General features: G+C 55.3%; 2 protein-coding genes across 11 annotated transcripts; one reads left to right on the top strand and one right to left on the bottom strand.

Moving 5' to 3' along the window:
* Positions 1-4,967: 4,967 nt before the first annotated feature.
* Positions 4,968-35,964, top strand: BCL9L (BCL9 like). 10 transcript variants are annotated; one of them, XM_078339659.1, is made up of 11 exons: positions 4,968-5,653; positions 6,808-6,891; positions 12,213-12,266; positions 21,373-21,474; positions 22,719-23,104; positions 23,770-23,889; positions 28,705-28,915; positions 29,057-29,141; positions 29,221-31,510; positions 31,937-32,218; positions 32,632-35,964. In XM_078339659.1, exons 2-11 carry the CDS (start codon positions 6,869-6,871, stop codon positions 33,723-33,725), a joined length of 4,647 nt encoding a protein of 1,548 aa, XP_078195785.1. In that variant the 5' UTR covers positions 4,968-5,653; positions 6,808-6,868; the 3' UTR covers positions 33,726-35,964. The 10 variants fall into 10 exon arrangements, with proteins under 10 accessions (XP_078195785.1, XP_035120684.1, XP_078195788.1 ...); XM_035264793.3 differs by lacking the exon at positions 6,808-6,891; XM_078339662.1 differs by lacking the exon at positions 21,373-21,474.
* Positions 35,965-36,053: 89 nt separating this feature from the next.
* Positions 36,054-47,678, bottom strand: CXCR5 (C-X-C motif chemokine receptor 5). The gene is made up of 2 exons (XM_054241333.2): positions 47,576-47,678; positions 36,054-38,471 (listed from the first exon to the last, which is right to left on the bottom strand). The coding sequence occupies exons 1-2, from the start codon at positions 47,624-47,626 to the stop codon at positions 37,404-37,406; spliced, it is 1,119 nt and encodes a 372-aa protein (XP_054097308.1). The 5' UTR covers positions 47,627-47,678; the 3' UTR covers positions 36,054-37,403.
* Positions 47,679-59,475: the final 11,797 nt, after the last annotated feature.

Genomic DNA, 59,475 nt, shown 5'->3' with positions numbered 1-59,475 from the left:
TGGCCGAAGAGTGGCGGGAGAGACCCAGAGGGCGGCAGTGGGGAGGAGAGACAGGGAAGATTAGGCAAGAGAGCGGGAGATTCGGCAACTCTCAGGTGCCTTGTTTTGAGTGTGGCGACTCCAGAACCAGGCAGCCTTTCAGGGCCCTGGAACCCGACCAGTTCCGGGATTTCGTTCCGGGGCATAAGGTGTTAAACTGTGGGTGGGAGTGGGGTCCGGAGTCCCTCCTCCTTCCCGCCCTCACGGCGTCACCACCACAGAGTCCACCAGGCTGGCACTCAAGGAGTTAAGTCTGCCCGCAATCTGCAAGACTGGAGCCGCGGAGGGGGAGGAGGGGGAAGCAGAGGGGGTAGAGGAGAAGGGGGAAGCAGACTGCAGGGAGACAGCGCCAGGAACCCCCTCCCCAGGGTCCTGGCCCCTGGGCCCCCAGCCCCAAAAGAGGCCCTGTCCTCCCCGGGGTCTTGCTCTCTCCCCCCGCCCTGCCCCCGCCCTCCAGCTTTGTGTCCCCAGGAGGGTGGGCTGCAGGATTTCCAGCCAAGCCTTGGCTGCCTGCTCAGTTTTTCCAAACCCTCCAGTCGGAGAAGGCGGGAGCCCTGTCAGGATAAGAGTCCCTCCCCCCTGCCCCTGCTGGCCCCCTCTCTCAGCCTCCCTTTCCTGCCCCCGCACCTTTTCCAAACTCCTTCCCGTTCCCACAATGGCCCCTGCGCCCCCTAGCACCTCCACTATGGGCTCCCAAGTTGCAAGCTCAGGTTGGAAGGGACCAGGCGGGTCCCACCATCCTGGAGAGGCGCTGGTGAAGCCACACTCAGGCCGACCCTGAGACCCGCTGGGCACCCGCCCGGCTCTTCTCCACTTGGCGCCCGCTCCATCCCAGGCCCTGGCCCTGGGGTCTCCCGCCCTGGAATGGAGGCAGAAACCGGCAGCAGGCTCTGTGTGGCAGGTGCCAGGCCCTGGGGCAGACTTCGAGGAGGGGGCAAAGTGTTCCAAGCGCTGGCATGGTTCTGTCCAGCAAGTCTATTATATAATAATCACCATCTATCAGGAAGCCAGGCAGCTGGAGTGAGTGGGGGAAGCCAGGATGCCCGGATCAGCTCTTCCTCCAGGGCCCAAGAAGGTGTCGCCACCAAGATGGGGGTGTGGGCGCAGCCCAGCAGTGAGATGATATGGGGGGTCGAAGGGCAAGTAAGGGGCGCTGGGCAGTCTGACGGAGGCCCCTCAAACCCCGCCCCCAGACCCCTGACTGACAATGCCCTGAGCCAATGATTGAAGTCACTGTGGGGCTCTGCGTTAACTCTTTCTTGGGTCCCTATTTGCTTTAGGCGATAGAGTCCTTTCCAGGAACCCGTCTGGCCTGGACTCCTCCCACCTTCTCGGGGTAGTGCTCCAGCCGGTGAGGAGTACCAGCTGGAGAATCCTTTTGTCCTAGTAACCCCGGCAACGCGACGCCTAATCGCAGATCATCTGCAGCCCTCGCGCCGACCCCCAGCAGACCCAGAGTAAATTGTATTACAAGATACAATTGTGTGTACACGCTGCGCTTCCAGAAACAGCCCATCGCGGCGTTGGCACACCCACACTGCGTCACGAACGGGCACCCTCACGCATCCATTCCCATGCGGGCACTTCCACCGACAAACGCCGACACCGACACTCGCTGACACACCTGTGACACCCCTCGTGACACAGTGACACACAGATACGCGGAAACACAGAGGTTCACCGAGTTGGCCAGTAGAGGGAGCTGCCCGATTCCTGCAATGGGCCGCCTGCCTCTCTCCTTTCCTCCCGGATTTCTCCAGGGTTCCACCCAGAACTTGTGGCTGCCCAGAACTCAGCTCCGCATCCCAACCTGGAACCTCCTCTGGGGGAATGAGTCACAGCCCCACCCAGGGGAGCGCTCCGCATGGCTGCTCCATAGGACATGTATGGTGCTCCATCTAAGAGACCCCTGGCCTGGCAACACAGACCTACTCGCCCCTGCAAGCAGTTTTAGACCTAGTATGAACCAGGAATTGTGCCAAAAGGGATCATACATAACACATCCCTGTGGTTTGTCATATACGTAAGGGGACACTGATGCACATAAAAGCAGTGGCTCCCTCTACTCTCTCTCTCTCTCTCTCTCTCTCTCTCTCTCTCTCTCTCTCTCTCTCTCTCTCGACGGAGTTTCGCTCTTGTTACCCAGGCTGGAGTGCAATGGTGCGATCTCGGCTCACCGCAACTTCCGCCTCCTGGGTTCAGGCAATTCTCCCGCCTCAGCCTCCTGAATAGCTGGGATTACAGGCATGAGCCACCATGCCAAGCTAATTTTTTGTATTTTTAGTAGAGACGGGGTTTCACCATGTTGACCAGGATGGTCTCGATCTCCTGACCTAATGATCCACCCGCCTCAGCCTCCCAAAGTGCTGGGATTACAGGCATGAGCCACCGCGCCTGGCCTAGGGCTTCGATTTTCTTTTCTTTTAAGCTGGGATAAAACCGACTTCTTAGGATGGTGGTGATTCAGCCCCCTAACTCAGCACAGTGCTTGGCACAGCAGTTAGTTGGCACTTGGGAAAGTTTTGGTGATTGGATCAAAGCATCATCATGAGACAACGTGCATGAAAATTTGTAATTTTTAATTTGTAAGTGGTGATGGCACACACGGGTAATTACCATATTATCTTCTACCGGGTTTGTGCCCCCTTCCACCTGTGCCTCCCTAGACCTTGTCCAGTGCCCAGCTGTTGCCACTATCAACTCATCAAGTCAGTATTTACTGAAGTTCTACTATGAAGTCAGCCACACTTGAGTATTATGGGGAATGTAGAGGGTAGGCGGCATGATCTGGGCTCTTAGGAATCTTTTGGGGGCAAACAGACGTGTGTGTGTATGTGTGTGTGTATGTGTGTGTGTGTGGTGAGATAAAACGTGAGGAATACTCTGTTAGATGCTATGATGGGATAGGTGGTCAGAAGAGATGGAGGTCAGTGAGGCTAGAGCTATCTGGGGACCATCTGTGAGGAGGGGCAGGGAAAAGGGGACGAGGAAACAGCAGGAGCAAGCAGGCTGGCTTAGTGTCCTTCCTACCAGACAAATTCAATGCTTGTCACTTGGTATTAATTCTGGGTGGGTGGTGACAGTAGGAAACAGGGAAAGCCCCCAGGGATAAGGAGACCCAAATTCTAGTCCTGGGTTTACTACTTTGTAGATAGGTAGTTCTGGGTAAGTCCTTAGGTAATACAAACCTCAATTTCCTGACCTCTGTAATGGGAACATAATATCTTTCTTGCAGGTTTGTGGTGAACATTAAAACGTGAAACGTTTTTAAAAAGTGCTTTGGGGCCAGACATGATGGCTGACGCCTGTAATCCCAGCACTTTGGGAGGCCGAGGCAGGTGGATCACCTGAGGTCAGGGGTTCGAGACCAGTCTGCCCACATGGTGAAACCCCTCTCTATCAAAAAGTTTATAAAAATTAGCTGGGCGTGGTGGCAGGCGCTTGTAATCCCAGCTACTCAGGAAGCTGAGGCAGGAGAATTGCTTGAACTTGGGAGGCAAAGGTTGCAGTGAGCCAAGATCGCACCAACTGCACTCTAGCCTTGGTGACAAGAGCAAAACTCTATCTCAAAATAAATAAATAAATAAATAAATAAATAAATAAAGCTGGGTGTGGTGGCTCACCCCTGTAATTCCAGCACTTTGGGAAGTCAAGGCTTAAGGCGGATGGATCACCTGAGGTCAGGAGTTCAAGACCAGCCTGACCAACACAGAGAAACTTCGTCTCTACTAAAAATACAATATTAGCCAGGCATGGTTGTACATGCCTGTAATCCCAGCTATCTGAGAGGCCGAGGCAGGAGAATCGCTTGAACCCAGGAGGTGGAGGCTGCAGTAAACTGAGATCTCGTTATTGCACTCCAGCCTGGGCAACAAGAGTTTAAATTTGAAACTCCGTCTCGAATTTAAAAAAAAAAAAAAAGCGCACTGGGTCTGCACTGGCTCACACCTATAATCCCAGAACTTTGGGAAGCCAAGACAGGCGGATCACCTGAGGTCAGCAATTAGAGACCAGCCTGGCCAACATGGCGAAACTCTGTTTCTGCTAAAACTACACAATTAGCCAGGTATGGTGGCAGGTGCCTGCAATCCCAGCTTCTTGAGAGGCTGAGGCAGAAGAATCGCTTGAATCTGGTAGGTGGAGGTTGCACTGAGCTGACACCAAGCCATTGCACTCTAGCCTGGGCAACAGAGCGAAATTCCATCTAAAAAAAAAAGTGCTTTACAATTTATGTTTCATGCATCGATCGCCCTATAGTGTGGTGAGAGAGAGAGAGAGAGAGAGAGAGAGAGAGTGTGTGTGTGTGTGTGTGTGTGTGTGACAGAGAAGCACTTTGAGGTTAGGTTAGGAGAGTTCTTTTGAGAAGACAAAGGTTTCACTTCCACAAACATTTTCTTAGCATCTACTTTGTGCTGCTGAGGATTGAGATGAAAAAATTCAGTCTGTGTCCTCAAGGACCTCATGGTCTACTAGGAGGACATGAATAAAGAGATGTTCAGTGCATTATGGATGTGGGTGGGTACAATGAAGAGGGGACTCATGCTCAGTGCTGTGTGTGTGTGTGTGTGTGTGTGTGTGTGTGTGTGTGTGTGTCCAGGCATGTCCAGGCAACTTTCACTCCTTCCAATCAGTGCAGATAGGAAGGTAGGTTTGTCAAACCTTTCCCTAGCCTGGGATGTTGTTGGTGCGTCCCCTCCCCAATCCTCAGGAGTGGGAAGGAGAGAAGGCTAGAAACCCCCCTCCCCGTCCCCGGGCCAACCTGCCTCCCGCTAGCCGGTCGGGCGCCTTACCGAGTCAGACCACTGGGAGGCTGGGGGAGCCGGGTTGGGCGAGGAGGCAAGCGAGATGGGGGAGCTCTTATTTTGACAGGGGCCTCTCCGGGCTCTGGTATGAAGGCAGAAGGAGGCAGCCAGAGAGCCCCAATGCTTATTCAGGCTGGGGAGTGGAGCCGAGTGGAGGGGCGATCGAGGCTCCGGCAGTGCAGGGGAGCCCGGGGAGGCGGCGGCGCGCGGCGGAGCCAGTGGCTGGACATGCCCCGGACCCGGGGCCGCTGCACCACCGCCGCCGCCCGGAGCCAGCCGGCCGGACGCCCCCACGCCTGGGTACCCCGGCGCCGCGCCGCCCGGGGGCTGCGACCGGGACCCTCGGCGTCCGAGCAACAATAAGCGCCCAGACAGCCCCCTCCCCGCCCAGCGCCCGCCATCCCCGCGGGCTTCGGGGAAAGTGAAAGGAGGAGGCGAAGGAAGGAAGGAAGGAAGGAAGCAAGCAAGCCAGGGAGGAGGAGCAGGAGCCGGAGCCCTGAGGTTCGGGGCCGAGACCCCAGCCCCGCGCCCCGGCCCCGGCGGGTGTGCGCGCTCTCCCGCCGCTGCCCGGCGCCCACGACCATGCTCCACGGTTGGGAGGCAGGAACCCAGGCGCCCAGCGATCCCCGGATAGCCTCTCCCTGGCCGGGCTGGTGTTGAGATCAAGGCGTCCAGGCTCAAAAGATCACTGACCGCCCGCCCACTCTGCATCTCCAACTGGCGAGCAAGAGGACCCCCATTCACACACCGACCCTGACCTGGTCATGGCGTCCAGCTCCGGCCTGGCGTGAGGACCCCCCAATCCGCGTGAGGTGAGGGGTGGGCTGGGGGCAAGGCGAAAGTCATGCCAGGCCAACGGAGGCGCGAGAAAGGAGATCCAGTCTGAATCGGGGAGGGGGAACACAGTCAGATTGTCTCTTGCTCTTTGGCACGTACCCCCCAGGCTGTTTAAGGTGTGGGGGATGCCCCCAGGGTCAGTGGAGGCTATTCTTAAGCCCCCAATCAGGTTGGCAGCTCCAGAACACAGTGGGGAGGGCTTAGGGGCAGCCAGGGGACCCTGCCACCCTAGCGCAGAGAACAAGGCCGGCCTTGGGCCAGCTGGAGCAGCGAACCTTGCCCTGGGGGCTTCTGGGAGATGTAGTCCCCCTCCCAGGCTCACCAACCCCTTGGGTCTCAGCACCCCCGCCCTCCTCCCCTGGCTGATGGAGCCTCCAGAAGGAGGTGGGTTGGGACTGGGAAGAACTGGGGGTCACCCTTTTCCCCCAGGCACTGCCTATGAGCGGTGGGGGCTGTGACTGAGGAGTCTCTTCTTCCAAGGCTTCTGAGTGATGTGGGCTTGGCTGGGGGGTGGGGCAGTCATACAGTTCCTTGGAGGTGTCCCTGCACTGCTAAGGGGAGGTGGCCCCTGCCTTGGACCAAAGGAACCCTCGGGGAAGAATGTAGGAAAAGAAGTGAGGCTGAGGCTTCTTGCTTGGCTGGGGTAGGTCCTATTCCAGGGCTGCTGGAATTTGCTTTCAGAAGCGACTGAGGGCTACTCTTTTCTGAGAAGGAGAATGTCCCTCGAAGTCTAGGAGTCTGGAGGGTGTCTCTCTGGAGCAATGAAGCTAGGATCAGCTTCTGTCTGTCTGTCCAGCTTCCTTCCTTCCGGGTTTTTCTGACACCCCCTCCCTCCCTCCTCCTTCTGTCTGCTGCTTGGGGTGTGTGTCTGTGTCTGTCTGTGTCTGGGGGAGACTCTACTGTGGGGAGGAAAAGTATTGCTGAGAGAGGTGACCTGGGCATGTGTTTGAGCCCTCAGAAAGGGGATCCAAGGCTCCCTGGATCTTTTGCCCTCACTCCCAGCCTTGGTTTAGGGTGAAAGCTGTCTGTGCAATGTATCTGCTCTAACCCTGCTGCTACCTCTGAGCAGCTTTCTGGATGAGACCTCCACGGTGAGTGGCCTTCCACTCTCTCCTCCCTCTCTTTTCAGCCTCTCCAGGGAGCAGCCACTTCCGGGCAGGGGCTGCCTTGCTCTTCTGCTGCCTCTCAGCATGGGCCTGGCTGCCTTCTCCAGGTCAGGACCCCAATTTCATGACCCCAGAGGAAGAGCATGGTCAGGCCCTGTCTTTCTGGTGTCAGCTCTGAGGCCCTGCTGATAGAGGCTTCAGGACAGGACTGGGGAGAATGGGTGAGAAGGTGAGCAGGGAGAGAGACTGGGAGGCTGGTGCCAGGAAGGAAGGCGCTGCCTCCCCCAGGTGATTTGGCTCCTTGGCCTCGGAGAGCCAGGTCTGGAAGGCTAGCCTTCTGGCCACCTCCGTCTAGGGGTTCCCTGCTTACCCGTGTTGCTCCTGAGTGGGGTGGAGTGATGGTTCACAGAGGGAGGGGTGCTGGGGGGAGGGTAGAATACCTAAAATCTTGAATCCATAGCCACACCCTGGGGGCTGCCCTCAGAGAACTGAAAGGAGGCTCTAACTGGCCAGAGGGGCCGGAATGGGGCCGGTGGGAGCTCCTGCCAGGGCTGAGGAGCCCATCTGAGTCCCATTCTCTAACTCCCAGAGCTGGGGCTGGAGCCAGTTGGAGGGCTGGATGGCCAGGGCTGGGTGGGGAAGGCCAGAGCACTGCAGCTCCTGAGCTGGTGCATGTCACTTTGATCAGCGGCCCTGAAGGCTGCCTGGACTTACAGCCTGGAATTTCCTGCCAGAGTGAGTCTTGTCCCCGGGAGTAGCAGGGGTCCCGTGACTGGTGATGGGTTCTGGAGGCCCATATGGAGGCTCAGAATGAGTCTCTACTAGGATGGGGAGTCACGGGACTGGAGAGATACTAGATACTACAGGGTCCTAGAGAGGGATTGGCAGTCCACAGAAATCTAGCGCCTCAGTGGCAGTTGTGGACCTACTGATCTTGATTGTTGAATCTGTGTCGGGTATCCATGACCCTACTTAGATAGTGTCTGCCTTTGGAGTCCTGGTACCTGGGTTAAGCAGGAGCCTAGGCTGGAGGCTCAACTTCCAGACCAGGCAGGACAGTAGCCTCTGGGCAGAGGCCTAGGGGGTGGCAGTGTCCGCTCAGCAAGGGCTGGAATGCCTGGCACCTGCTTTAGATTAAAGGAGATGCAGAGCAAAGGGGGGCTGCCTGCCTGTTGGGGGAGTGGCTAGGATGGAGCTCCGTGGAGTCCAGAAGTGGAGTGGGAGGAAAGGACCAGGGCAGCAGGCAGCAGCAGCCTGGGCAGGAGTGGAAGGAGCCACTGCCACCCAGCTCTGCGGCCTCTCCCCCAGGGAGTCCAAGAGGAGGATCTGGGGGCATCCCCACACTGCCTCTGGTGCCACACGCTGAAGTTCTGTCCCAGCACCCTGGGGCAGCTCTGGAGAGCTGGGGTGTCCAAGTGTCCAGTCTTCCCAGGATCAGAAGAGGCCCACACGGAGGTGGGGGTCCTTTGGGGTTCTTGTGGTCCTGGTACCATGCTGGCTCTTTCTGGGGCTCCTTGGGTGCTGAGAGTAAGGCATATCAAGACCCTGGGCACCCAGGGGTGACAGGGAAATGGCATCCCTTCCTTCCTTGTGCCAGAGCCTTGGGCACTGCCCGGGTGGTGACCTCTGGTGAGGGGAGGGGGCAGAAGAGGGATGGCACCGTGGGAAAGTGGGCAGCCATGGGAGCCAAGCGGGTACAGGCTGGGTGCCGCGGGCAGGGAGCCTCTGCCAGGCCCGCTCTCCCTGGGGTGGGGCGGCTGTTCCGTGGACTGGCTCAACCTGTTGAGCGCCTGGCTGCTCTAGCTTGGCATGTGTGCCTCTGCCTGCCAGCCCTGACAGCTGCCCACCCGTAGCCACATCGTAGGGGCTGCCCTCAGGGAACTAAAGAAAGGAGGCTCTAACTGGCCAGAAGGGTTGGGATGGGGCTGGTGGGAGCTCCTGCCAGGGCTGAGGACCCCATCTGAGTCCCATCCTCTAACTCCCAGAGCTGGGGCTGGAGCCAGTCGGAGGGCTAGGTGGGGAAGGCCAGAGCACTGCAGCTCCTGAGCTGGTGCATGTCACTTGGATCAGTGGCCCTGAAGGCTGCCTGGACTTACAGCCTGGAATTTCCTCTGCCTGGTGCCAGGGCCAGGCCTCCGAGCCCCACCCCCAGCCTGGCCTGACCTCCCCTCCCTTCCCTCCTGGGAGAGCGTGGCCCGACTTTCCCTGGAGGCTGGGGGAGGGGCAACAAGGGCATTCTGGCTGCCGTGGGAGGGGCAACTTCTCGGTGTGGGCATGCGTAGCACTGCCTCAGTCTCCCTGAGAGTCCTGCATCCCTGTGGAGAGGAAGAAAGCCTTGGTTCCCAGGGGGATGCCCACAGCCTGCTCTGAGTGCCGGGATGGCAGGGGGGGGGGGGGACGGGGAGGTCCTGGATCCTGTGGAAGACCCCTGACTCCTCCTGCAGGCCCTTGCCCTCTCCCCATACCCTGTGACCCCTTAGCTTTCCACCCACCTTGGGGCTATGCCAGCTGGTGGGAAGGGGGAGCCAGGGTGCCACTCAGGAGGGAAGAAGGTGGTCACCACTGCCCAGGAGTAGGGGAAAGGACACCGACAGGTTCCCTCTGATTCTCCATGCTGAGGGGGAGGGGCGGCCTCCCCTGCCTTCTTGCTTTTCCTGTCAGTGGCAAAGGCAGAGGCCTCTCCTTTGCAGCCCAGGCCCTCCCTGTTTGGCCCTGGACTGGCTCCCCACTTCCTAACATTGGTGTTTTATTCTAGGCCCCCTTCCACCAGGCTGGGACTCCTCTGCTCATTCCCGGTCCTCCTCCAATGGCCTGGTAGCCCTGGGTTGGTCGTCTTCCCCTCCCCCCTCACTTTCCACTCCCCACCCCCAGCCTCAACTGGGAATGGCCCTGAATCCAGCATTTCCAGCATTTCGAAACCAGGATTGTTTTGAAATCCCTGAGTTCTTCTCCACCCCCTGCAGGCTCCCCTCCTCCCCAGAACATTGCCTTCTAATCTGACTTCACACACTGCACGCTGCAAGTTTGTGTGTTTGAGTTTGTGTGCTAGCACATGGCTGCGTACTACTTTGTGTAAGTGTATGTGTGTGTATGTGTGTGTGTCCCAGTGTGGGTGTATCTTCTGTCAGCAGTTCTGTCTGGCAGTTCTGTGTGATTGGTCGATGTCATGTGTGTTTCTGAGTTCCCCTGGGCTGTCTATGAATAAGGGACCCTCTATGGGTCTTAAGGGGCCGATCTGGAAGAATTTGGAGTGCTTTTTTGGAAATGTCTTTGGATGTACATCTTTGGGAGTTGTGTCTCTGTTGTAAGTTTCCGGGGTACCTCTGGAGAGTGCGTGTGCTGGGGGCATGTCTTGTCGATGTGTGCGTGAGTGTGCGTGCACACATATGCACTTCCTTCTCTCCTCTCTCCTTTCTGGGAACATGTCTGGGGTGTGTAGTCACAGGTCTCCCCACAGCTCCCTGGGACATGGAGTCCTCTGCCCTTTGATAGGGAAGATTCCTGGAGTGAGGCCAAGGCTTCTGGCAGTTCCGTGGTCCTTGGAGAGAGGAGAGTGGTGCAGTGGAGAGACTGTGTGATAAACGTTCCCTGAGGACAGGGTCTCTCCCTCTACCCCTCGCTGACACCTGGCACCTTGAAGATCCCCATACCACCTGTCTACCCTCTTCTAGTCCTGATTATGCAGTAGTGGTTGTTACAGGAAGGCGCAGTGCTCTAAAGGAAAAGGGATGGAGAAAGGGAGTTAACCCCCCACTCTGGGGTCACTTGCTTCATTGAGGGCAAGGAACAGCCAATCACATCCGACCTGGGAGCTTGGTGGCAAATTTAAGGTTCAGAAAAGTTGACTTCTCCAACTAGGAACAAATAGCTGAACAAGAGAAGATACTCATACTTCCAGCATGAGCAGAAGATGGGGAGCTGGAATCCAGGCATCTGGGGTCGGGCCAGCTGCCCTTGTAGCCTGGATCGTGGGAAGTCCTTCTTGATGTTTAATCTCATCCCCTCCTACTGCACTTAGACAGTATTCTACATCAGGGGAGGTTCCTAGGTGTTTTGATTTGGGGCCAAAGCAAGGATGGTGACAGCACAGTCACATGGGCATGGGGTGCAGGCGCTAGGACCCCCATAACCTTGCTGTATCTCAGTTTCCCATCCTGGGATCTCAGGCTAGAATGGAATGCTTTCCTCCAGAAGCACAAATCTTGTGACAAATCAGTGAGGAAGCAGAGTGCTGGGGCAGGGGCTGTTTGTGTGAGTCAGAGACCTGTGGAGACAGTAGCAGGAGGTGGACATAAGGATAAGCTGTCCCTTTTACATCCCCACCCCCAGTGGCCTCTGGTCCCAGAGCACAGTGGGAGGAAGGGAGGGTACAGGTTGGTACAGTGCTCAGCGACCCAGCAGGGGGAGGGCCTTGGCAAGGAATTTCCAGTTTGTTTCTCAATCTCTGTCTCTGAGACATGCACACACGTCACTGCAGACACCTTTAGGAGATGAGCCCAGAAAAGTCATCTAGGTGGTGGAAGGGCAGGGCAGTGCCAGATGGGGCCATATGGAACCAGCCTTGTGCTGGTAGATGCCGGGTGCTGCATGAACCTCAGAGTGGAAAGCTGAGCCCAGCCAGGGGCCTCCTCCCCAGCAGCCCCCATCTCAGGTCTGGGAGGAACACAGGCTAGAGAGGGTTAAGTCTGGTTGGCAGGGACACCCCCCCACCCCCACCCCCGCCCAGTGCAGTGAGAGAGAGGGAGGGGTGGTTAGCAGCTTGCTCTAGTTGGCGTCTCTCCCAGAATTCTTTGGAAAAGAACTCCCCTTTGACCCCCCAGTACAAACTGAGCCCAGCCACCAGCCTCCCTCCCGCCTGCTGTGGGAGCTTCGCCCAGCCCCCTCCTACTGAACTGCTAAACCAAGTCGCTCACCCCAGGGCCTCCCAACCAGACCAGGTCCTCGGGACTTGGCATCTTCAGGGGACCAGGACTATAGCCAAGGAGACCACACAAGGACATAGAATACACAGCCATTCTGTTCCCTGACACAGGATAACCTGGAGGTGGCTGTCGTTAGAATCTGGGGTCCTCCAGCCTCCTCCTCCCTCCCCTCCCCCAGGTCCTCATGTCAGGTCATGGGAGTCCTCTGCCTCTCTTCTTCCTGGTGGGGCCAAGCTCTAAGGGTCTCCTAGTGCCTTCTCTCCTGCTTCCAGGCTAGGGAGGGGATGGCATTGGGGGTACAGCTGGGTCAGGCCTGGCTCCCAGCCAATCCACAGAAGTCCTGGTGGGGTGGCAAATGAGTAGCTCAGAGACTTCCTGGAGCTGCAGGCTGTGTGGACGGTGTGTACATGTTTATGTGGTGTGTTTGTTGGGGAGTGCTGGGGTGCTGGGAGGAGCAGGGTATAGATTGCTGGAGGGGGCTTCTAGCTTTGACCCTCTTTCCACAGGGAGCCCCCATCCCAGACCACACCCTTGAGCCTGAGCCCGACATTATCTCTGAGGTGAGAGGTCTGTGTGCCCCTGTGTGTCCCTCTCAGTCTCCCTGATCTCCGTCTGCTGCAGCGCGTCATCCTGGTGTGGCCTCCTGCTTGGCTTTTTGTCTTCTGGGCTCCCTCCTCTTGGCTTTCTGCCCCCACCTCTCCTTTCATTCCCCTCCCTCCAGAGGAGGGAGGTCTCCTCTGGCTCCTGGTGGGCAAACAGCCTGACCTAGAACCCTAAACCCACCCAGGTGGGGGGGAGTGGAGCTGGGCCGAGGGGTTAGAGCCCAGCTCCAGTGAGAGTCCAGCCCTTCTCTATCTCAGCGGATCTCACCCCCGACCTGCCCCACCCTGCAGGAGGCGAGGAGATTCCACCCAATCGCCCTGGAGGGCAAGGTACGATTTCCTGGTTATCCCAAGTCTTTGCTCCTCCTGGCTGGCTTGGCTTCCTCTGGCTCAGTCCAAGCCAGGGTGGCTACCAGCCATGGTAGTGTGGTTTCTGCCCTGGTCCCCTGGTCCCCTAGCATACACATTCATGTGTGTACACACACACACACACACACACACACACACACACACACACACAGAGGAACAGAGGCCAACCTCTTTCCCTCCACCAGCCCCCCTTCCTTACTTAGCAACAACTCCCTGAATTCACAACAAACACTCCTGAGGGCTCCCAGTTCTACTAGGGAAAGCTGGAGGAAGCTGAGGCCTGAGAGCAGGCGCTTCTCCTAGACGTCCCCAGCAGGGAGGGGCTTCTCATCCCCTCACCTCGGCCACCACCCTCCCCACTGAAGCCACCCCCCCAGGGACACTGAGGAAGTGGTCCTGCTTTCTACTGAGGAATGAAAGAGATGGGGAGCATTGGACAGGTGTGGTTGAGCAGGTGGGTGGGGGCAGGGCTGGGACTCCACCCTCACTGGTGAGCCCCACTTGACCTTTGACCCCCACCTGGGGCCTGTCACGAGCCTGTGGTAGCTCTTGGCAGGGGCTCTGTACTGTTGTCCCGGTGACTGGCCTTATGCTCTCCTCTGACCGGCAGGGACAAGGATGGGTGAGGACGTAACGGACTGGAGTTGGGCAGGGCTGGGGGAGGCTGCACAGGCCAGGCCGGGCCAGGCGGGGACCTGGGCTGAGGGAGTGAGGAGCAGTGCTCTCTCTGATCTTCCTGGGCAGGCCCTGGGCACATCAGGCATGGAGGGAGAGTGTGAGGAGCCAGAGGGTGGGGCCTGGGCACCCATGCTTGCTTTCGTCATCGTTCAGAGGACTGATACCATGTGCATCTGGAGTATTGTGAAATGGCCCAGAACCCAGATGCCAGGGTGTCTGAATTCAAATCCTGCTTCTTCTAAGATTATGGGCCTTAGGCGAGTGATTTCACTTCTCGGCACCTCCCTTTTTTCAGTGGAAAAGTGGGGATAAGAAGAATACTTTCTCACCAGATTGTTCCGAGGATTAAATTAGATGATGCACATGGAGCATTAGTGAAGTTACTAAGTAAATGCTTAATAAATGTTGGGGCTCTTCCTCATCTGATTAATCAGAGCTCTTCACAGGAACTTTTGACCCTCCCAGGGGTTTTGGCAGGAAAGAACTGATAAGTGAGAAGAGGGAGTGTGGGGGTGGGGAAGAGACAGGCTTTCCAGCACTCCAGATTCCTGGGTTCCAATAACCCTCCAGACCCACTGTTTGCTGCCTCGTTTCCCCACTGTTAGTGCCCACTGACATCTTGATTGCAAGTTTGCCAAATAGCCACGGGCCTGGAGAAGGCCCAGGTTGCTTAGGACACGTCTCCCTGCCTATCTCCAGGCTCCTCAGGGCCAGCCCTCCCTCCCTGAGGCTGTTTGCTCAGTTCAGCTCCAGCACTCCTCCCACTGCCCCATCCCCTGCTGCTCAGCTCTCACCAGGCAAACAAGGCATTCCGTCCTTAAATGGCTTAAATGGCCGCCTCCTCTCCTTCCTGGCCTAGGGGTCAGGGACCTGGCTTGGGGAGAAAAGTGTCAGTGTGAAGCTGTGACCTGGATGGCAGCTGTTAGGAGCCCCTCAGGGCCCTGGGCCTCCGGATTCCCTGTACCCTGCCTGGGCCTTCCCCTGAGGGGCAGTGCCCAGGCCTGGGATAATGTGGGGGAGCCCTGACGGGCCTGCTTGGCACCTGCCAGACACAGATGGTCGGGGGGGGGGCATCCTGGATCCCAGAAGGGGAGTGGGGTTATATCAGCATCCACAGTGTGCAAGGGACACCCTCCAGAGTCCTTCCCAGAGCTGCAAGGGAGAGTGTGGGCAGTGCTAGGAAAAGTTCTGCCTTTCTGCCTTATCCCTGTGTGCCGGCAAGGGAGAATGCTGAGTGAAGCCTGGGATGACACAGTGGAGGGGCTGAGGCTTGGGAACTTCTGGATGAGGAGTCCAGGAGTGGGTGGCAGGGATGAGGTACCCACAGTTAGGTGGGGAAGCTATGCAGACAGGTGGGTAAAATCTTCTGGGGATTAAATTGCGGTGGAAGTACCTAGGATCCCAGGGCCCCTGGGTCTGAGGCCTGGAACTTGGCTAGCAGGTGCCCTCTCTGGCTTGGTACCAAGAGGGGTGGGTGGATCCCCTGGCCCTGCTTACCATGTCCCTCTGGATTCAGAGAGGACAACTCCCTTCCATGGGCCTGGGGGATGAGGGCTCAGGGTCTGCCTGGGCCATGCCTCACTGCTGGGTTGGCCATGCCTCCTGTGCCCAGCCCCTGGGGCCTGTTCCTTGGGCAGGCTGGGGCTATTTTTGGGATCGGGCTGGGGCTCTGGGGCTGGTTTCAGATGATCCAGTGTGAACGGGAGAAAATGGGAACAGATGGCTGGAGGGCTCCGATCAGTGGGTCCCACTGGGCGCAGGTTATTTTTAGGGCCTTGTTAACCCTTTCGGGACTTGTGGGGCCACCTGAGAGATAGAGTCCTCTTTAGTTGAGAAGATAACAGGTCTTCTCCCTGGGCCTTCTACTTTCCAGAACTGCTTGTCAGTTGTTCTTTCTCTCCCAGACTTTTCCTTTGAGATCCATGGCAAGAGAGTAGGCTTCAGCTTTCTTCCAGCCCAGGTACTACAGAGTGACTGCCAAGGGGGCAGGCAGGGAGAAGGGTACCTGGCAGAGCGCAGGCTGGCTCTCTTGAGGGAAATCCCCCTTCACTTGCCTCCTGTGCTTTTGAGACATAGTCCTGAGGCTAAGAGAATGGACAGCCGCCCAGCCCCTCTCTGGGTTCATGTCCTGGGTTTGAGTGTGTCAGTAAGCCCGAGATACCCAGGAGTGTGCCAGTGGAGGGACCTGGCCTCTGAGAGGAGAGCAGGGGAGGAGCCAAGTCTCCTTGTATTTGGTGCTGCTAATATGACACCCGCGGGCCCTATTCGGTTGGACACTCAAAGGGCAAATATCTGGACAGTGCCCGCTTTTACCAAAGGCCCACATATTTGGGTGCTATGGCAGGAGGTAAAGATGAGGACATCAAGGCCAGAGGTGGTTTGCTGAGGGTTGGTGTGTCCTAGGCATTCTACCAGTTTCACTACTGTTACCTCACTGTATAAAATTATTCTCATTTTGCAGATGAGGAAACTGAGGCTCAGAGGGAGAAAGGGAAGAACAATGCTCCATAGCTGAGAAGGGGCAGGGTGTGATGGGCACTGTCTGACTACAAACTTAGTTGTTTTGTTTTGAGACAGAGTCTCGCTCTCTTGCCCAGGCTGGAGTGCAATGGCATGATCTAGGCTCACTGCAACCTCTGCCTCCCAGGTTCAAGCAATTCTCTCTGCCTCAACCTCCTGAGTATCAGGGATTACAGGCACCTGCCACCATGCCTGGCTAATTTTTGTAGTTTTAGGAGAGATAGGGTTTCACCATATTGACCAGGCTGGTCTGGAACTCCTGACCTCAAGTGATCTACCGGCTTTGGCTTCCCAAAGTGCTATGAGGCCTGTAATTTGGCCTCCCAAACTGCTGGGAGGCTTGTAGTGGCTCTGGTAATAGGTGTGAGCCACTGTGCTCGGCTTTTTTTGTTTTTTTCTTTTTTCGAGACAGAGTATTGCACTGTCACTCAGGCTGGAGTGCAGTGGTACAATCTTGGCTCACTGCAACCTCCACTTCCCAGGTTCAAGCAGTTCTCTGCCTCAGCCTCCTGAGTAGCTGGGATTATAGGCGCCCACCACCACACCTAGCTAATTTTTGTATTTTTAGTAGAGATGGGGTTTTACCATCTTGGCCAGGCTGGTCTTGAACTCCTGACCTCGTGATCTACCCATCTCAGCTTCCCAAAGTGCTGGGATTACAGCCATGTGCCATTTCACCTGGCCCTCAAACTCAGTTTCTTATTCCACTGCATCATACTGCCTGCCAAGGCCCCAACCTGAGACCTCCTTTGGAAGAGCTTTACTGAATGGGTGTGGGAGAAGAGGCCTGGAGACCGGGGACCCTGCCTGTCACTGCTGTCACAATCCCCTAAGCCCTTCTTGCCTGAGGGTGCCAGAACTGACACCAGAAACCCCGTGTGGCCTTCCTGTCTCCCCTGCAGAGGATCACAGGCATACATCCTGTCTCATCACCCCCACCCCTCCCAGCCTGGCCCACGTGCCCCTGCATCCTGGAGGGTCATGGCAGTCTGGATGTTAATGTGGGCAGAGCTCATGGGGCTCCCAGGTGCTGCTAGTGCCAAGAGTGTGGGCCATCAGGTGAGGTGAGGGGCTAGGACGATGCCTCTGCCTCTGGTGGTACCTGGGGAGAGAGCAGAGCGGGCGGGCAGGCAGACGGGCGCTGGGTGAGGTCCCACCGTGGTGCTCTTGGCTGTGCCAGCAGTCTGCTGCACTCCACTCCTCCCACAATGGCCCCATTGTTCCCAGCAGCCCGGCAGTTTGGAGGAGGTTCCTCCGCCACCCCTACCCCCCTAAATAGGGGCCAGATTAACCCCTTGGAGGACTGAGGCCAGGTGAGGGCCCATAGGGAGCTGCCTTGCCCATATCTGCCTGTTCTGGGAACCCAGGCTTGGGAAGTTACCTTCTACCCACGTGAACCCAGCACCAGGCCACCTTCTGAGATGGGAGTCTTCACTGGGTAGAGAGTGGCACCTGGACCATCTCCCACCCCCACCCTGGTGCAGGTGCCAGAGGACAGGAAGTACCAGTGGGGTGGCGGGCAGAGACCAGATATATTTGGGCCGGTGGGGCTAATTCCAGCCACCACTGCCTGCCCTACTGGCTCCTGAGCTCCTTTCCTTCCTGTGAAACCAGAGCTAGGTTGGGCCTAGCTCAGGATTTCGGTGGATTTAAAGAGGCAGCACCATCCCTGCCAGCCTGGCTTCCTCTCCCCCTCCCCAGGTAGGGTCTGGGGCAGAGAAGGGACTGGAGAGCTTCTTGCTCCTCTCTCACCCTGGGCTAACCCCTCCCTGGTCCTTGCCTCTGTTGGGGTACCAGGCTTTTGGCACTCCTCTCTCCCAGAGCCTTGGGCGGGTGGGGTGGGCGGGGGTGGGCTGTGGTTTCCTGTGTTGGTTGTTTGTGCCTGGCCCAGAGTGCCCGCCGCCTGCCTGGGCTTCCTGCCCTGTCTTGTTTCCTTGTGCCCCCCACCCCCTCTCCACCCCTCCCCCTGTGGGAGGGAGCAGCTGGGGATTGGGTAGCTGTCTTTGGGGGCACCCCAGTACCAGGCCATGATTGCTTCCCGAGGCCCAGACACATTGACAATGACCATAGGAGCCAAGAGAAGCAGGCCTGTCCAAGCAATGCCACTTGTCCCTGCAGGCTGCAGAAGGGACAGCAGGCCAGAAGGGGCAAAACTGCCAATCGCCCCCCAGTACCCTGTTCAAAGATTCCAGACTAGAAAGATCTGGGAACAAGTAGTTTCCATGACCCTGTGGAGCTAGGGTTGTGTGACATTACCCTGGGGCTGCAGGTGGGGTGGGGCTGGAAACTCCCAGGGAAAACCTCCCAAGCAAAAATGGCTGATACGCATGGTCTCCTTTGGCACAGGGTGGGGGGAAGTGGGGAGAGCTACTAGGAACCAGGGCCATGGGAAGGCCCCCTGAGCCTGGAAGTCCCCACAGAGGGTCCCAGAGCAGGACCTTGGTCCTTGAGCAGATTTCCTGCTGGGCTGCGAATCCTTGACCTCCCCACCCACTGAGTCACCACCTCAGGAAGAGGACGTGACCTGAGTGCTGGAGAGACCTTCTGAGGATCAAGGGGTCCTGACACCCAGGAGGAAGGGGATTTGGGACCCTGTCGTCTCAGGCACTGTGTCTCCCTGAGCCAGAAGCCAAGGATCTCATTTGTCCCCTTTGTCCCCAGCAGGGCCCTGAGCCCTCGCCTCATCACAGGGGCCCCTGGCAGCGCAGGATCATAGACCCTCCAAAACATTTTCTTACTCTCTTTGGGGTGGTTTTGAGCAAGCCAGTGAGACTGGTGGACCAGCTGGTGAGCCAAGCAGAGGCTCCCAACATGGGGGCAGCTGGAAGCAGGCAGGTTGCCACTGGATGTGTGAACGCCTGCCATACCTGTGGTAGCTGTGTTGAGCCGAGTCTGTGTGTCACACCTGGGGGCTCAGGGCATCTGGGCCTTCCTCAGCTCCCTCCCCAGGCAGGATCAGGTCCACTTTAACCCTTAGCAACCCTTAGGCTGCTGGCCCCTACCCTTGTGTCACTAGGGATGGGGATGGGGGTGGCGGGTGGGGAAACGGATGGATATCAGGCCCTTTGTCAAGCCGCCTCCTCTCCTCGGGGCACATTCACTCTCCTGGTATGTGCCTGGCCTTCCACTCAGGTGACTCGCACCTGCTCCCTGTTTGCGAGCTCGCTACTCCTCCCCACCTTACCCCCTAAGAGGGAAGCCAGGCGTTGTGTTCCCAGAGCCCCATCCCTTTGCTTTCTCCCACCCCAGGGGCCCCTGGCCTGGTACTGGGAAGCCCCCTTCACTGGGTACTTTAAAACTGCACTGGCTGGGATCAGCCCTCTTGCTTCCTGTCACCAGGCCTTCCAGGTATCTTCCAAGACTGTGTGTGAAGGAGGAGGGGTCTTGAGAGCTGGGTGAGACTTCGGAGGGGCAAAGGGGGGAGGTGTGAGATGCGAAAGTCCTGACTCATCCACGCTTGACTCAGCTCGCCCTGCGGCGGGGTGGGAGAGAGGGGGTGGAGTCCCGGAGAGGAGGGCGACTGGGAGAGTCTTCTGGGGAGGAGCCTAGGCCTGAATGGCCACTAGAGAGGATTTTTAATAGCCCCTTCCCCAATTCTTACAGGTCCTCAATTTTTGAGGCTGTGAACATAAGAGGTAGTGAGTGGCCCTTGCCCTGCCCCTCCCTGCTCACGGGGGCCTGGGCGCTGTGGCTGGAATGTGGGAAGCCTATCTATCTGATGCTGCCTCAGAGAAACAGTCATGGCTGGGGTGGCCAGGTGGGTCCACTGCAGTGTCTGGAATGAGGGTCCCCACACTGCCACATACTGGTTATGTGACTCAAGCTTACATCACTTCCTTTTCCCAGACCTCAGTTTCCTTGTTGTGAATTGGGGTCGATCCTTTTGAGAATCAACGAGTAGGTGAAGGGAGAGCCAGAGAGACGCATGCCAGCCAGGAGCCGGCTCCGAGCCCTGGTGTGTCCAGTGACTCCAGCCTCTGCCTCTGCTCTTTCCTGGTTGTGATGGAGAAGCTGAGGGTGGCGGGCTGCTTCCCAGGCAGGTCCTGGACTTTGGAACCTTCCCCCAAGAGCCTTCCTCCCCAGAGACAGGACTGGAGTGGCGAAGGCCAATGTGCCCTAGGGTTAAGTTGGGGTTAGACTCCCCCAGAGTGGCAGGTGGGGGCCCTTCACCCTGAGGTCCCCGCCCAGCCTCCAGCAGCCCCGCAGGGAGCAGCAGGAGTGTGCACCGGTGTCTGGCCGGGCCTGTCGCCGGGACGAAGCTCCCGGGCCCAAGGCTCCTCCCCTTTGACCGGGATCGGCTGCTGGAGGGCGGGTAGGGGAGGCGAGGGGGGAGCCAGGGCTGGGGGCGGTTGGGTGAGGCCTCTGTTTGTGTAAGTCTGTTGCTGTATCTATGGCCCTGTGCGTGTTTCTTTGTGACTACCAGGCTCAACTTTCTTCGGCTCCCTTGTGGCCGGCCTCAGTCTTTTCATCTGTTCAATGAGTCCGGGCGTTCCCACTCAGCCCTCGGGCAACCCCGGTGTCTCCGCGTGCCCCAGGCTGTCTCCGCGGCTCCCGCTTCGGCCGGCGCTTCCCTGGCCTCTGGCGCGTCTCTAGCTTCCTGGGCTCCGTGCGTGTCTTTGTCTCCCTGTCCACGTGTGAGCTGTGAGTGTGTGTGTGAGTCAGAGTTCGGGTGTCTGTGGGTCTCTGAGCCCCTGTCTGCAGCACCCAGGGCTCGCCAAGCTCTTGCCCGGCCGGCGCGCGCCCAGCCCCTGGCGGGACTTGTCCGTGTATCTGTCCGCGCGCGGGGCCTGGGAAGCACGCTGCAGTCCTGTCTGCCTCCCGCTCGCTGCCTCGCTGGCTGTCGCTCGCTCGCTCTGCCTCCCCGCCCGGGCTCTGCTGAAGGGGGCGGGGTGGGGGTGCAGGGCGGGGGGAGGGGAGGCTCCTGCATTCTTGCGGTCGGGGAGGAATCCGAGCCAGCCTTACTGGTCTCCAGAAGAGCCCAGCTGCAGCCCCGGGGCCCCGCCAGGCCTCTCGCTGCCCGCCCGGGCCTGCTGGGATGGGCACGGGCTAGGCCTCGAGCTGGGGACAAGGCGGGGCGTGGCCCCCATCCCGGGCCTCCTCCACGGCTGGAGCGCCCCGGGGGCGGGGCACGAGGGGTTCCCCACCCTGGGTGAGGGGCGCGTCTGGGAGCGGGAATCCCTCAGGGGGCCAGGGCAGACCTCACGTCCGCCCCACGAGGCACCTTTGCTACCTATCCTTTTAGTGAATTCTGTCTGTGCCACCCGTCGGGGCGGGGGCTTGCTGGAGACTGCAAGCCCCCTGAGGGCAAGGCGCGGGAGGGATGGGGACAGGGCCGGCCTCCAGGATCGAGATCTCATCTCGTAGTCCTCTTTTTCCAGTGCCACCCCACCCTATCCAGCTCCCAAGTCCCAGGGCTGTTGGGTCCTCCCTTCTCCCCTCCCCCTCTTACACCCCCTCCCCAAGTCACGAGTTTTCTCTTTGGGGCTTGTTGCTGCAGTCCGTGCTCCAGTACCGAGTACCTGGCTGGGCCCTGGGCACGCACAGGGGCCGTAGCCCCACTGTGTGTGGGAGCCATGAGGATCCTGGCTAACAAGACAAGGTGTGTGGGTGTCGTGGAGGGCGGGATGTGTGTGTGTGTGTGGAGTGCGGGAAGGGAAGGGTCCAGTGGTGATGGGGCCCAAGCTGTGCTGGCTATGGGAGAGGAGCCGCCCCGGGCACCTGGCTCCCAGGCCACCAGTGGGCTAAAGGGGTGTTGCAAGGAAAAGGCCTGGCCCGAGCAGCCAGCCTTAGAGCCTGGGGCCCGGGGGGCAGAGGGGACTGGCAGCCAGCTATGTCCGAGGCTTCTGGTCCCTTCTAGTTCTTCCCTCCTTAAAATGGTTTGAGCAGACCCCCTCCCACCCTACTGTGGGGTCCGAAGGCGGCCTCTGGCCGCAGTCTAGCTGGAGGTGGGAGCTGGAGTGGGGGGCGGTGCCTGCCTCCCGCCTCCTCCCCGGAGAAGCCGGCAGACAGGGCCAGGCGGCAGCAGCAGGACAGCAGAGCTGAAATAAATCTGAGCTGGTGTGGAATGAGGGGGGATAAATATCCTCTCCCGTGATGTGATCTTTCCAGCGGCTATTAATAGGTCTCCGGGGAGGGGGAGGCGGCGGGGGGAGCGGGCTGGAGCTTAAAGGGCCCGCAGCCTAGGCTGCAGGAATCCTTGGCTTCAAGCTGCACTGCCCATCTGCTTGACACACCGCTCCCCTCCCCCTTTCCTCCTGCTTCTGCCTGCCTGCCTGGCCTACCGGGCCACCCTCCTCAGACCTTCCCCTCCGGCTGTCTGGGCCAGTGGGTACACCCTTGGATGTGCTTTTCCCCACCGCCCCTGGGGAATGAGAGTGGGGCATGTGCAGTGACCCCCAGATCCTGTGGCCCTTCTCTGCTGGTGTTGGGACATATGAGAGTTGAGGTCTGAGACCTTGGAAGGAGTCTGAAGACAGCAGATCTTAGAAGAGAGGATGCTTAAGTCCGATACAGAGGACAGGGTTGCCACAGAAGCTTGCAGGCTGATGGGTGTTGGGGCTGGGGTGGGTGAATTCTGCCAACTCTAGACCCTGGTTTCCATTCAAATTGTGGGGTCTGGGAGTTTTCCCCATCTCCACTCCCCAAGGTGGATAAGGGCAGTAGCCTCAGCCCTTGTCTGAGGAAGCCATGGAGGAGGTAGGGAATAGCTGCTGGTGGTCTTGAGATGCCACCCATTTCCCCCATCCTTCCCCATTATTAGGGAAGGTTGGAAGGGTCAATTAAGCTCCTGGCCTGCCTAGCCCCTAGCAAGGTTAACTTTTCATCTCTCCTACCTTCTCCCAGGTTACCCCACCCCAGGAGGAGAGAAGCTCCAGGGAGCCCGCCGCTGTCCCCCCGCGGCCATTGCCCCCCTGCCCCAGCCAAGCCAATGCACCCAGAAAATAAATTGACCAATCATGGCAAGACAGGGAATGGCGGGGCCCAATCTCAGCACCAGAATGTGAACCAAGGACCCACCTGCAACCTGGGCTCGAAGGGCGTGGGGGCGGGGAACCATGGGGCCAAGGCCAACCAGATCTCGCCTAGCAACTCAAGCCTGAAGAACCCCCAGGCAGGGGTGCCCCCTTTCAGCTCTCTCAAGGGCAAGGTGAAGAGGGAACGGAGTGTATCTGTGGACTCTGGAGAGCAGCGAGAGGCTGGGACCCCATCCCTGGATTCAGAGGCCAAAGGTACCTCGTTTCCTGATCCCTAATACCTTACCATCCCCCATAGTCCAAGGCTCAGACCTTCTGGGACATCACCTCACTGCTCCTTGCTTGTCCAGTCCTCATCCCACGTTCTTCAGAGTTTCTGCATGGGTACCTTTTAACACCCACCAATTGGGTCATTTGGGATTGGGGTTGGCCATGGTGCCACCCATGGAGGGGCCACACAGAGTGGTCGGACTTCTGGACTCCTTCCCCTCCTGCTTCCCCATCAGAGCTCCAGAGGGGGAGAGGGAGGTCCTGTGGAATGAGGAGCAGACCCCAGACCCACACACTTCCCAGGAGCCTTCTGGTATCCCGGCTAGTGAGAGCCTTTTGGGAGCAGGCACTGGGGCCTGGAAGAGTAGCAGCAGCTCCCCCTCCCCCCCCAGCCCTAATTAGAACCAGTTGTGGTTGGGGATTATGCTGTACTTGGTGTTGGGGGGGAGGGGAGACAGGCTTGGGGCTATAGAGAGAAATCAGAAACAAATGGTGGTGTGGTGGGGGCCATGGGCTGGCGAAGTGCCCACCATGGCCTGGACAGTGCTCTCTAGGGTGGGGCATCCTAGAGGATGGGTTTGGGAGGGACCCTGGGTTTGGGCAAATGGGGCCTCTGGGCACTCACTCTCTCCTCGGTTCTGCTTGGGCAGAGGTGGCGCCCCGGAGTAAGCGTCGCTGTGTGCTGGAACGGAAGCAGCCGTACAGTGGAGACGAATGGTGCTCTGGACCGGACAGTGAGGAGGACGACAAGCCCATTGGGGCCACCCACAGTGAGTGCCTGGCCATGCCAGGGTGCTGTGGCCCATGATGTTCCCAGGGGGCGGGGGTGGACTTGAAAGGACTGAGCCTGGGCAAGAAACGAGGGCCTGGGAGCCCAGGATTTTTCTCTCCCATCCCACCTTACAGACTCTGTCCCTCCCTGCACTGCAACAGCCTGGCCTCTGCCTTCCAGAGGCTCAGTGGCCCCCTCTCCCTAGGGACCTTAGATGGGGCAGAATGGAGTGGCCCCCTTCCTGGTCACATCACTCACACCTCTGCCCCTGAATTCCTGGCTTATGCTGCCACCTACTGGTTAGTGGAGGGAGGGCAGTAAAGGTCCAGCGTCCCTGGGAGCCGGACAGTTGTTGGTTCTGCTGTGCAAAGCCCTGCTAAGCCTGGGTGTGAACTGCCACTTTGCTGTGTCTCTGGTGCCCTTCCCTAACCTCTCATTGACTCCTGGCAAGTACCCAGGGCGTGTCACCAGGACAAGGAGTGGGTGTGGAGGGGTTCTTTTATGGAACTGCCTGTAGTTTGGCCTTCCATGAGTGATGGGGGAGAGCCAGACATCACCCCTGCCCCGGGGAAGCTTGTACACATTTATTTATTTATTTTTCCTTCAATGTTTATATCTTTTTTGGGGGAGAGATGTAAGAAATTAGCCAGAGAGGCTGGATATGGTGGCTCTCACCTGTAATTCCCACAATTTGCGGGGGCTGAAACTGGAGGATTGCTTGAGCCCAGGAGTTCAAGAACAGCCTGGCCAACATAGGGGGACTCCATCTCTAGAAAAGAAGAGAGATAAAGAAAGGAAAGAAGTAAAGAGAAGAGAAAGAAAGAAACTAGCCAGAGACTGTGAAATTGTGAACTTCTTGACCATAGAAATTGGAGTGAATTGTCTTCCCCCATAGCCACCACCTCCATTTCCCGCATGTCACATCAGACTGCACTTTTTTCTTTTTTGAAACAGTGTCTCATTCTGTCGCCCCATCTGGAGTGCAGTGGTGCAACCTTAGCTCACTGCATCCTCTGCCTCCTGGGTTCAAGTGATTCTCCTACCTCAGCACCCCCACCTCCCCCTAGAGGCTGAGATTACAGGTGCACGACACCATGCCCGGCTAATTTTCTTCTCTTCTTCTTCTTCTTCTTCTTTTTTTTTTTTGACGGAGTATTGCTCTGTCTCCAACCTGGAGTGCAGTAGTGCCATCTTGACTCACTTCAACTTCCACCTCCCAGGTTCAAGTGATTCTGTTGCCTCAGCCTCCCGAGTAGCTGGGACTACAAGTGTGTACCACCATGCCTGGCTAATTTTTGTATTTTAGTATAGATGGGGTTTCACCATGTTGGCCAGGATGGTCTCGATCTCCTGACTTTGGGAGGCTGAGCCTCAGCCTCCCAAAGTGCTGTGATTACAGGCATGAGCTACCACACTCAGCCTAATTTTCCTAGAGACAGGGTTTCACCATGCTGGCCAGGCTGGTCTCGAACTCCTGACCTTGTGATTCATGCCTTGGCCTCCCAAAGTGCTGGGATTACAGGCGTGAGCGCCACACCCTGCCCAGACTGCACCATTATAGAAACTTTGTGGGTTTTATTTGTTTTTTGTTTACAGAAAAGGTCTCTCTCTCTCTCTCTCTCTGACACCCAGGCTGGAGGGCAATGGTGTGATCACAGCTCACTCCAACCTCAAACTCCTAAGCTCATGTGATCCTTTTGCCTCAGGCTCCCAAGTAGTTGGGACCTAGGCATGCATCACATCTGGATAATTTTGGTATTTTTTGTAGAGACAGTCTTGCCATGTTGCCCAGACTGATCTTGAACTTCTGCCCTCAAGCGATCCTTCTGCCTTGGCTTCCCAAAATGCTGGAATTACAGGAGTGAGCCACTGTGCCTGGCAAACATGGGGAAGTACAAAGTAGAAATTGCTAACATCCTATACTCAAGGCGACCTATACTCAAGTGACTATTTTATTTTATTCATATGGCCCTTAGATTCTTTTTTTTGTTGTTGTTCAAATGGAGTCTTACTCACTGTGTTGCCCAGGCTGGAGTGCAGTGGTGCAATCTCAGCTCACTGCAACCTCCGACTCTTGGGTTCAAGTGATTCTCTTGCCTCAGCCTCCCAAGTAGCTGAGATTATAGCATGCGCCACCATGCCTGGCTAATTTTTGTATTTTTAGTAGAGATGGGTTTCACCATGATGGCCAAGCTAGTCTCGAACTCCTGACCTCAAATGATCTGCCCGCTTCAGCCTCCCAAAATGCTGAGATTATAGGCGTGAGCCACCATGCCCAACCTGCCCTTAGATTCCTAAAGAGTTCTTACTGGAGGGGTGATAGAAGTAGACATTAACAGCACTAGTTCTGCCATCAGCTTGCCTGGTTATTTCTGTACATTTGGGAAAGGGCCTCAGTTTCCTCATCTATAAAAATATTATTTATCTCAGGCCAGGCACAGTGGCTCACACCTGTAATCCCAGCACTTTGGGAGGATCATGAGGTCAGGAGTTTGAGACCAGCCTGGCCAACATGGTGAATCCCTGTCTCGACTGAAAATACAAAAATTAGCTGGGCAAGGTGGCAGGTGCCTGTCATCCCAGCTACTCAGGAGGCTGAGGCAGGAGAATCATTTGAACCTGGGAGGTGGAGGTTGCAGTGAGCTGAGTGCCATTGCACTCCAGCTTGGGCGACAGGGCAAAACTCTGTCTCAAAATATATACATATATATATTATTTATCTCATAGGGTTGGTACGAGGAGTAAATGAGGTCATACATGTAGCATGTTGGCTTTTATCATTGTTATTGTACTAGAAAGTTCCTTGTTGGACTAAGCCCTGCCTCTGTCCCCGTAGCTTATATCCAAGAGCCCCTCATCAGCCCTCACACATTGAGGTCAGCTCTCAAGCTCCCCCCCAGACTTCTGGCTCTGCTCTCCTATTTAAAATTGGAGAGATAGGGTCCAGGGCAGGGCCATTTTGGGGTGGGTCCATCACAGAAACTTTATCCAAAGAGGGCAGCCTGACACGGGTCCCATGGGAAGGTGGTCACTGCCCTGGCTTGATGGCAATTTGTCTCCCATTAACTGACAATGCTGGTACTTACTGTCTGCAGACCAGGCACTGGGATTTGTTTTCTTGGCATGGGAATGGGCCTGCTCACTCACCTAGACCCATTGTAGATGACCAATTGGGGATTTTTTTTTCTACTCTAAGACTTACAGTCAAGTTTATGACCATGGAACAGAACTTCTCTTGGTGCTGAGGGTAGCTGGTCTGTCTTGAGAGTGTTTCCAGTATGTCATCTTTCTCTAACTCTTCTTTTTTTTTTTTAAATGAGACAGAGTCTTACTCTGTCCCCCTGGCTGGAGTGCAGTGGTGCAATCTTGGCACGCTGCCACCTCCACCTCCCAAGTTCAAGCAATTCTCATGTCTCAGCCTCCCAAGTAGCTGGGATTTACAGGCACCCACCACCATGCCCAGCTAATTTTTGTATTTTTAGTAGAGACAGGGATTCACCATGTTGGCCAGGCTGGTCTAGAATTCCTGACCTCAGGTGATCCACCCGCCTCTACTTCCCAAAGTGCTGGGATTACAGGCAAGAGCCACTGTGCCTGGCTCTCTGTTTTTCAATTGATGTTTTACTCTGTGACATTGATTTCAACTTACTGTTAAAAAATATATTTCTGCTGGGCGCGGTGGCTCACGCCTGTAATCCCAGCAATTTGGGAGGCCGAGGAGGGTGGATCACCTGAGGTCGGGAGTTCAAGACCAATCTGACCAACATGGAGAAACCCCATCTCTACTAAAAATACAAAATTAGGTAGGCGTGGTTGCACATGCCTGTAATCCCAGCTACTCAGGAGGCTGAGGCAGGAGAATCGCTTGAACCCAGCAGGTGGAGGTTGCCGTGAGCTAAGATTATGCCATTGCACTCAAGCCTAGGCAACAAAAGCAAAACTCCATCTCAAAAGAAAAATATATATGTGTATATATGTATGTGTGTATATGTGTATATATATACAAAAATTAGCCAGGTGTGGTTGTGGGAGCCTGTAATCCCAGCTACTCAGGAGGCTGAGGCAGGAGAATCACTTGAACCTGGGTGGTGGAGGTTGCAGTGAGCCTGCACTCCAACCTGGGTGACAGAGGGAGGCTCAGACTCAAAAAAAAAAAAAATCTTTGGCCTGCCCCCTGTGCAAGGAGGACGTTAGTGTTTCCATTTTATAGATGAAGAAACTGAGGCTTAGAGGGATGTCTGGTTCATAAAATCACCAAGAGAGTGGTGAGGCTGGAGTGGAAAACCATCCATGGTTTGAGTCATCAGCTCGTGCACCCTCTCTGGCTTCTCCCCACCTGGGTCACTAGACTGTGCACACATGCACTCACCCAGCGTGAGGGCAGCAGAGCTCGGAGAAGGGCTTTGGAATCCCTGCCCTGGGTTCAGTTCTGGCTCTGCACTAGCTGGCTGTGGAACTGTGGGTGAAGAACTTCTTTCCTCCTTTGTAAAGTGGAGTGTGACACATTTCTCCCGGGGTATGTTGATGAGATGAAATCACACCTGTTAAGTCCCCAGCGGAATCCCAGGGCCGTGGGAGCCTGTGGAAAGGACACATTTTCTCTGTCCCTGCTCTCCACATGGTCACCACGCTTGCCATCCTGGTCAAATAACTAGTCTAGGGCAAGCACTCCTGAAAACCCGCTGGTGAAAACACCAGATGTTCCCGTGGGCAGGAGCTGTGAGGCCGAGAGCATCAGTGGGAGGGGGTATCAGCTGGTCCTTCCTGCGTCTGCACCACTTAGCCCCTTTCCTTCTCCTCTCTCCTCCTGCAGATTGTAATGTAGCAGACCCAGCCATGGCGGCCCCACAGCTGGGTCCCGGCCAAACCACCCAACTGCCCCTCAGTGAGAGCAACGTGCCAGGCGCCCCGCACGGCCCCCCTCCCGGCCTTCGGCCTGATGCCCCTGGGGGTGGGGGCGGAGGCGTCTCCGGAAAGCCTCCCTCGCAGTTCGTGTATGTCTTCACCACCCACCTGGCCAACACGTAAGTGCCTGGTGGGCAGGCTAAGTCTCTCTCTCGGCCTGGGGTCTTGAGGGAGCCTGTGCAGGGGCAGGGTGGGGTGGGTGAGGGCAGGGCTCCCTCCTGCTCACCTCTCTGAGCTGCCAGTGTCCCCACTCTATGCAGGGCTGCGGAGGCAGTGCTGCAGGGCCGGGCAGACTCCATCCTCGCCTACCACCAGCAGAATGTGCCCCGGGCCAAGCTTGACCAGGTGAGCATGGCACCTGCGAGGAGCGGGACTGGGCAGAATGTCCTCTTACCTGTCTCATGCTCTCTTTGTCCTTCTGCAGGCCCCTAAAGTGCCCCCCACCCCAGAACCGCTATCGCTGAGCACGCCGTCAGCGGGCACCCCGCAGTCCCAGCCACCTCCACTGCCGCCACCGCCACCTCCGGCCCCTGGCAGTGCCCCGCCTGCTCTGCCCCCAGAGGGGCCTCCTGAGGACAGCAGTCAGGACCTGGCCCCCAACTCGGTGGGAGCTGCCAGCACAGGTGGTGGGACGGGGGGCACCCACCCTAACACCCCGACGGCGACCACGAACAACAACCCTCTGCCTCCTGGAGGAGACCCCAGCAGTGCCTCCGGCCCTGCCCTGCTGGGGGAGGCAGCCCCCACTGGAAATGGGCAGCGCAGCCTGGTGGGCTCAGAGGGCCTGTCCAAAGAGCAGCTGGAGCATCGGGAACGGTCCCTCCAGACGCTGCGAGACATTGAGCGACTGCTGCTCCGCAGCGGAGAGACTGAGCCCTTCCTTAAGGGTCCCCCGGGAGGCGCGGGTGAGGGGGGCCCGCCAGCACAAGGCCCCCCTCCCCCTCAGCAGCCACCCATGGCCCCTCCCAGCGGGCTGAAGAAGTATGAGGAGCCCTTGCAGTCCATGATTTCACAGACACAGAGCCTGGGGGGTCCCCCGCTGGAGCACGAAGTGCCTGGGCACCCCCCGGGCGGGGACATGGGGCAGCAGATGAACATGATGATACAGAGGCTGGGCCAGGACAGCCTCACGCCTGAGCAGGTGGCCTGGCGCAAGCTGCAGGAGGAGTACTACGAGGAGAAACGGCGGAAAGAGGAACAGATTGGGCTGCATGGGGGCCGCCCTCTGCAGGACATGATGAGCATGGGGGGCATGATGGTGAGGGGGCCCCCGCCTCCTTACCACAGCAAGCCTGGGGATCAGTGGCCTCCTGGAATGGGTGCCCAGCTGCGGGGGCCCATAGATGTTCAAGATCCCATGCAGCTCCGGGGCGGACCTCCCTTTCCCGGTCCCCGTTTCCCAGGCAACCAGATACAACGGGTGCCCGGGTTTGGGGGCATGCAGAGTATGCCCATGGAGGTGCCCATGAATGCCATGCAGAGGCCTGTGAGACCAGGCTTGGGCTGGACTGAAGACTTGCCCCCTATGGGGGGACCCAGCAATTTTGCCCAGAACACCATGCCCTACCCAGGTGGGCAGGGTGAGGCGGAGCGATTCATGACCCCCCGGGTTCGTGAGGAGCTGCTGCGGCACCAGCTGCTGGAGAAGCGGTCGATGGGTATGCAGCGCCCTCTGGGCATGGCTGGCAGTGGCATGGGACAGAGCATGGAGATGGAGCGAATGATACAGGCGCACCGGCAGATCGATCCTACCATGTTCCCTGGGCAGATGGCTGGTGGTGAGGGCCTGGCGGGCACTCCCATGGGCATGGAGTTTGGTGGAGGCCGAGGCCTCCTGAGCCCTCCCATGGGACAGTCTGGGCTGAGGGAGGTGGACCCGCCCATGGGGCCAGGCAACCTCAACATGAACATGAATGTGAACATGAACATGAACATGAACCTGAACGTGCAGATGACCCCGCAGCAGCAGATGCTGATGTCGCAGAAGATGCGGGGCCCCGGGGACATGCTGGGACCCCAGGGCCTCAGTCCTGAGGAGATGGCCCGGGTTCGGGCCCAGAACAGCGGTGGTGTGATGGGCGGCCCTCAGAAGATGCTGATGCCTTCACAGTTTCCCAACCAGGGCCAGCAGGGATTCTCTGGGGGCCAGGGACCTTACCCAGCCATGTCCCAGGACATGGGCAATACCCAAGACATGTTCAGCCCTGACCAGAGCTCAATGCCCATGAGCAACGTGGGCACCACCCGGCTTAGCCACATGCCTCTGCCCCCAGCATCCAATCCTCCTGCGACTGTGCATTCAGCCCCAAACCGGGGCCTAGGCAGGCGGCCTTCGGACCTCACCATCAGTATTAATCAGATGGGCTCACCCGGCATGGGGCACTTGAAGTCGCCCACTCTTAGCCAGGTGCACTCACCCCTGGTCACCTCGCCCTCTGCCAACCTCAAGTCACCCCAGACTCCCTCACAGATGGTGCCCTTGCCTTCCGCCAACCCGCCAGGACCTCTCAAGTCACCCCAGGTCCTCAGCTCCTCCCTCAGCGTCCGTTCACCCACTGGCTCGCCCAGCAGACTCAAGTCTCCCTCCATGGCGGTGCCTTCTCCAGGCTGGGTTGCCTCACCCAAGACGGCCATGCCCAGCCCTGGGGTCTCGCAGAACAAGCAGCCGCCTCTCACCATGAACTCTTCCACCACCCTGAGCAACATGGAACAGGGTGAGTTCGTTTCACAAGCAGGCGCTGAGTGCTGATACTGGGAGCCTCTGAGACGGGCGTGTCCCTGCTGGGGCTGGGCAGTGAGTCAAGGCCTCTGTACTAGGGGCCCAGAGGTGGATGGCTCTGCTCGCGGGGCAGATGGTGACAGCTGTGTTGGGCTTTCTCAGGGGGCACCACGTGAGTCTCCCAGGTGTTTTGAGGGATCGTACTTGGGACCCGGGATCTTCCCCTTGCCTGGGGTCCTAAGGCTGCAGAGACTGCTTGAAGATCGGTGGGCTCTGGAGATAGTGGGGGCCTGTGGGTGTGTCTGAAGGATCAGGTGATATGGGGAGCTGACCTCTTCCTAAATCCCCCAATATCCACAGCCAAATTCATCCCTCCCCTCCCCAGTCACCCCCTGCTCTCTTTGTCTCCCCGTTTCTCCAGGTGCCCTCCCGCCTAGCGGCCCCCGGAGCAGCTCCTCTGCACCTCCCGCCAACCCTCCCAGTGGCCTCATGAACCCCAGCCTACCATTCACTTCCTCCCCAGACCCCACGCCTTCCCAGAACCCCCTGTCACTGATGATGACCCAGATGTCCAAGTACGCCATGCCCAGCTCCACCCCACTCTACCACAATGCCATCAAGACCATCGCCACCTCAGACGACGAGCTGCTGCCTGACCGGCCCCTTCTACCACCCCCCCCACCACCGCAGGGCTCCGGGCCAGGTGCGAGGATAGGCTGGGGCCCCAGGGAGGCCGGCTGCTGTGGGCACTGGGAGCGGGGAGTACAGCTGTGGTTGTGCTGGCTTCTCTGAGCTTCTGAAGGCCCGGGGTGTGGGGGTGGAGGCTCCTGGATGCGCTCCCGTTCCCACTCATTGGAGTCATTAGTGAAACCCAGCCCAGAGCACTCAAGTGGTCTTTCCAACACTTGGTGGCATGTCTGTGGAGGACTGGGCCAGAACTTAGTCTCTTGGCTTCTAGCTTCAATGCCTCTAGTCCCTTCCTTCCCAGCCAGGGGAAGCCAGTGGGAAAGCTCCAAGCCCTGGCACCACCTGGCTACAGACTGGGGAAGGCCTGAGCCCTGCATCCTCCCCCAACTGGGTGCACCATGCCTGACCCCTCTCCTCTATTCCCTACAGGGATCAGCAACAGCCAGCCCAGCCAGATGCACCTGAACTCAGCCGCTGCCCAGAGCCCCATGGGCATGAACCTGCCAGGCCAGCAGCCCCTGTCCCATGAGCCCCCACCCACCATGCTGCCCTCCCCCACTCCTCTGGGCTCCAACATTCCATTGCACCCCAATGCGCAGGGGACAGGAGGGCCCCCTCAAAACTCTATGATGATGGCCCCAGGGGGCCCCGACTCTCTGAATGCCCCCTGCGGCCCAGTGCCCAGTTCCTCCCAGATGATGCCCTTCCCCCCTCGGCTACAGCAACCCCATGGTGCCATGGCCCCCACTGGGGGTGGGGGCGGGGGGCCTGGCCTGCAACAGCACTATCCGTCAGGCATGCCCCTGCCCCCCGAGGACCTGCCCAACCAGCCGCCAGGCCCCATACCCCCCCAGCAGCACCTGATGGGCAAAGGCATGGCTGGGCGCATGGGCGACACATACCCACCGGGCGTGCTCCCTGGGGTGGCATCAGTGCTGAACGACCCCGAGCTGAGCGAGGTGATCCGGCCCACCCCAACGGGGATCCCTGAGTTCGACTTGTCGAGGATCATCCCCTCTGAGAAGCCAAGCAGCACCCTCCAGTACTTCCCCAAGAGCGAGAACCAGCCCCCCAAGGCTCAGCCCCCGAATCTGCATCTCATGAACCTGCAGAACATGATGGCGGAGCAGACTCCCTCTCGGCCCCCCAACCTCCCAGGCCAGCAGGGTGTCCAGCGGGGGCTCAACATGTCCATGTGCCACCCCGGACAGATGTCCTTGCTGGGCAGGACAGGTGTGCCCCCACAGCAAGGCATGGTTCCCCATGGCCTGCACCAGGGGGTCATGTCCCCTCCACAAGGCCTCATGACCCAGCAGAATTTCATGCTGATGAAGCAGCGGGGCGTGGGGGGCGAGGTCTACAGCCAGCCTCCCCACATGCTGTCCCCACAGGGCTCCCTCATGGGCCCCCCGCCCCAGCAGAACCTCATGGTGTCCCACCCGCTTCGGCAGCGCAGTGTGTCCCTGGACAGCCAGATGGGCTACCTCCCGGCGCCAGGCGGCATGGCCAACCTGCCCTTCTAGAAGTCACTGCCGGGGCTGGAGCCGGGGCAATGTTGCAAATATGATAACCTTAACAAAGTTCTTCCCCTCACTGTTGGGACGGCCTGGGTCTTGGGGTGGGTGGAGGGGGTGGGAGGGGGCTTGTGTGGGGAGTGGCATTTGTGGAAACCAGATGTGCTGGCAGCGTAGGGGGAAGTGGCAGAGTGGGGTGGCGGATTTTGGATTGGGGTTGGTTCCATTGTGGCCACCAGGACTGCCCCTCCCCTACTCCTCCCAGTTCCTATGGAGCCTCTCTATTTTACCTCTTTCCCTGCACCCACCATGCCCCCTTCAGCTATGCTTTTGGAGTCCTGGATGGGATCTGGGGGGATAGAGGAAGGAGAGGTCAGGTCTCCCCCAGCCCCTTCTGCTCCTGTCTCCTCGTGTCTGCATTGCTGGAGCTCCACCTCCCTCTCAGTTTCTCTGCACCCGCCCATTTTCCTTCTGTCTTTACCTGCGTCTATCCTTTCCCTGCTGATGTGGCTGACCCTTCTCCCACCCCTCCCTGCAGGCTGCTGGCCAGGTGGGCAGGTGCCAGCTGGAGCTGTAAATAGAGCGCTGCGCTTTTGTGCCAGTTTGTGCGTGTGCTGTATTTCTGTGTTTTGATAGAAGTCACACAAAAAAAAGGATAAAAGAAACCTTTCCCCTTCTTCAAGTTACTACCCCTCCATTCCCTGGACCGGGGGATGTGCAGCCCTACATGGCCACCCACTGTTTGCAGTGTCTGAGTCCTTAAGGGATACCATTCCTGTCCCCTCCCCAAATGGTAAAATGACGTAAATGCCCCACTCCTAAACTGAGGTCAGACCACCTAGGCTTCCACCTGGTGAGCCCTAGCAGGGCTGAGACCCCCAGGGTGGCAGCCTGTCTGCTGCTGATTTGGGGAGAACATGTGCACGCACATGCTGTTTGCCCACACCGGTGACATGGGGCCCTGGCTTCCCACTTTGGATGCCTGGGTGTCCTCTGCTGCTACATCTTAGCCAGAACTTGAAGTCTTTTGTCCCAGTCTGGGATAAAGGAAAGGAGGAAGAGGCGGTGGCTGTGTGGCCCCCGTGAGTGGAGCCATGGAAGGGTGGCATGGTGCCGCTGGGGTCTGTGACTGCAGTAGCCCTGGGCCAGTAACCTCCAGGGCCCTGACACTTCCAGAGGCTGTCACCTACTTATCAAAGAAGGGGGAACCGTTAGTCCGAGTCAGTCCACCTCCCCTCCAGCCTCCACCCCAGAGGATGGAATTGGGAGAACAGCATCCCGCCACCTCCTCTCTGCCTGCCCACTCACCGGCGAGGTTGTCCCTCTGCCCAGGGCTCAGGGCCATGTACCAGACCTGTCTGTGCCCACCCAGGCACAGCCACTGCCTCCCTCTTGGCTCCCTGCTCTTCCCCAGAAGAGTCCCCTATCCACCTCTGGTCAGAGCTGAAGCCATATACGACTGGGTGTTTGTTCCCTACTTTGGCCCCAGGAGTAAAAAACTTCTCCTTTTCTCACTTCCTTTCCTGTCTCAGGAGGAGGCTGGGCAGTTCCCTGGCTGAGGCCTTTTGCGCCCCGCCTCCAGGGCCAAGGGGCCGTTCTAGACAGGGTGTCTTCTACCAGGACCCATCCCTAGCCTTCCTGGCCTGGAGGGCCTGGTCTCGCACTGGCAGCTGTAATACAAAGGGAACTCCCCCATTTCTCCCAGCCTGGTGCTGTCCTCTGGGTCCACCATCGGCCAGGTCCAGCGCTTCCTCTAGGGCTGACAACAGGCCCCTGACTCCCCCCAGCCACCTCCCAGGGGCCATGGCCAGGGCCTCTGTGTTTGGGGGGGCACCTGCCCTTCATCCTGCCAGGCGCTTTTTGCCCGCCCTGCCTCAGCCTGGGCCCTGTGCCCTTGAGCCCTCCACCCCTGGCCCAAGACCCCCCAAACTGTCTGACTCTGTGTTTCCTGCCCTGAAGAGAGAGGGGTGAGATTGCAGCAGGCCCAGTGCCCTCTCCGTCCCCTTTTCTCCCACCTGCGCCACAGGCCAGCCTCCTTCCCTCCATCCATGGCCATACCCCCAGCCATTTTGTACCATTATATAAATATATATATAAATATAAATATATAAATACAATATGTGAAGACATCTTCTTGGTTTTTATTTTGAAACAATTTTTAGGCTTGTTCCGGGGGTCTCTGTGCTGCCTGTACTGTATTGACCTGTTTTATAGGTGCCTTTTTATTAAAAAGAAAATTCAAAATCCAGCCTCCTGCCTCTTTGCCTCTGCTTCAGACTCCTCCATTGATTGCCCAGCTTGCTAAGTGATACTCAGAGAAAAAAAGGAGCATTCTCGTTTGCGGTAAAGACACTCTCCCCTGGGCCAGCTGTGATTTCCCCAGTGGGGCCTCCCAAGGAGCTTGGCTTCTGGGCTTGAGTGGGACAAGGGCAGAGGTCCCTGACTCCACCCTATCTGAGGCTGGGGAGGCAGGAGGGAGCACCCAGAACTGCCGGTTAGTCGGGCCTCCCACACCCCAGGTGAGCAAACAAGCACAGAGCAGCTTCCTGCGGTTCCATCTGAGTGACATCCTCGAGGGGCAGGGCCCGGCTTCCTGGGTCCTGGGGACTTCCCTGCCTAAGGTGATGCCACGGAGGGGCTGGTTGAGATAACTCCCACAGGCCCTTTCCAGGCAGCCTTTCTCCATTCAGACTCTGAGTTTCCTTGGGCCTGTAGCTTGTGAAAAGGGAGTGGGGAGGGGACAAGGCTGCCTCCTTCACCATTAGTGCCCACAACCCCTCATCCCTGGACCCGGCCACCACAGGAGCTCTCCACCCCACTCCATGTCCCCTGGCGGAGGGGACCGCCGGATTTGATTGATCCATGTCCCTCCTTGGGGTTGGGGAAGAAGGCTCTTTCCTTCCCTCTGTTGGGCTTATTTCTTGCTGCTCGGCCTTTGAGCTTCCTCAGGTCACTGCTGGCCTCCAAGGGCACCTAGAGTCAGCCCTGCCTGCAGACCACCCAGGACCCAGTGACACGGGGTGGACCCAGTGCTGTTTCTGTCAGAACCGGGAGCAGCTACGTGAACGCAACCAGTCTGAGCTTCCTGCTTGGTCAAGATGGCTTCAGGCTTGGGGGCCTTGCAGAATGTCTTGCGTTATGTGTGTTTTTAGGGACTGAAATGTCTGAAGGCCACACTCTGCTGCCAGCTGGCCTATCCTCAGTTTTAACCTCCACACATTCCCTGGTGCTCAGCTTCTCCTGGCTTTGTTTGGCAGGTGGGTAGGAGGAGAGAGGGGAAGCAGTGGAGGTCAGCAGCCCCTAAGCCAATGGAGTGTATTCTGGGAGGGACCAGCACTGTTCCTTGGCAAGGGCGGAAGTAGAAGTTGTTTCTTGAGCTTTGAATGATTAGGATGGGAGAAGGCGTGTGAGGTTCTCTCAGCCCAAGGGGGCACAGATGTGTAGAGACAGCCTTCACTGTGCCTTGGGGCTGCTTTCTGCTCCCTGGGCTCCAGCTTAGCCCCAGGGCTGGCAGAAGAGCTGACAGAGATGTCCTAGAAATGGGGGTTGGTTCCTTTAGTTACCCCAGCTGAGGACTCTCCTAGGTGAGCCATGGTGAGACCTTAGGATCCCAGCTCCTTCTGGAAGGAGCATCCAGCATCACTGCATGCCCCAAGGAAAAGCAGCAATAAAGGGGGACACTGGGACCTAGAAAGTGGTGAGGGAGGTGGCATTCTCTGACTCAGAGAGACTGCTTTTGCGCCAGCTAGGGAAGAGCTGGCACAGGGAGGCAGGGCCGGTACAGCCCAGCTTGGTCAGGAGCCGCGACAGGTCACTTCGGAACTTCACGCCAGCAAAAGTGTAGAGCATGGGGTTGAGGCAGCAGTGGGCCAGGCCCAGGAACTCGCACATGGTGATGGCCACAGGGAGAGAGCCATTCAGCTCGCAGCTATTTTCCACAGCCTTTAGCCTCACCAGGGTGTCCAGGAAGATGACAATATGGTAGGGTGACCAGCAGAGGAAGAAGATGCTCGTCACCAGGATGGCCACCCTGACTGCCTTTTGCCGCTGAGGGCGCCGCTGGGCCTGGCGCAACCTGTGTACCACCCCCACATAGCACCAGCCCATCACCAGCATTGGCAGCAGGAATCCCGCCACGTGGTAGAGGAAGCGGGAGGTGAACCAGGCATGCGTTTCGGCTTGGCTCTCTTGGGAGAAGGTGCAGTGTGGCAGGGAGTTGTTGTGATAGGGCTGGCTGACTTTGGCGAAGAGAATCTCTGGGAAGGCAAGGAGGAAGGCCGTCAGCCAGATGGTGGCGCAGGTGATGTGGATGGAGAGGAGGCGGCGGTGGCGGTAGGCATGGACAGCGTGGACAATGGCCAGGTAGCGGTCCACGGCGATGCAGGCCAGCAGCAGGGTGCTGCAGTAGAAGTTGATCTTGTGCAGTGCAATCACAGTTTTGCAGAGGAAGGTTCCCAGGACCCAGCCCACAGAGCCCTCAGCCACAGCAAAGGGCAAGATGAAGACCAGCAGGAGGTCGGCCACAGCCAGGTGGAATAGGAAGGTCTCCGTGGAGCTGCGCGTCTGCCGGTGCCGCTCCAGGATCACCAGAACCAGGACGTTGCCAATCACGCCCAGGAGGAAGATGAGGCTGTAGGCCACGGGCACGAACATGGCCTTGAAGGAGGTCATGAGGGGCCCCTCCGCGATGGGGCAGAGGTGATTTTCCACCGGGGAGGTGTCGTTATAGTTGTCGAATTTGTCCAATTCCCATAACTGCAAGGGCAAGGAGACAGGAGGGTGAGGAGCTGAGGACCTGTCTTTCCTCTCTGAGAGGAACCCTAGCTCTCTTGGAGGTTTTCCTACATAGGGCCCGCTGACCAAATGTCAAGTTTCAAATTTCTTTCTTTTTTTTTTTGGAGACCAAGTTTCACTCTAGTTGCCCAGGCTAGAGTGCAATGGCATGATCTCAGCTCACTACAACCTCCACCTCCCGGGTTCAAGCAATTCTTCTGCCTCAGCCTCACAAGTAGCTGGGATTACATGCATGCACCACCATGCCCAGCTAATTTTTTATTTTTCATAGGGACGGGGTTTCTCCGTGTTGGTCAGGCTGGTCTCAAACTCCTGAGATCCGCCCACCTCAGCCTCCCAAAGTGCTGGGATTACAGGCGTGAGCCACCCGCCCAGCCTCAAGTTTCAAATTTCAATTCTGAACAAATCACTTTGTCTTTTCCAGCTTCAATTTTTTTTGCCTATCAGAGGGAAGCATTCTTTAGAGTCGTAGTGCAGATGAAGGGGGGAGTATGGAGTGGCCGCGCTTTGTAAGTGCTGAAGGGCTTACCCCGTAAGTCAGCTTGTGTTTTGGGTTCTCATGTACGGAAGCCTGTGGCCTTTGGGGCTGGAGTCGCAGGACTTCAATTTGGGGAATGGACCTGGTTGGTACAAGGAGCCATCTGTTCCAGTTCTTAGCAACTTAGCATCGTGCTGGGGTCTGGGGCCGGCGGGGGTGGGCTCCCTCTTCATGGGTCTCCCTGTTCCTGACTGTCTCCCTTATCACTGAAATGGTAGTAATAGCCTCCCATCTGGTTCAGTATGCACAGCCCACCCAAGGTATGTAATATTATTCGTGTTTCACAGATGTATCTTGCTAAAGATCAGGTTTGTGTGGACTGATGTTTAGCTACTTCCAAAGCCAGTACTTCCCACTGAGCAACTCTACCTGGGCTTCCTTCTAGAGGCAGCAGATGCAGGCTCCCTGCTTCCCATTACTGGCAACCTCCCTGCAGCTAGGAGCACTCAGAAGCTGAAAACCCAGAGGCAGAGAGAGGCAGGAGAAAAGTGAGGGAGACACGGAGAGACCGGCAGGAGAGAAGGAGAGAGCCTGCTCCAAGTACAGGGGTGTGCCCATGATGTCTCCGGAAGTTCCCTCCTCCCCATTCTCCTCCTCCTCCTCTCCCCATCACGCCCCCCCCATCACCCCAGCACCCAGGTTGTTTACCCAGCTAACCACAAAGGAAGACATGTGCCTGTTTTCACACCTTTCACTCACAGTTGTCCCCTGCACCTGTTCCTCCTCACTTCCCAGTTCTGTTCTTCCCACCCTCCTTACCCAAGCCCCTCCCCAGGCAATTCAAAACCAGTTACAATCAACCTATATGGGTTCAAAAAGGCAGTTCTATAAATGATGAGCCCCAGGGAGGCAGAGGATGGGATGGGGTACTCTCTCCCCCAGGCTCTGGGTGGCTTAACACTGCCCCCCTTTCAGGAGCCAAGGAATTTGGGGCTGTAGTGAACTATGATCGTGCCACTATGCTCTAGCCTGGGCAACAGAGCAAGACCCAGTCTCAAAAAAAAGATTGGAGTAAGTCAAACTTAGTGCCATTCACACATTGCTGAATTTCAGAACTGCTGGGCACAGTGGTCATGTCTGTAATTCTAGCACTTTGGGAGGCTTAGGTGAGGGGAGTGCTTGAAGCCAGGAGTTCAAGACCAACCTGGGCAACATAGCAAGACCCCATCTCTACAAAACAATTAAAAAAATAAAGTAAATTTTAGAACTAATTGCAGAATATCACAAACAAAAGCAAAGGTCTGTATTTCTCCCCCAAACACACACCTTTGCTTTTGTTTCTGGATCAATAGTGTCTTGCTATGTTGCCCAGGCTGGAGAGCAGTGGCTGTTAATAGGTGTGGTCACAGCACACTACAGCCTCAACCTCTTGGGCTCAAGTGAGCCTCCTGCCTCAGCCTCCTGGGTAGCTGGAACTGCAGGTGTGTGCCAACAGGGTCCAGCTCTGTGGATTTTCCTTAGAGTACCCATGACAGTGTGTGTGTCGCAGGGTTCCTTGGGGTGGGGAGTGGTGTTGGGGCTCGTGGCTCCCCTCGTTGCCTTTAAACTAGAGCTCTCCACTTTTGACTTGTGTGGTGTTTCACAAGTAAGCTTTTGTTGAAAAAAATGGTTCTACTTTTCATTTGAAAACCATGGACCTGTGGGACGAGGTCTAACCTCCCAACAGAGCCTTTATGCTCCTCCCAAATGTATATTCCTCTGACCTTTCAAACTTTGTCTTCTATTAATATATTATTGCTCTAGGCCACCCCCAAGCCTGTCCCTAACACCCCAACACACTCCTGTCTCCAAACCTCTGCTTGGCCTTTTCCTTCTGCCTAACCAGGCTTTCTGCCCAAGTTTGCCTATCTAATCTCTACCCTTCCTCCAAAGCTGAATTCAATCCCATCTTCCTACATCCTTCCCGGCTCCCCACTTGAAATTCTCTCTTCTCCTTATGATGCATGTGCATTTATTACAGTACTCAGGGTTGGGAATGACCACTTTCTAGACCTTCTGCGTCGCCCTCCCAAGGCCACGTGTTTTACGTAGGACAGATGTGTGTTGACCTACTCTGAAAGCAGTTTCCCAGAGAGGGCCAGGAGCCTTTCTAACCGAGACTTAGGTAGGTGCCTTCTCAGGGACTCACTCTGTAACTTTCTGCATTCTGCCTTCTCCCAGTAATCTTGACGGCCTGGATTCTAGATCCTATCTTGTGGTCTCTCTCCCTATTGGGAGCTACTTCCAATATTGTCGTTGAGCACACCTGCTTGACTAATAGTGGAATTCAGCAGTTTTCATGCAGAGCCAAGCCTTTCAGACAGAGGGAGGAGAGAAGCAGGGCCTGGGGTGGACAGCAGGCTGGACTCCACCTACCTTGGCTGTGCCTGGGGGAAGGCTTAGGTCCAGCCAGCCTATCTGACCCAGAAAGCCCTGGGTTTCTGGGCTCGCCCTCCACGCAAGTTCTTGCCCTCCAAACCCTCCAAACTGACTGGGTTATTGCTCATCTAAAGTCAATGCAGGCCGGGCGCAGTGGCTCACACCTGTAATCCCAGCACTTTGGGAGGCTAAGGTGGGCCGATCATGAGGTCAGGAGTTTGAGACCAGACTGACCAACATGGTGAAATCCCATCTCTACTAAAAATACAAAAATTAGCTGGGTGTGGTGACGCATGCCTGTAACCCCAGCTACTTGGGAGGCTGAGGCAGGAGAATCGCTTGAACCTGGGAGGTGGAGGTTGCAGTGACCTGAAATCGTGCCACTGCACTCCAGCCTGGGTGACAGAAAGAGATTCTGTCTCAAAAAAATCAAAATAAAAAAATAAAGTCAATGCAGTGAAAACCAGGTTTAGAGGGGGTGGGAGGAGCCTGTCTCTTCCTACTTGCCAAGAGGCATTTGTTTGGCGGTGTTCAGAGAGGAGAAGATGGGAGGAAGCTGGTTTGAGGGGTGCTGGGAACCAACAGCACATCTCAGCAGGAGGTGTCAAACAGACATTTTTGGGGGTTCGGGAGTGGCACATGTTAAAGCCACTTCCCACGCACAAGATTTCTAGCTCCCCCAGTCTCCCCAAAACTATGGAGAGAGGCAGTAAAGCAAGGTTGGCTCTGGCCTCTTGGGAAGTTGAGGAATCAGGAATCCTGAATACCGTGGGGCATGTGGTGCTGAAGGAAGCCCTCCGAGACCCACGCCCACAGGGAGCACAGGGCGGGCCATTTGCATGAGCAGTGTTCCCATTCTTTGACATGAAAAACCGTAGAAACCCGAGGCCCTCATGCACACACTCTGACAGCAACACACACCTTGCATAGACACAGGTGCCAAGATGGGCCACACCAGCATGTGGCATCGAGAGTCACACAGCAGACAACAGCCGGGTCATAGCCCAAGGGCCTCATGCCCCCAAGAAGGGAAGAAACACAATGACCAAATGAGGCTGAGTGGGGAGCTAGAATCTAGTTAGAAAATTGCTGTGAGCACTGGGGAGGAACAGGGGCTGTAAGAGTGTCCTAGTATTGAGGGGCATAGGGGCAGGAGGGGGTGTAAAGAGATGCAAAGCGCTTGGCCTGCAGTGGGACCCATAATGTTACTCTTCTCCTTCCTCCACTGTAGGGCGCAGGCTCCTCTCTGGATAATTAAGTTCTCCGAGCCCCACCTGACTTCTCCAAATGAGGCTGCCCCACTGCCCAGGGCTGGCCATCGTGAAGCTCAGCTCACATTTGCTAATGGGAATTCTATGTCAGCGGGTGCATTGGGCAGGGGTGTCTAGCATGCCTCAGGGTTCTATCCTGGGTCCCCTCCTTTTCAGCACTCTCAACCCAACTTTGGGGGCACACTCGGGCAACACAGAGTTCTTTTCAAGCCCAACCTAACCAGATGAAATTGCATGGGGAAAAATATACAAACCAGGACTCAGGTTTCGGACATTACCCATCCAGGGATAAGTTAGGGAAGACCAGGTAACGGCAGTTCGTGAGAAAGACTTGGGAGTTTGTTGCCTATAAGCTTAAGATGAGTAATGGGGGTGATGTGGCCACCAGAAGGGCCAATGTTACCTTCATCTAGATGAACAGAAGCCTGTAAGTGGGCAGCTGACACCAGCCCAGTTTGGTTGGTCTGGACAAGGATGACCACTTCGGTGAGGGGCTTGGAAAACCCTGCCTGTGGAGGAAGTTTTTAGGTACTAGGGGTGTCGTGTCTAGAACAGGGAAGACTTGAGTCCATGAGGGCTGATGTCAAGGATTGGGAGAGGACCTGTGGGCATGAGGGCAGCGATGGACTCATGCTGTGAGCTTCCGGGGCAGTAAGGACTGGGCAGAAGCTGGGGGGTGGTGATTCAGTCAAAAAAGGGAGAACTTGCTACAGGCAGAACCGTCCCGCAACGAGATGGGATCCTTGGGAAGGAGAGGAACGTTTGAGCCCAAGTGTGTGGGAGGAGATTCCTGCCCTGGGAAGAAGGAGGATGGACTCTGCCTTCAAATGCCCCTCGCTCCCACTCCCAGATTTTCTGTCTGTCCTGTCCTGCCTGGGGCTGAGCTGGTTCTCAGCGTGATCTCCATCCAGCTCAGTAGCCGGAGCCTTTGCTTTTCTAGTCCATCCTGCCACCAATGAATGCCCCAGCCTGACCTTGCTTCTCAGCCCTGAGGAGGGGCAGGGCTGCCTGCATGCATGGCTCTCTCAGGCTGAACCCCAGGACTCCTAGGCCTGAGTCATGCTGGCCGAGTGAGTTGTCTGCACACAGATGCCAGTCATTGCTCTGACCAGGGGGAGCACACAAGCTCCATCTCCTTTTATGGGCCTGTGTGGATATTCCCAGCTGAGAATCAGGAGCTGTGAGTAGGGCCGGCCAGGGCATCTCTCATTCCAGCTTTCAGTAGCCTAAGGGGTATGGGGTCTGGAGGAAGGAGACTGGGCTGTGTGAAGGTGTAGGTTTGTACCCCTTACCCCCTCTTTCTTCAGAAGGCCCGCAGCCTCTAAAGACCATCTAAGACTGGCTTGCCATTTGTCACACCTCCCTTTCCCCACCCACTGCCTTCAACAAGCCTGCCAGATTCCTCTTCCATCTCTACCCACGAGTTTTGGCCGTTAAAAGCAGGTACTGCTCTGGGTGTGGTTTTAACGGGAGAGGTTAAGCTACTCCAAACCTCTGCAGCAAGTCTTCAGGGTTAAAGGGTCCCCACCTGGCACCCCAGCGCCTGTTTGTCCTTTAGGTACAGAGTCACACAGTCCAAGACATAGGTAGACAGGCCTCCCAGGTGTGTGTGGCAGCCTCTTGAAACCATCTCCTGGGTAGGAAGTATTTTGCCCCAGCACTCCTGGAAGAATTCTCATTCTTGTGTCCTGATTCTCAGGTCCACATACGTGGCCATTGCCTATGCTGTTCAGCCAAAGGACTGGGATCAGCTGCCACCTGCATCCCTAGGGAAGGCAAGAACTCCTGACAGAGACTCGGCAGCCTGTATGCCTGAACCAGATTCACTTCGACCCTGACTCATCCTCAGCGTGGCCTTGGGGCTCTCCCTCATCTCTGACCCCTCCAACAACACCCCCAGTTGGGGCCTCCTCCACTGGGGTTCCTCTGGGACTTTTGACCTGGTTGGCGGGGTGGAGAACCTCCCTTCCTCCCGGATGAAGCCCAGAAACAGCCTGAGCTGGTTTTGGTTCCTCTTCTTCACACCTCCATGGTGAATGAGATGGTCCACGTGGACGGGCTGTGTAGCCTGTGACGCTCGGTCACACTGAAGTCATGGTGTGTGGTGATCATCTATGGAGAGGGGGCATAAAGCCAGCTCTGGGGCTTGGGCCAGCCTCACCCTGTGCTAGAGCAGTGTCCCCTCCTGGCTGGTATGCAGGGTGGGACTGGAGGTGTACTTTATGACCAGGCTCTGTGGGTGCCCCAGCTCAGGCCCTGGTTCTGTTGGGGGGAGGCTCTCAGATCAAGGTTCCCATAGACAGGATCTGATCTAGGTCTGCCTGGATCTGCCTTTCCAGCAGGATGGGTCCCTGGAATGCCCAGAACCTGGAATCTTCTTGTTCCCAGTTCTTAGCCATCTAGATTTTCTCCTATTTGGACCATTCATTCATGAGAATTAGCAGCCCCTTTTCTCCAGCACCCCCGGCCCCTGCCTTGAAGAAGTGGACATTGTAAGCAGCTAGAGTTGGTCTTCGAGTTCTAGAGGACAAATAGAATACGGAATGACGAACCTGGCTTATGGCCAGGCACTCCCAGTTTCTTTTTTTTTTTTTTTCTGGCAAGTTTGTATAATCAAAAACCCCCAGTTCTTAACCCAACATTAAAATGGAAAACCCAGTGTTCAAGGAATGTGAACCAATGTTAGGTATGGGCAAGGACAAGGAGGAGAATAGGAAGCAGAAGAAATAGTGAAGAATCTGCACTGACTCCAGAGGGAAATGGTGAGCTAAGGCTGTTACCGAATCACAGATCAATAAATAGTTATTGAGAAGCTACTACATTCAATATTCTCTTGCCTGTACTGCTATCCCTAAGGTTTTTGTGCTGTGACACTGAGGGACAGTCTGCCAAGGCTGCTCACGGCCCATCAGTGAGTGGGTGGGGTGGAGAAGAGGGTCTGTGTTCTGAGAGGGCAATGACCCTGAGACAGAGTATGTAGGAGGTCCGTGAAGTGAGGACGAGGCAGTGGTGGCTAGTTGAAGAGCTCCGGAGCTCAGTTCAGATGGTTCTAGAACTCCTGGGCTCCTGGCTAGACCTGAGTGAGGGATCCAGACATTTGAATGCCTGCCTGAGGATCACTCATTTGAGGTGTGACATGAAACATGTCACTAGGTCTCTTTCCCCCAGATGTAGGTTTTCTTCGGACATAACCTGCTGCCCCTGCCCCTGCCCCCTGCCACCACCTGTCTCTAGTAGGTCACTCAGTGAGGTGAGGCATGCAGTTAGGGGAAACTCTTAGGTTTCTCAGAAGCCAAGACCAGCCAGGTCTCCAGTTGGTTACTAAGATATCCAACTGGGTCAGGGTTCGTGGTCAGTTTGAAGCTGCAGGAGAGGAAGACACCCAGTAACCTAATCAGGTAAGGCCAGCTACTGTGTCTGGGGGCCAGGGTGGGAGCACATTGCTCCTTTGGGGCCATGGGTTTTAGTCTGATTTGCAGTATTGCCCAGATTCTGCGATTAGGCTCAGGGCAGCCTCATGGGTGTGCAGTTTGTGCAATCAGTCACACAGGGCCTGCACCTAGCAGGACCCCCCACTTGGTTTAGTGCTCTGCTGTTGCCTTCTTGATCTTTTTAACAATTTTTCAACAAGGGGCCCCACGTTTTCATTTTGCATTGGGTCCCGCAAATTATGCATCAGGTTCTGATTAGATGAATGGTCCGGCTCTGATTCCACCTGCGGTTTGGATCCGAGAGGCCAGGCTTTGGGTAGTCAGCCCTTCTGCTTACTTCTCCCCGTGTCTTACACTTCCCAGCCTTGGGATGTGGGCAAGTGAGAGGCAGGCTTCTCCAAGCAAGTCTGGGAACACGGTTGGTGTTCCACTCCAGCTGGGGGAGCAGGAGGGAGTCAGACAACATCTCAGGGTAAGTTTGGGCCAGGAGAGTTGGTAGGAGCCAGGGTTTGGTTCCTTCATGATCTAACCCAGAATGCAGCTCTGAGATAAGTCCTTTCCCCAGGGGGAGAAAAGACCATGAAGAAGTTTCTAAGAAACCTTACAACCAGCCTCTGCTGATGGCTCACAAGGAGCCCTGTGTTGCTCTGGTTGAGCTGCTCCACACACACGCGTGACTTTTGGAAGTCCAGTGACAACCAAGTCAACTACCTCACTCTGCTTCAGTGGAGAGACTTGAGTGGCGGCCGTGTGGTGCTGGGGACCATTTTCTTAGCCCACCCAAGAAACCTTTCCAAGAATATCTTATCTCTAGAGATTCTACAAGTTCTAAGACATTTTTTGGATTAACGGTTTTCTCAAGCGCTCCCTGACTCCAGCCTGCTGGGATCCTCTTCCTTGCTACCATCTGGTCTCACACTTCCTCCTTTTAGCATATACTTGTTGTCTAATAGCTTCCAGTGAGTGTTTTTTTCTCTGGCCAAAGTGGAAGCTATTTGAGGGCCCAGATCCTCAACTTTTCCACCCAAAGTGTAGTTCCCTGATGGTGTAATCACATGGGGAGAGATGAACAGCTATGCGTTGATTGACTGATTAGCAATGCCAGCCTCCTTTCGGTAAGAAAACCCCCAAAGTTCTTTCCTGTCTAGTCCCATATTCTGACCCTAAGAGAAGAGGAGAGAAAGAATGGAGAGGTGAAGTATCCTGTTCCCAGTCACATAGCAACTCAGGGAGGATGTGGGGTCTGAATCCGTGTCTTCCCGGTTCCTCTAAAGGATGTCTACCAAGGGCAGTAGCTCTCCTTATCTGCTTCTTCCAAAGAATGGAAAATAAACTCTTAAAGGGCAGGAGCTGATCGACCTGTCTACAGTCCACAGATCCACAGTGGGAGGGGATTCCCAAGCTCTCCCAAGATATTAGAATTCCAGGCAGGGCCCGGGTGGCAGGAAGCTACCTGTGTCTACTCACCAGGCTCTCCAGTTTCTCGAGATCCATTTCCAGCATCAGTGGGTAGTTCATGGCTGCGCCGGCCGTGAATCACCAGACTGGTCACTGTCTGATGTCGACAGCCTCCCCACCAGGTGCCTCTAGAGAGGTGGCAGCCGTCAGCTGCAAATTTAAGCAAATGAGCTGCGCATCGTCTCCTGGGGCGGCTAGGGCCTGCAACCTGCCTCACAACTCATCACTTTTTTTTTTCCACTGGGTCTTTTCTGTGTTTTTGAAGATAGGGAAAATCCCCCACAGCATCAGTGCTAGTCAAGCATTTCAGCTTCTTTCCCGGCAACAACTGTGTCAACTGGGGCCGTGACTAGTTTACAGGCTGCCCTCACTTCTCCTCCCTATACCCCCAATAAGGGGCTCACAACTTGTAATGAAACCACCATACAAAGTCATCAGGCTGTTAAGGGAAACCCCTGACCCACAGAGAACAGGAGAAGCGCTCTCCCAGCAACCTCTCCTCCAAGCCACCTCCAAACCTTCATCTTCCTCACCACTAGGGTGATCAACCATTCCAGTCTGCCCAGGACTGAAAGCCCCTTGACTTGGGAAACCCCTAAGTCCTGGCAAATCAAAGCACTTGGTCAAACTACTTGCCACCATCCTTTTGCCTAGCAGGGGCAAAACCCCTTCCCTTCTCAGCTCAAGTTCAGAAAAGATAAGTTAGAAGTTTTCAAAGGGAACAACAGTAAAACAATACTGGAAGACAAAATGAAATCAACTTTGGAAGGCTGAGGCAGGAAGATCGCTTGAGGACAGAAGTTGGATACCAGCCTGGGCAACACAGGAAGACCCTGTCTCTAAAAGAAAAAAAAAGTGAAATCAACAAGAAAAGCACATCGTTACAGAGTCATTTTCTGACTCAAGAATAATGATGTTCTATCTATAAATTAACTTGGTTGGCTCATAAATTATTTTTTCTATATATGTATGTATGTGTGTGTGTATATATATATATATATATATATATATATATATATATATATTTTAAAGACAGCTTTCACCATGTTGGTCAGGCTGGTCTTGAACTCCCAACCTCAGATGATCCACCCTCATTGGCCTTCAAAGTGCTTAGATTATGGGTGTGAGCCACTACACCTGGCCAGCTCATAAATTATTAGGCTAGAGAGGACTTCAGAGATCATCTAGTCTAACCCCCAATTTTTATGTAGGAGGTCTGTGAGGCCAACTTACCAAGGATCCCACAGCTAACCAGTGGCACAGCCGAGACTTGAACTCAGGTCTTTTGACTCCATGTTTAATGTTTCCTCTACTCTACCAGGCTGCCACTCTTGCAGGCTCTCATAACCCCTGTCCTTTCCCTCAACTCTGTCCTGTCTGAGGGCCTCTTCCTTTAAGAAACCCTTGTGTAGATGTTGGTCAATTTCCCCTCCAAGTTTCTTCTTTGTGCTTTTTCTTCCAGAAGTGGGCGTTTCCTCTCTTGGTCCACATTGATGTGAAAGCAATGACTGCAGGCACAGAGGCATCCGCACTTGGTGGCTGTTTCTTGGCCCCACCCCCACCCTTGTTATCATGCTCCCATCCAGCCAAATCATCCTTTGCTGGGATCCTACTCTTTCCAGTGCCCTCCTTCACCCTCTCCTCCATATTCACCTTCCCTCGTTCCCCGTTTCACGCCTTGCTTACAGCCCCCACGGCATCCCCAACAGATGCATCATTCTTGGGGTTAAACAGCCTGAGGAGTTTTCAGCCTCTGTTGGTGCTATTGGGGTGATTGCCTCCTAGCTCTGCTCCATTCACTGCCTTTAGAAGCTGCTTTCAAGGAGGAAGACTCTCAGGACAAGGTATCACACTTCTCCAGCACTTCCAGTTCTGAAACCTCCGGGAGGAAGCTGCCCCAAGGTTTTCTGTGTCCCAAGCTTACTGGGAACTCCTCATTTTTCCATTTACCCTGTCCTCAACATTCCTGTCCGTCCAATCCCTCAGCCTTGGCCACCCTGGCTAGGGACATTGATCAGGAAGGAATACAGCATATAGAATCATAGAGGAATTGAAAGGGACTTTGGAAGACTATCCTTAACCACATCCCCACCCCCAGCAAATGCAAGATTCTTGTCACTACGTCCTTATGAGATGATCACCCAGCATTGGATAAACATTGAAGGTGAGACATTTGCTCCTTTAGATTATGTTTCAATGGAGGATGGTTTCATGATTAGAAACTTATTCCTCATGATGAGTCAAAATATGTCTTCCTGTAACTCCTCCCCAGAGGTCCTGGCTGTGCCTTCTGTCTGGACTGTCTAGTTCCTCTTCCAATAAGCATCCTCCCAAGACAGGCAGCACATCCCAAGAGGCTTCTGTTCTCCAAAACACACTTTCACTGTGTCTTCAGTCATTATTCGAAGTCTTGGTTTCTGGGTCTTTTGTCACCTTTTTTTTTGACCTCTGGGTGATTTCTTGTCAATGGTCTAGATATTATCTAACTAGGAAAAAATGCAGGACTATATGCATTTCCTTGTTCAAGACTCCATACTTGGCTGGGCGTGGTGGCTCATGCCTGTAATCCCAGCACTTTGGAAGGCCAAATGGGAGGATCCTTTGAGCCTAGGAGTTTGAGACTAGACTGGGTAACATGGCAAAAACCCATCTCTACAAAAAATACAAAAATCAGCTGGGCACGGTGGCTCACACTTGTAGTCCCGGCTGCTTGGGAGGCTGAGGTAGGAGGATCGCTTGAGCCCATGAGGTTGAGGCTACAATGAGCTATGATCACACCACTGCACTCCAGCCTTGGTAACACTCAAAAAAAAAAAAAAAAAAAAGATTGGCCAGGCACGGTAGCTCACGCCTATAATTCCAGTACTTTGGGAGACCGAGGCGGGTGGATCACAAGGTCAAGAGATCGAGACCCTCCTGGTCAACAAGGTGAAACTCCATCTCTACTAAAAATACAAAAATTAGCTGGGCATGGTGGTGCACACTTGTAGTCCCAGCTACTCGGGAGGCTGAGGCAGGAGAATTGCTTGAACCCAGGAGGCGGAGGTTGTGGTGAGCCAAGATTGCGCCATTGCACTTCAGCCTGGGTAACAAGAGCGAAACTCCGTCTCAACAACAACAAAATAAATAAATAAAAGATTTCGTACTTCTACAACTAAGTAACTACAATACATTTGGACTTTCCTTCGGGCCCCCAGTCCTCTTAATAACATGCCTAATGGATTTCATTTTGGAGGTTCTGGGCCATTGTTGCACCTATAAAGGGAAACTTTTGTGATCCTGATTCTGTTATCTAGTGATGAGATAACAACATGGATAAGTCATCCTTGGGTCTGTCCAAGTCCTGATGGCAAATATTGACAGGAGAAAGCCAAAACCGGAACACTCCTTAGAGACCTACTATACCCAAAGGTCGGGAAAGACTTCATGGAAGTCTTGGCCACTGAAGGCTTGCGGGGAGTGAAGGCTTGGTGTGCCTGGAGAGGGGGACAGGGTAGAGAGTGTGGGACATGAAGAGGACTGCTTGGAAAAAATGTGTATAAAGAATTACCCAGTGCCTGGCCATCATGGGCACTCTGTGTGTGGTGGGTATGGCTATGGCAATGATGATGATAGTGATGATGAGGAGGAGGAGATAGGGAGGGGGAGGAGCCAGGAGGTGATTGGAGCATGTACTGGGTGAGGTGTAGGACCTGCTCTACAGCCTTCTCCTCTCCTACTCTTTCCACAGTTCTATGTGTTCCACAAAGTGCTGCAGAAGAAGAAAGGCACAAAGTGCCTAGAAGAAGAGTTTTGGGGCCTGCTGTGGGGGCTCACACCTGTAATGCCAGCACTTTGGGAGGCTGAGGTGGGTGCATCATGAGGTCAGGAGTTCAAGACCAGCCCGGCCAAGATGTTGAAATGCTGTCTCTACTTAAAAAAAAAAAATTTAGTCAAGCATGGTGCCAGGCACCTATAATCCCAGCTGCACAGGAAGCTGAGGCAGGAGAATTGTTTGAACCCAGGGGGCGGAGGTTGCAGTGAGCCCAAAATCGCACCACTGCACTCCAGACTGGGCAACACAATGAGACTCCATCTCAAAAATAAAATAAAATAAAAAAGAGAAGAGTTTTGGGGGAGGCTCAAGACTGCTTCTCAGGTGCAGTAGCAGCAGGCTCTGGCCAGTTTCAGCTATGATGATTGGGGCAGCAGAGAGGTAGCCTAGCAGCTTCTATATGGCTGACCCAGGATTCGTAGACTAGACACATCTGTGACTGTCACCTGAAGTCTTTGAATTTTTGGTGCTTCCTACACTCTTGGCCCATTCAGAGATCGCATCCTTCTCTCCAGATGCTGGACGGACACACTGCAGCTTCCCAGGATCACCTTGTGTTGGCCACTGACCTAATAGTCAACTCAGTTTGCCCTAAATGGCAAATACCTCCTGACCATGAGGTTTTTTTTTTTTTTTCTTTTTTGTTCGAGACAGGATCTCACTTCGTCACCCAGGTTGGAGAGCAGTGGCATGATCATGGCTCACTGCAGCCTCAACCTCCTGAGTTCAAGCCATCTTCCTTCCTCAGCCTCCCGAGTAGCTGGGACTACAGGTGGTGCCACCTCACCTGGCTAATTTTTGTACCTTTTGTCAAGACAGAGTTTCACCACGTTGCCCAGGCTGGTCTTGAAGTCCTAGGCTCAAGTGATCCGCCTGTCTCAGCCTCCCAAGGTGTTGGGATTACAGGTGTGAGCCACCATGCCTGGCAACCATGAGTTCTAACATTGCCTTGGGAAGGCTCAGAGAGTTACTGCCTCCACTAGAAACTATGATCTTGGCTGGGAGTGCAGTGGCTCACACGTGTAACCCTAGCACTTTGGGAGGCCGAGGTGGGTGGATCACCTGAGGTCAGAAGTTCAAGACCAGCCTGGCCATCATGGTAAAACCCCATCTTAAAAAAAAAAAAGAAACTATGATCTTTAGTACCCACTTTTTCCCATGAAAAAAAAAAAAACAAAAACTATGATCTTACGATCTTTACACATATAAAGTCAGACTAGCTCCTTAGGATAGAAAGGGCAATGCCTGAGCTGTGATCCTTTGCCTTTGAAGAGGAGATGGCAGAGGTTCCACCTGTGTGTGCCAATCAGATGGGAGAGGACCTTCCAGGTCAGGCAGCCCAGGTTCTATTTCAGTTTGCAACTTGTTTATATTTCACCCACGCAGGGCCCCAATCCCCACGCCATAGGCAGTCTAACTGAGGCTAAATTGTTTTCTGGTCTTCTTGTCAAAATGACCTCTGGAGGCTGAGCTCGGGAGCTGACCCCTGTAATATCAGCATTTTGGGAGGCCAAAGTGGGAGGATCACTTGAGCCCAGGAGTTTGAGACCAGCCTGGGCAACATAGGGATACCCCTGTCTCTACAAAAAATAAAAGTATTAGCTGGGTATGGTGGTGCACACTGGTAGTTCCAGCTACTCAGGAGGCTGAGGTGGGAGGATTGCTTGGGCCTGGGAGGTTGAGGCTGCAGTGAGCTGAGATTGCACCACAACACTCTGGCTTGGATGACAAAGCAAGATCCTATCTCAAAAAAAAAAAAAAGTCAGAAAGACTACTGACGCATCTGCCAAGACTGGGTTTGTGTCTGGTTTCGGCATGGGTGGCTGCTTACATCAGCTCAGGTAGATTTTTCTCAGTAATTATACTTTACTGTCCATGGATTACATTACATTTCTATTTGTTTCAGAGATTAGATACAATCACTTGTCTTGGAGTTTATTTTCCATATTCCACAGAAAAAGTAAGCTGTTCCACACAGTCTTGGGGTGCTGCTGCAGGGAATGGGCTGGGGTTTCCCCCTCTGTTAACCCGGAACTCTCTCCCTCTCTGACCTGGCCAGAGACCTTGTTCTCTTCTTTCTCTGGATCTTTCCCAACAGCTGAGAACAGAGCTCCCAAGTCCCGACCTCATCGGCCTCAGGAAGAGTAGGGTATGCTTCTCACTACCGAAGGAAACTCGCCATAGTACTTCCGTAGCACTCACGGCTGTTTACACAGCCCCATGAGAGTTTAAATTGAATGTTACTTAATCTTTTTTTTTTTTTTTTTGAGACAGAGTCTCGCTCTGTCACCAGGCTGGAGTGCAGAGGCCCGATCTCAGCTCACTGCACCCTCTGCCTTCTGGGTTCAAGTGATTCCCCTGCCTCAGCTTCCAGAGTAGCTGGGACTAAAGGTGTGTGCCACCACACCAGGCTAATTTTTTAAAAAATTATTTTTAGTAGAGACGAGGTTTTACCATGTTGGCCAGGCTGGTCTCGATCTCCTGACGTCGTAATCTGCCAGCCTCTGTCTCCCAAAGTGCTGAGATTACAGCTGTGAGCCACCACGCCCGGCCTACTTAATTTATATTTCACTTAATCTTCACATTTAATTATATACAGTCCTTGAGGCGGCTTGTGCGGAGGGATTGGCATCACTCCTGGCCGTATTTTGGGGAGATAAGGAGACAGAGTCTCATTTTCTTGCTCCTGATTGCAGGGAGGTTTCGTGGCAGAGTCAGGGCCTGATCAGCCCTGTAGGCACCAAATCTGGGGCTCCCTCCACAAAACCACATGGGATTCTCTCAGAGGCGCCATTTTGCAAAGGACAGGTGCTTACCTGGCTGGCTAAGGGGAAAACCATGCCTAAGCCCTGCACGGGCTCTTCATCAGGTACTTTCTACGTGCCATGAACTATAACAGGTTCTTCACACGTCATTTCCTTTCTTCCCCTGGACAGTCTTTGAGTGTTGAGTATTTTTATTACCGCACTGCAGATGTGGAAACCAAGCTTCAGACAGTAATGGGAAGTAGCGTGAATGTTCACAGCTCAGGCAGCACGGACCCAGCACCCCAATACAAGTCAACACAGGAAGTGGGGTGATAAAGGCTGCCACTGCTGGCAGCCGGCACCCACGCACAGCTCCTCTCTTGTTAGGAAACAGGTAGAGTCCTGCAGGGAGGAAATGGGCTGCAGGTGCCTGGTAGGCACATCAAGGTTACCACAAGGTTACAGGGCCCACGAGTGAGCTTGGGAACGTCGGCCTGGGGCGGGCTGTGTGGCCAGGGTTAGAGTGAGTCAGGTGTTTGTATACTGAGTACTGAGCTAAGCAGCGGCCAGAGGGGAGATTCTGCTGGAGGAGCACCTTGTCTAACAGACAAGGCAAAACAGACACATCACACAAGTTGGCACACTCATATGCACATGCAACTGGGCACGTTCTCAAAGCAGAATGCAAAAGTCTACCATGTTGCTACAGGTAGTGTGGGTGGAGTCAGCAGTGTGGAAGGCACGGGGGATTGGGAAACTTGCAGCATCCTTCACACATACGTGCTGTAGGTGCATGTGCTGGGTAAGCTGTGAGGCTGAGTGGGTGGCAGCAGTAACGCTGCCCTGGAGGCCAGCACTTTTGCTTCCCAGCAAGACCACTTTGAAACTGGACCCTGCCTACTTGTGCGAAGACACACCACACAGAGAATGCCAAACAGGCATCCCTGGGAGAGGGCGCCTCACATTTTATGCCTCAGAGGCACCGGGAGGGCTTGTTACCTCCAGATTCCCAGGCCCCACCCCAAGAATGCCTGATTCAGGAGGTCCAGGGTAGGACCTGAGAATGTGCATTTCTAGCAAGTGTCCAGGTGATGCTATGTAGTGGCTTGAGAACCCTTCGGCCATGGGGGACTGGCATGCAGCCATATACCAATTGTAAACTCACCCCCACACAGCATGTCTTCCAACCTGGGGCTCCCAACCATCCAGCAGGCCTTTCAGTCCCTCCACACAAAGGGTGCCATAGTTGACGTCTCTCCAGAGCAACACAGCACCTCATACAACCAGCACACAACCCACAACACAGCACCTCATACAACCAGCACACAACCCACAACACAGCACCTCATACAACCAGCACACAACCCACAACACAGCACCTCATACAACCAGCACACAACCCACAACACAGCACCTCATACAACCAGCACACAACCCACAACACAGCACCTCATACAACCAGCACACAACCCACAACAACAGAGCACCTCATACAACCAGCACACAACCCACAACACAGCACCTCATACAACCAGCACACAACCCACAACAACAGAGCACCTCATACAACCAGCACACAACCCACAACACAGCACCTCATACAACCAGCACACAACCCACAACAACAGAGCACCTCATACAACCAGCACACAACCCACAACAACAGAGCACCTCATACAACCAGCACACAACCCACAACACAGCACCTCATACAACCAGTACACAACCCACAACACAGCACCTCATACAACCAGCACACAACCCACAACAACACAGCACCTCATACAACCAGCACACAACCCACAACAACAGAGCACCTCCTACAACCAGCACACAACCCACAACACAGCACCTCATACAACCAGTACACAACCCACAACACAGCACCTCATACAACCAGCACACAACCCACAACAACACGGCACCTCATACAACCAGCACACAACCCACAACACAGCACCTCATACAACCAGCACACAACCCACAACAACAGAGCACCTCATACAACCAGTACACAACCCACAACAACAGAGCACCTCATACAACCAGCACACAACCCACAACACAGCACCTCATACAACCAGCACACAACCCACAACAACACAGCACCTCATACAACCAGCACACAACCCACAACAACAGAGCACCTCCTACAACCAGCACACAACCCACAACACAGCACCTCATACAACCAGTACACAACCCACAACACAGCACCTCATACAACCAGCACACAACCCACAACAACACGGCACCTCATACAACCAGCACACAACCCACAACACAGCACCTCATACAACCAGCACACAACCCACAACAACAGAGCACCTCATACAACCAGTACACAACCCACAACAACAGAGCACCTCATACAACCAGCACACAACCCACAACACAGCACCTCATACAACCAGCACACAACCCACAACAACAGAGCACCTCATACAACCAGCACACAACCCACAACAACAGAGCACCTCATACAACCAGCACACAACCCACAACAACAGAGCACCTCATACAACCAGCACACAACCCACAACACAGCACCTCATACAACCAGTACACAACCCACAACAACAGAGCACCTCATACAACCAGCACACAACCCACAACACAGCACCTCATACAACCAGCACACAACCCACAACAACAGAGCACCTCATACAACCAGCACACAACCCACAACAACAGAGCACCTCATACAACCAGCACACAACCCACAACAACAGAGCACCTCATACAACCAGCACACAACCCACAACAGAGCACCTCATACAACCAGCACACAACCCACAACACAGCACCTCATACAACCAGCACACAACCCACAACAACAGAGCACCTCATACAACCAGCACACAACCCACAATAACACAGCACCTCATACAACCAGCACACAACCCACAACAACACAGCACCTCATACAACCAGCACACAACCCACAACAACAGAGCACCTCATACAACCAGCACACAACCCACAACAACACAGCACCTCATACAACCAGCACACAACCCACAACAGAGCACCTCATACAACCAGCACACAACCCACAACAACACAGCACCTCATACAACCAGCACACAACCCACAACAACAGAGCACCTCATACAACCAGCACACAACCCACAACAACAGAGCACCTCATACAACCAGCACACAACCCACAACAGAGCACCTCATACAACCAGCACACAACCCACAACAACAGAGCACCTCATACAACCAGCACACAACCCACAACAACACAGCACCTCATACAATCAGCACACAACCCACAACAGAGCACCTCATACAACCAGCACACAACCCACAACAACACAGCACCTCATACAACCAGCACACAACCCACAACAACAGAGCACCTCATACAACCAGCACACAACCCACAACAACAGAGCACCTCATACAACCAGCACACAGCCCACAACAGAGCACCTCATACAACCAGCACACAACCCACAACAACACAGTACCTCATACAACCAGCACACAACCCACAACAACACAGCACCTCATACAACCAGCACACAACCCACAACAGAGCACCTCATACAACCAGCACACAACCCACAACAACACAGCACCTCATACAACCAGCACACAACCCACAACAACAGAGCACCTCATACAACCAGCACACAACCCACAACAACACAGCACCTCATACAACCAGCACACAACCCACAACAGAGCACCTCATACAACCAGCACACAACCCACAACAACACAGCACCTCATACAACCAGCACACAACCCACAACAACAGAGCACCTCATACAACCAGCACACAACCCACAACAACAGAGCACCTCATACAACCAGCACACAACCCACAACAACAGAGCACCTCATACAACCAGCACACAACCCACAACAACAGAGCACCTCATACAACCAGCACACAACCCACAACAGAGCACCTCATACAACCAGCACACAACCCACAACACAGCACCTCATACAACCAGCACACAACCCACAACAACAGAGCACCTCATACAACCAGCACACAACCCACAATAACACAGCACCTCATACAACCAGCACACAACCCACAACAACACAGCACCTCATACAACCAGCACACAACCCACAACAACAGAGCACCTCATACAACCAGCACACAACCCACAACAACACAGCACCTCATACAACCAGCACACAACCCACAACAGAGCACCTCATACAACCAGCACACAACCCACAACAACACAGCACCTCATACAACCAGCACACAACCCACAACAACAGAGCACCTCATACAACCAGCACACAACCCACAACAACAGAGCACCTCATACAACCAGCACACAACCCACAACAGAGCACCTCATACAACCAGCACACAACCCACAACAACAGAGCACCTCATACAACCAGCACACAACCCACAACAACACAGCACCTCATACAATCAGCACACAACCCACAACAGAGCACCTCATACAACCAGCACACAACCCACAACAACACAGCACCTCATACAACCAGCACACAACCCACAACAACAGAGCACCTCATACAACCAGCACACAACCCACAACAACAGAGCACCTCATACAAACAGCACACAGCCCACAACAGAGCACCTCATACAACCAGCACACAACCCACAACAACACAGTACCTCATACAACCAGCACACAACCCACAACAACACAGCACCTCATACAACCAGCACACAACCCACAACAGAGCACCTCATACAACCAGCACACAACCCACAACAACACAGCACCTCATACAACCAGCACACAACCCACAACAACAGAGCACCTCATACAACCAGCACACAACCCACAACAACACAGCACCTCATACAACCAGCACACAACCCACAACAGAGCACCTCATACAACCAGCACACAACCCACAACAACACAGCACCTCATACAACCAGCACACAACCCACAACAACAGAGCACCTCATACAACCAGCACACAACCCACAACAACAGAGCACCTCATACAACCAGCACACAACCCACAACAGAGCACCTCATACAACCAGCACACAACCCACAACAACAGAGCACCTCATACAACCAGCACACAACCCACAACAACACAGCACCTCATACAATCAGCACACAACCCACAACAGAGCACCTCATACAACCAGCACACAACCCACAACAACACAGCACCTCATACAACCAGCACACAACCCACAACAACAGAGCACCTCATACAACCAGCACACAACCCACAACAACAGAGCACCTCATACAACCAGCACACAGCCCACAACAGAGCACCTCATACAACCAGCACACAACCCACAACAACACAGTACCTCATACAACCAGCACACAACCCACAACAACACAGCACCTCATACA

The sequence above is a fragment of the Callithrix jacchus genome, chromosome 10 (genome assembly GCF_049354715.1).
Source record: "Callithrix jacchus isolate 240 chromosome 10, calJac240_pri, whole genome shotgun sequence".
NCBI classification, from domain to species: Eukaryota; Metazoa; Chordata; class Mammalia; order Primates; family Cebidae; genus Callithrix; species Callithrix jacchus.
The sequence above is the reverse complement of the archived record's forward strand: the minus strand, read 5'-3'. Positions and strand labels throughout refer to the sequence as shown.

Bases quoted from the DNA above. Each gene is read 5' to 3' on its own strand.
- BCL9L (XM_078339658.1), top strand. From the start codon at position 6,928: ATGGTCAGGCCCTGTCTTTCTGGTGTCAGCTCTGAGGCCCTGCTGATA. The intron at 29,142-29,220 runs GTGAGCATGGCA...GTCCTTCTGCAG, and splicing joins CCCGGGCCAAGCTTGACCAG to GCCCCTAAAGTGCCCCCCAC. The intron at 31,511-31,936 runs GTGAGTTCGTTT...CCGTTTCTCCAG, and splicing joins CCTGAGCAACATGGAACAGG to GTGCCCTCCCGCCTAGCGGC.
- CXCR5 (XM_054241333.2), bottom strand. From the start codon at position 47,626: ATGAACTACCCACTGATGCTGGAAATGGATCTCGAGAAACTGGAGAGC. The intron at 38,472-47,575 runs GTGAGTAGACAC...TTGCCCTTGCAG, and splicing joins TCGAGAAACTGGAGAGCCTG to TTATGGGAATTGGACAAATT.